Source organism: Bos taurus, chromosome 9 (assembly GCF_002263795.3).
Source record: "Bos taurus isolate L1 Dominette 01449 registration number 42190680 breed Hereford chromosome 9, ARS-UCD2.0, whole genome shotgun sequence".
Taxonomy (NCBI): Eukaryota; Metazoa; Chordata; class Mammalia; order Artiodactyla; family Bovidae; genus Bos; species Bos taurus.
In genome coordinates this window covers 33,103,658-33,170,720 of record NC_037336.1, presented here as the reverse complement: position 1 = coordinate 33,170,720, position 67,063 = coordinate 33,103,658, and the positions used below count along the sequence as shown (strand labels likewise).

The 67,063-nt window shown below is 40.5% G+C and overlaps 2 protein-coding genes across 2 annotated transcripts in view; both read left to right on the top strand.

Moving 5' to 3' along the window:
• NEPN (nephrocan) overlaps positions 1 to 14,333 on the top strand; it is a 23,697-nt gene extending 9,364 nt beyond the window's left edge. Inside the window, 2 exon segments of the mRNA NM_001103327.1 lie at positions 3,376 to 4,277; positions 12,912 to 14,333. Coding sequence (NP_001096797.1) covers positions 3,376 to 4,277; positions 12,912 to 13,359 — 1,350 coding nt within the window. The 3' untranslated portion in view covers positions 13,360 to 14,333.
• Positions 14,334 to 39,125: 24,792 nt separating this feature from the next.
• Positions 39,126 to 65,952, top strand: NUS1 (NUS1 dehydrodolichyl diphosphate synthase subunit). The gene is made up of 5 exons (NM_001255968.1): positions 39,126 to 39,671; positions 57,404 to 57,529; positions 58,877 to 59,026; positions 60,559 to 60,658; positions 63,165 to 65,952. Exons 1-5 carry the CDS (start codon positions 39,257 to 39,259, stop codon positions 63,253 to 63,255), a joined length of 882 nt encoding a protein of 293 aa, NP_001242897.1. The 5' UTR covers positions 39,126 to 39,256; the 3' UTR covers positions 63,256 to 65,952.
• The last annotated feature ends 1,111 nt before the right edge of the window (positions 65,953 to 67,063 follow it).

Genomic DNA, 67,063 nt, shown 5'->3' with positions numbered 1-67,063 from the left:
GCTGTCTTTTTAGGGTTTGTCGTCAAGCAGATAGAAGTGGAGGCATTTGCAACATCAAGGTCTTTTTTTCGGGACATCAACAGTCCCAGAGGTGCAAATCAATGTGTAGAGTCATTTATGACTTAATATGAAAGAAAGCCTAGAAAAAGGCAATTTAGAATGAAGAATAGATTAAACACCCTGCATCTTGGACAGGTCATTTATTTTATTTTTATTTTTTGGCCTCATCGCTTCAGTTCAGTTCAGTTCAGTCACTCAGTCATGTCCGAATCTTTGCAACCCCATGGACTGCAGCACACCAAGCTTCCCTGTCCACCAACTCCCGGAGCTTGCCCAAACTCATGACCATCTCATCCTCTGTCGTCCCCTTCTCCTCTCACCTTCAATCTTTCTCAGCATCAGGGTCTTTTCCAATGAGTCAATTCTTCACATCAGGTGGCCAAAGTATTGGAGTTTCAGCTTCAGCATCAGTCCTTCCAATGAATATATAGGACTGATTTTCTTTAGGATTGACTGGTTTGTTCCTCTTGCAGTCCAAGGGAATCTCAAGAGTCTTCTCCAACACCATGGTTCAAAAGCATCAATTCTTCAGCATTCAGCTTTCTTTATAGTCTAACTCTTACATCCATACATGACCACTGGAAAAACCATAGCTTTGACTAGATGGACCTTTTTGGTAAAGTAATGTCTCTACTTTTTAATATGCTATCTAGGTTGGTCATAACTTTCCTTCCAAGAAGCAAGTGTCTTTTAATTTCATGGCTGCAGTCACCTTCTGCAGTGATTTTGGAGCCCAAGAAAATAAAACCCGTCACTGTTTCCATTGTTTCCCCATCTATTTGCCATGAAGTGATGGGACTGGATGCCATGATCTTTGTTTTCTGAATGTTGAGCTTTAAGCTAACTTTTTCACTGTCCTCTTTCACTTTCATCAAGAGGCTCTTTAGTTCTTCTTCACTTTCTGCCTTAAGTGTGGTGTCATCTGCATATCTTAGGTTATTGATATTTCTCCTGGCAATCTTGATTCCAGCTTAAACCTTCCCTTATATGGAAGATTTGTACTATATAATCTCTAAAATTTCTGCTTTTCTAAAAATATGATCTGTGTCCAGATCTTGTGTCTCATTTGAAAAACATTAATTATAGACCACAGGCAGCAGAAAATGTATTAGAAAATGATGAGTTGAGGAAGAAAGGGCTTTGGAGTTCTGTAAACCCTGTTGAAATTCAAACTTGCAGGGTTATGAAGAGAACTAATAATGACATGTAAAAAAGCACATGGAACTTGTAGATGCTCAACAAATTCAAAAACAAAAAGTACTATTCTTGGGACTATGACTAATTAATGCATCTGATTAATCATTAAGAAAATATCAAATGTTAGCAGCAATATATAAGCCAAGGCAGCTGCCAAAAATTTTATGATTAAAAATATTTGTTTATTGAATTTTTAACACGAGATTCTTCAACTAGTGTACCATTTTAGGAGATGCTTTAAAATATACCATAATTCACATCACAGGTCCTCCTATAGTATAATCACATATAACAAATATGTGCTGCAGAATTAACCCACTTTGAAGGTATTAACCGTATACTGGTATTACAAAAGGGTTCAACTGCACAGTTAAATCAACATTTAGAAGCTATAGACAGTAAGACATAAAATTGTGCATTGAAAATTCCAGCTTAACTGAATTCTAAATCAGGTTGAAAATTTTGTGAAGATTTATTAAGCTGAGGAAAATCTGGAACAATTCTTCATTTACCTAAACATGATTTTACTCGAGAAACAAATACCAAAAATTACACCATCCTAAAAAGGAGGTAGATGTCAAGCTAGGAGTTTGGAGGGTATGTGGAAAGATAGGTGTGCTTAAACTTGCAAACCATGGAGAAAGTGTATCAGATTCCTAAAATTGAGGAGAGGAATTGCATTAGGTCTGGGGTATATGCATGAATGGACTCCTTGCTCTACAGACATGGAGACACGTGTATCCTATTTGTTTCTTCATGAATCTTTTTCATCAATGAAACAAAAATTGGGGAGTGGGAACAAGGAGACTAGTTTTCCAAACTATAATATACTTGAAAATGTCTTTCTAATAGGCCCATCCAACTGATAGCAGTATCTAGGACATTAAATTTTTTTTACTTTTAATGCTTAAAATTGTTTAAATGTAATTTAATAATTTTAACACATCTAGACAATGTGAAATATAGATAGATAATGAAAATTCCCTATAACCTTACCTTCTAAGAGTTAGCAACTCTAGTTAACAGCTTGGTGAAATTTCCAGATTGTTTCCTTTTTGGCTGTTACAAGATGATGCAACAAAGAACATCCTGTCGCACACATCATTGTGCAATTTGTAAGCACTTCTACCTAGAAGTAAACTTGCTGGGTCAAAGAATACACAGCAAAAGTTGGCCAATTTTATGTCTATCAATAGTATATGAAAGTGCTTAAAATATTTTAGACCTCTTACACTGCTGCTGCTGCTAAGTCGCTTCAGTTGTGTCCGACTCTGTGCGACCCCATAGATGGCAGCCCACCAGGCTCCCCCGTCCCTCTAGCAGGTGTGAATAAAAATGGTCAGGACCTGAGTTTCTATCCTTTTCCAAGAGATAATTTAAAACCACATGGAGCCCAGCCTGTGCTCTGTGATGACCTTGAGGGAGGGAATGGGGTGGGGAGCGAGGTTCAAGAGGGAAGGGGTATATATCAGATCAGATCAGTCGCTCAGTCGTGTCCAACTCTTTGCGACCCCAAGAATCGCAGCACGCCAGGCCTCCCTGTCTATCACCAACTCCCGGAGTTCACTCAGACTCACGTCCATCGAGTCAGTGATGCCATCCAGCCATCTCATCCTCTGCGTCCCCTTCTCCTCCTGCCCCCAATCCCTCCCAGCATCAGAGTCTTTTCCAATGAGTCAACTCTTCGCATGAGGTGGCCAAAGTACTGGAACATAAATGTATATAATTATGACTGATTCATGTTGTTGTATAGCAAAACCAATACAATGTTGTAAAGCAACTTCCCTCAAATTAAAAAAAAGTTTCATTACTTAAAATTTTTTTTAATTTGAGAGAAGTTGCTTTACAATATTGTATTGGTTTTGCTATACAACAACATGAAGAATCCCAGAGACGGCAGAGCCTGGTGGGCTGCCATCTGTGGGGTCGCACAGAGTCGGACACGACTGAAATGACTTAGCAGCAGCAGCAGCAGTAATAAAATAAAATAGATCCTGAAGGAAAAAGCTGAAGTATCATTAGTATTGAATGGAAACGTATATGCCTTTTTAAAAATAATAATCCTAATTTACTGCTTTTCTCCTCTTTTCCCCATCCCTGCTTTTTTTTTTTTAATAGCTCTCTAACTTTACCCAAATGTTAGCTCTAGAAGATTTTCTTCTGCTGGCCAGTGGAACAGAGTCAGTAGAAAACGACACTTTCAAAACTCTGAGTACTTTGAAGACCTTGGAACTCTGGAAAAATAAGTTAAGACGGGTCCCCCGTGCTCTCCCAGCCAGTCTTGAAGTGTTAAAACTAAATGATAATTCAATATATGTCCTTCACGGATCTGATTTTGAAGGACTGAAGAAATTAAAAATCCTTGAACTGAAAAACAATCTGATCTCTTCTATCTCTACCAGCATGCTCTCCTCCCTTGTCAGTCTGCAAAGCTTGATGTTAGACGCCAACAACATCGAGAATGTGGAGGGACCGCTGGCACTTCCCCATCTGAAACATCTGAGCATGGAAAATAACAAGCTACATCTCATACCAGCTAGCTTCTTCACTTCCCTTCAGTCTCTGCAATTTCTCAGTTTCAGTAGTAACTTTCTGACTAAAATTCCTATTAACCTCCCCAAATCTTTGCTCTCTTTAAAAATGGAGAGAAACCGGCTCAAAGCGGTGAGGTTTCGAGATATGAAACACTTAGAGAATCTTTCCCACCTTTACCTGTCAGAAAACTCACTCTCTTCCATCGAGGGGGCACAGCTCCTTGCCAATTTAACCACCCTTGAGGTGTCCCAAAACCAACTTCAGACGTTGCCCCTCCGACTACCAGCCCGGCTACAAAAGCTGGATATCAGCAATAATCTGATTCGGAAAGTTACCGCACAAGATTTCCGGGACCTCCGAGATTTGAAACACTTGTTTCTGGACAACAACATTGTCAGCTTGTTTGAAGCTGGAGCCCTGCAGAAGTGTTCCCAGCTCTCCAATCTGGCCTTGGAGCAGAACCTACTCCTGTCTATACCTCTGCGGTAAGTGAGCTTTATCATCTGTGGAACTTACCAGAGAAGTCTTCCAAAGATGGGGGCAACTAAGTACATTATACAAGAAAGAAAAGTAGTCCAGGTAAATGTAATTTATCTGATTAAAGCTATCCAAGGGTTCAGAGGCAGAAGTTTTAAACAAGGGTTTGGAATCTCCAGCCCTCAAGCTGACTCCTACACTAACTTACCTTGCCTGTGGGACAAGATATCAACAGATCTATATTAGAGATCTGTATTAGAAGCAACTGCAGCTTCAGGGAAGTATGCTAACGAACATCACAGGGGGCTATTACTTGTAAAAATGTGTTCTGGTTGTCTAAGCTATGGCCTGGATCCAGCAACAGGCGCACTAGGCATGTGCTTAAGGGGGTGCATGCTTAGTCCTGTCTGACTCTTTACAACCCCATGGACTGTAGCTGCCAGGTTCCTCTGTCCATGGAATTTTCCAGGCAAGAATATTGGAGCAGGTTGCCGTTTCCTACTACAGGGGATCTTCCCGACCCAAGGATGGAACTCGTGTCTCTTGCATCTTCTGCATTGGCAGGCAGATTCCACTGCACCATTTGGGAAGCAAGGCATGTGTTTAACACTAGCAAAGCAAGGACCCCAGGAAAAACTGAGGGGGAAAATGTAGTAAGACATTTATATTTTTAAAAGCATTGAAATAGTTTATAAGGGAAAAATCAAAATCTTGAAATCTAACATTGTATTTATTTTGAATTATGCATTTAGGAGTCATTTGTTTTTCTCAGTGCTGTGGGGTGCTGCTTAGTTTTCTGTGGGCCTGTTTGTGAGTGTGTGAGTCAGTTTGTGTTGGTCTTACCTTATGTTTTCAGTTGTTTCTTTTATTCTCTTTGTCTCACACACACAAACACACATACATCCTCATACTCTGGCGCTTAATAAATTTTTTCCAAATATCCCTACTTCTATCTCCAACCCACTGTACTTGTTCCCCTCTAACCAAAGTCATAATCTGTTACTAATATGTTCATGTTAATTGACTCTATTTAACTTTTATCCCATGTTTCACATTTTAAAGTAGAATAAAAATAGAAGAGTAAGTACTATTATTCTCCTTAAAAAGATACTATGTTGTTTATTAAACAGCAGATTCTTTTTCTTTGTGGGGCAGTGGTCTTTGTGGGGCGGTGGGCAGGGTGTGCAGGGGTGGGAGTGTTCTAGACACAACAGCCAGTACAAAGACTCTAAGGCTAGAGCATGTGGTCAGTATTTCAAGACTCTCATTCTTAAGACCAAGATCATGTCATCCGGTCCCTTCACTTCATGGCAAATAGATGGGGAAACAATAGTAACAGGGGAAATGGTAATGGGGAATGGTTCAGTTCAGTTCAGTTCAGTTCAGTCGCTCAGTCGTGTCCGACTCTTTGCGACCCCATGAATCGCAGCACGCCAGGCCTCCCTGTCCATCACCAACTCCCAGAGTTCACTCAGACTCACATCCATCAAGTCAGTGATGCCATCCAGCCATCTCATCCTCTGCGTCCCCTTCTCCTCCTGCCCCCAATCCCTCCCAGCATCAGAGTCTTTTCCAATGAGTCAACGCTTCGCATGAGGTGGCCAAAGTACTGGAGTTTCAGCTTTAGCATCATTGCCTCCAAAGAAATCCCAGGGCTGATCTCCTTCAGAATGGAATGGTTGGATCTCCTTGCAGTCCAAGAGACTCTCAAGAGTCTTCTCCAACACCACAGTTCAAAAGCATCAATTCTTCAGTGCTCAGCCTTCTTCACAGTCCAACTCTCACATCCATACATGACCACAGGAAAAACCATAGCCTTGACTAGACGAACCTTTGTTGGCAAAGTAATGTCTCTGCTTTTGAATATGCTATCTAGGTTGGTCATAACTTTCCTTCCAAGGAGTAAGCGTCTTTTAATTTCATGGCTGCAGTCACCATCTGTAGTGATTTTGGAGCCCAGAAAAATAAAGTCTGACACTGTTTCCACTGTTTCCCCATCTATTTCCCATGAAGTGATGGGACTGGATGCCATGATCTTCGTTTTCTGAATGTTGAGCTTTAAGCCAACTTTTTCACTCTCCACTTTCACTTTCATCAAGAGGCTTTTGAGTTCCTCTTCACTTTCTGCCATAAGGGTGGTGTCATCTGCATATCTGAGGTTATTGGTATTTCTCCCGGCAATCTTGATTCCAGCTTGTGCTTCTTCCAGTCCAGCATTTCTCATGATGTACTCTGCATATAAGTTAAATAAACAGGGTGACAATATACAGCCGACGTACTCCTTTTCCTATTTGGAACCAGTCTGTTGTTCCATGTCCAGTTTTAACTGTTGCTTCCTGACCTGCATACAAATTTCTCAAGAGGCAGATCAGGTGGTCTGGTATTCCCATATTCCCATGGGGAATGGTAACAGGTTTTATTTTCTTGGGCTCCCAAATCACTGCAGATGGTGACTGCCGCCATGAAAGTAAAAGATGCTTGCTCCTTGGAAGAAAAGCTCTGACAAACCTAGACAGAGTATTAAAAAGCAGAGACGTCACTTTGCTGACAAAGGTCCATATAGTCAAAGCTATGGTTCTTCCAGTAGTCATGTACAGATGTGAGAGTTGGACCATAAAGAAGGCTGAATGCTGAAGAATTAATGCTTTTGAACTGTGATGTTGGAGAAGACTCTTGAGAGTCCCTTGGACAGCAAGGAGATCAAATAAGTCAATCCTAAAGTAAATCAACCCTGAATATTGATTGGAAGGACTGATGCTGAAGCTGAAGCTCCAGTACCCTTTGGCTACCTGATGTGAAGAACTGACTCATTGGAAAACACCCTGCTTTCTGGGAAAAATTGAAGGCAGGAGGAGAAGGGGATGACAGAGCATGAGATGGTTGGATGGCATCACCAATTCAATGGACATGAGTTTGAGCAAACTCTGGAAGATACTGAAGGACAGGGAAGCCTGGCGTGCTGCAGTTCATGGGGTTGCAAAGAGTCAGACATGACTGAGTGACTGAACAACAACATTCTTGTTATTTAAATAATTTCTCTACTATATTTTCGACTACTGCATGCTCCTCCAAAAAATATGCATCAAGTAAAAAGTCACAAAACAGGTTAGGGAGTAACTATCTCACCTAAGGATTCTCAGCAGGCTCTGACAGCCATGGACAAAACTGTGAACTTGGTGAATTTTTCTATTCAGGTGACTTTTAGAAAGCATTTGGGGAAGTAATCCTGCTAAGTTTAATGAGTGAAAAGTAGCTTAATTATTCTTAATTACTTCTGACAGAGTATCTGTGTTTTAATAAGTGACTACAGAAAGCACAATGCTTTTACCCAACAGAATGTATAATGGGTTTGCAAGCCTGCTGCCTAAAACTCAGCATTCAAAAAACTAAGATCATGGCATCTAGTCCCATCACTTTATGGCAAATAGATGGGGAAACAATGGAAACAGTGACAGACTTTATATTTTTGGGCTCCAAAATCACTGCAGATAGTGACTGCAGCCATGAAATTAAAAGACACTTGCTCCTTGGAAGAAAAGCTATGACCAACCTAGACAGCATATTAAAAAGCAGAGACATTACCAACAAAGGTCCATCTAGTCAAAGCTATGGTTTTTCCAGTAGTCATGTATGGATGTGAGAGTTGGACTATAAAGAAAGCTGAGAGCTGAAGAATTGATGCTTTTGAACTGTGGTGTTGGAGAAGACTCTTGAGAGTCCCTTGGATCGCAGGAGGATCCAACCAGTCCATCCTAAAGGAAATCAGTCCTAAATATTGATTGGAAGGACTGATGCTGAAGCTGAAACTCCAATACTTTGGCCACCTGATGTGAAGAACTAACTCATTTGAAAAGACCCTGATGCTGGGAAAGACTGAAGGCGGGAGAAGAAGGGGACGAGAGAGGATGAGATGGTTGGATGGCATCACTGACTCAATGGACATGAGTTTGAGCAAGCTCCAGGAGTTGGTGATGGACAGGGAAGCTTGGTGTGCTGCAGTCCATGGGGTCGAAAAGAGTCGGACATTTCTGAGCCACTGAACTGAACTGACTGAAGCCTGCTGCTGCTGCTGCTCAGTCGCTTCCGTCCTGTCCGACTCTGTGCAACCCTATGGACTGTAGCCCTCCAGGCTCCTCTGTCCATGGAATTTTCCAGGCAAGAATACTGGAGTGGATTGCCATGCTCTCCTCCAGGGGATTTTCCCAATCCAGGAATTGAACCCAGGTATCCTGCGTTGCAGGCAGATTTTTTTTTTTTTTTAACCACTGATCCACCAGGGAAGCCCTTGCAAGCCTGAGCTAACCCTAATTTTCAAATCTGATTTCACAATTTGGATAACTTTTAAAAAGCCCATTCATGCCTAGACCTCACTTCAAACCAGTTACGTCATCACCCCAGGCATCAGTATTTTTAAAAAGCTCCCCAGATGAATTTAAGGCATAGCCCAGGTTGAGAACTACTGGGAAAGGACAATGAGGCAAGTAATGAGCGACCAGGGGGTAGCTCATGGGTATGCCCATGAGGCATAAATGAAGCCACACAGCTCTCTACTCTGTCAGAGAACTTGGCCTGTGTTCTTATAGAAAGTGATTTTTAAATTCCCCATCATGACCACCAAACCCCTACTCTGCAATTTTTCTTTGAATTGGAAATTTGGAAGGACCCCAAAAAGTTTTTCCATGGTTTCCCTCCTATAAAGAATTAAAGTACAATACTATCTATTCCTTGGGCTTCCCTGGTGACTCAACCATAAAGAATCTGCCTGCTAATGCAGAAGATGTGCATGTGTTCCCTGGGTCGGGAAGATCCTCTGGAGGAGGAAACGGCAACCCACTCCAGTGTTCTTGCCTGAAAAATTCCATGGACAGAGGAGCCTGGCAGCCTACAGTCCATGGGGTCGCAAGAGAGTTGGATATGACTGAGTGACTCAATCACAACTTAGAATTTAGACTACCCAGAACCTGGGTCTCACTTTTTGCTGCTTCTCATTTCACCAGTCTGCAGCTCAGGGAACAAAGATAAGTTACACCATTCCTTCATTATTCACAGTTTGGATAATTCAAATGCAGAATAGCTTTCTACAACCTAATGAAGCCAGTTAGCATTTTTTTCTTACACTCAAGTGCCATCTACTGACAAAATGGGGGTGTGCCTCTTTTTACGCTAAGAAGGGGTATTGCCCAAAGAACAAACAGCATTTCTAGACACTTGTTTGTCTTAAAATCAGGGCTACATTTTTATAGAAATCAGATTTATAAAGACAAACTATATCAAAGAAATAAATGACTGCCAAAAGCAGGAAATTACTGATTTCTCTTATAATACCATTTTGATTATCCATAACAACATGAAAGAAAAAAAGATACTTCTAAGAACAGGTACAGTTTTTGGCTACCCAGCTGATAATTGAATAAGTGTGTTTGTTTAAAAGAAAAGCTTGGCTTGCTCATTGTCCTTAGTTAACATTTTTATGTGACTTCTGTGCAGTGAATACTTGGAAAATCAGAAGCCTTAAAAAGCTAAATAACTGGGACTTCCGCAGTGGCCCAGTGGTTAAGACTCCACTTCCAATGCAAGCGGCATGGGTTGAATCCCTAGTCGGGGAACAAAGATCCCACATGCTGTGGATGTGGCCAAAAAAAAAGAGCTAAATAATTTACCTGAAGTCACATACTAGTAGATAGAATAGCCAAAGTTAGAACTCAAAGTCTTAATAAGTAGACTTGACTCTTGAGTTTACCATATCTTTCCTCAGCTGCTGGGCCCCTTGTACCCTCAATAGTTCCAGAGCCTTGGTTGCTGCATCATCACCAATTAACAGTCCATTTTTGGGGGGGAAAAAAAAAGCTACACACAGATTTTCTGTATAACTTTTCGAGATGTAAGCTGGATAAGCTGGTGTGTGCACAAAGTTACAGTCTCTCAGGGATTAATTTCAAACTGAATTTAACTGTGGATATCAATTTGAAAATTGTTAATTGTATTAACAACAGACTTATTAAGAGAAAATGTCTTTGCAGAAGCTTATACCACACTTAAAATGTATGAAGTGATTTTCCCTGGTAAATTAACCTATTTTGTTAGGTAAATTTAATTCCAAATTTTAAAAAAGTCACTTTTAAGCATGACTTTAAAATATTCAAAAGCACAAATACTTATGTATGTATATATATTATATGGTTTAGGAGATGAATACAAATATAAAATACATAAACATAAATATATACAACTATAAAATGTAAATATCAAAGAAAAAAACCAAGGACAAAATTTAGGCTAAGTGCCAGTAACCATGGGCTTCCCTGGTGGCTCAGATGGTAAAGAATCTGCCAGCAACGTGGGAGACTAGGGTTCAATCCCTGGGTTGGGAAGATCCCCTGAAAAAGAAAATGGCTACCCATTCCAGTAGCCTAAAAGATTAACCTTTTAGAATTAAATTCATCTAAAAATAACACTATAACAAACAAAAGGTAATATTGTTGTAAAATATGGTTAAATTCATTTGTTTCTTTCTCTTTGGCATAGCAATCATATGACTGAGACCACCATAAAAAATTCCAGTGAATACTAAAAAGCATGAAATAGAATACATTCACATGGCATGGAGATAGCATTTGGGTGGTATTTTTCAGGACCTTTTTTCCCATAAAACTTTTTCGCTTATTGCACTTCATAAAGAGAATGAAGTGAAGTGGCTCAGTTGTGTCTGACTCTTCGCGACCTCATGAACTGTAGCCTATCGGACTCCTCCGTCCATGGGATTTTCCAGGCAAGAATACTAGAGTGGGTTGCCATTTCCTTCTCCAGGGGAACTTCCCGACCCAGGGATCCAACCCGGGTCTCCCAGATTGTAGGCAGACGCTTTACCGTCAGAGCCACAAGGGAAGCACTTAATGGAAAGTTGTTGACTCAGAGAAAGATTTTCAGTTCACAACTGTGATCCTTTTTTATTTTTATCAACAGTTGTTAGCATGAAATTTTTCAAATTGGTAGCCACAGTTAAATTTTTTTTTTCTGATTATACAGCAATACCTGTTCAAGGTTGAAAACTTTGTGTGCTGAGAAACAAAGGAGTCATCCATAACTGCTCAATCAGAACCCATGTCTAGCCATAAGTTGTTTTTATGTATTTCAAATCAATTTTGTCTTCTATTTTCCCCATTTAACATTATTGTGTAGCTTTTTTTTTCTGTTTCTTTATTTTTTTTGTTTTATAAATATCACTATGGACCCAGAGATCTTAATTCATTCAGTGAGTTATGGTTATTTATAGTTGCTAGTCTCTTTTGATGCTCAAATTTCCTTAATAGGAGCCTCTCCAAGCTGGTTCCTGTGTTCATGGGACACAATTCCATTATCTCTATTTAAAAAAAAAAATTGTGGTAAAACACACATAACATAAAATTCACCATGTTAACCATTTTAAAATGTACAATTCAACATTAAGTATATTTGCACTGTTGTGCAACCAGCGTCCAGAACTTTTTCATCTTGTGAAACTGAAACTCTGTACCCATTAAACAGCTCATTTCCCCTCTCCCCTAAATCCCTGACAACCACTATTCTACTTTCTGTTTCTATGAATTTGACTACTCTAGACATCTTATATAAGTAGAATCATACAGCAGTTATCTTTTGAAGTGAAGTGTTTGTCAGCCAGTCGTGTCAGACTCTTTGTGATCCCATGGACTGTAGCACACCAGGCTTCTTTGTCCGTGGAATTATCCAGGCAAGAATACTGGAGGGGGTTGTCATTCCCTTTTCCAGGGAATCTTCCTGACCCAGGGATCGAATCCGGGTCTCCTATATTGGAGCAGATTCTTTAACGTCTGAGCCACCAGGGAAGTTATCTTTTTATGACTGGCTTTTTTTCCCACTTAGCGTAGTATCCTTATTCATGTTGTAGCATGAGTCAGAATTTCCTTCGTTTTAAGGCTGGATAATATTCCATTGTAGGTACTTATATTTTGTATTTTGCTTACTCATTCATCAATCAATGGACATTTGGATTGCTTCCACATTCTAACTATTGTGAATTTGACATGGGAGTATAACATGGGTGCATAAGTATCTCTTTGAGAACTTCTTTTCGATTCTTTTGAGTATATACACAAAAGTGGAATTGCTGGATCATATGGCAATTGTATTTTTAATTTGGGGAGGACCACCATACTGTTTTCCATATCGTCTGTACCATTTATCCTCCCATCCACAGTGCACAAAGGTTCCAATTTCTCCACACTCTTGCTAACACTGTATTTTTGGATAGCAGCCATCATGATAGGTGTTCCAGCAATCTCTGAACAATTCATTGCGTTCTGGTTCAGATGTTCTAGCTTATTTTGCCCCAGACATGGAATTAGCCATTTTTTCAAGATTTTCACTGGAGGAGAAAAATATATGAATATAAAATAGAAGAAATCAGAGGATTAGAAAATAAGTCCTATGAGAAAGGGTTAAAGATCAATAGGTAAGACTTAGGTTTGTACTTTAAATTATCTTTTCAAAATAAAGCTTGTTTTCTAGCTTCAGAGGGAACAGAACGGTGCAGCAAACTTGGATGTTGCTCAGTCTGAGTTGCCTCGGCAGTTTGGAATGACGGTCACAGCCTCCTCTCACATCCTGTTTCCATGCTTTTTCAGGCTCCCAGGAACCTTAGCCAGGCTGGACCTAAAAGGCAATGCCATCCAGGATATTGCTGAGAGGGAGGTCAAGGATCTGAAGCAGCTTCAGGTTCTAAACCTCAGGAACAACAGGCTTTCCGCTTTAGACCTCAAAGCCCTGGAGGTGCTGCCTCGCCTCCGGCACCTGTATCTGGATGGAAATCCATGGAATTGCACCTGCAGTCTCCTGAGAGCCAGAGAGGTCCTGAAGGCCAAGGGCACAGATGTGAGGGGAGGACAGTGTGTGGCACCAGCTGAACGACAAGGGGAGAGCTGGATGTCTTCCAAGAAGATCATGAAGCAATGTGAGCATCACTTACATCTGACCGAGAAAAGCAAAGAGACCAAAAAGAAACCAAAGCTGGAGGAGCACGCCAGCATCAGAATCAATGTGGATGATGATTATTATGATTATGAGATAGATTAAGGATGAGCTTTGTTTGCAGTTTAGAAAAAGATTTTGTTTCTTTCTTTCTTAAATGTAGACCTCATTTTTAGAGCAGTTTTAGGTTCATAGCAGAATCGAGAGCAAAGTACAGAGATTTCCTGTATACCCTCTACCCCTACACAAACATAGCCTCCTGCATTACTACATGTCCCACCAGACGTGGAACATTTATTACAGTTGATGAACCTGTATCAGTGCATCATAATCACCTAAAGTCCACAGTTTACATTGGGGTTCACTTTTGGTGTTGTACATACCATCAGTCAGTTCACTCAGTCATGTCCAGCTCTTTGCGACCCCATGGACTGCAACACGCCAGGCCTCCCTGTCCATCACCAACTCCCAGAATTTACTCAAACTCATGTCCATTGAGTCAGTGATGCCATCCAACCATCTCATCCTCTGTCATCCCCTTCTCCCACCTTCAATCTTTCTCAGCATCAGGGTCTTTTCCAATGAGTCAGTTTTTCTCTTGAGAGAAGACTTTTTTTGAGAGTTCAAAAGTATCAATTCTTCTGTACATACTATGGGTTTGGACAAACATATAATGACATGTATTCACCATTATAGTATCACAGAGTAGTCTCACTGCCCTAAAGGTCCTCTTTGCTCCACAAAAATGCTTTTTAATGTTCAATCTGTTAAGCAGAAATATATAATACATTTAGATATGCAATAAGTTTAAATAAGTTTTTCTCTTTTTTTTTAATGAATGAAATGACAGTTAAGTTGAAATGACGGTTAAGATAAGTTGAGGTGGAAGGAGTAATGTAGAAAAGATCAACGTTCAGAAGAAGATGTAAATTCCTACCATGTTAAAAGTAATTTGTGTTTTATACTGAAACCTAGACAAACAGTAACGCCCAATAAAATCGCCATCTAACTTCCTGCAAATTGAGCAGATCGTTTTCTCAAATAAAGTGATGATTTCGTATATGAAGCTGGTACCTAAAGGCCTATACTATACACGTTTGCTTACAAGAAATAAAAATGGACTCTAACTTCAAGCAGGAAAGAATTTATTGAAAAGATTGGGACTAGCTCACAGAATCAAAGGAAAAACTGGAGCATATGGTAAGGATGGAGATCAGGTCGGGCCCCAGGGAAAAGAACGTAATGGAGAGTCCCTGAGCTTTTTCAGGGTTCTCTCTGCAGAACGAAGTGTTCCACTATTATCAGTGTTATTAATAGCTCCCCTCTTCTCAGGAGTCACATCCTCAGAGGGAGAGACTAATTGTTCTAGCTTGAGTCACATGTTTGCCTTTAACTAAGGGACAGAAGCCAAGGCTACTTTGACAGTCTCCCCACGACCAAAGGGAAATCAGAAAGGGAAATGTAAACTGTCAGTGTAATTACCGCAGATGTCCCTGTACCAGGCTTCCTGAAAAGAGCATGCTTTAGTTACATTCAATTTTCTCAGGGGACCATAGTCTCTGCTGTGCCTCCCTTGCGATTATCTGCATGCATTTGAGAGCTGCCTGACAGAGGATATAGGTGTGACTGTGGGATAATTTTCTATCAACCTACCTGTGAAAATGTGCTGTGTGCTTAGTCGGTCAGTCATGTCTGAATCTTTGCGACCCCATAGTCTGTAGCCTGCCAGGCTCTTGTCCACAGGATTTTTCAGGCAAAATAATAGAGTGGGTTACCATTTCCTCCTCTGGGGACTTGTGAAAATGATCTACTTGCAAATAAATTTAAAACCCCATCAAAATCAGCTGCTGTTCTAAACAGTAAAATTTATCAGCTATAGTTTTCTACAAAGATTTTCATCAAAATTACAAAGAAAGAAACTGTAGCGATTGAGTGGATGAGCAAAGATGCCCATAAGAAGCTAAAACTTTCTCCAGAATGCTATGTTTTAAGTTAATCTTTTGGCACGTTTTGCATTACTTGCTTTATATCCATATTTTTTTCTCCCCAGATCTTTATAACATTGATATTCCTTGGAGAAGAGCCTACTAATATTGTTGTTTCTAGTACTCCTTGGCACATTGACAGGTATCCCAAATACATGTGCACAGATGTGCATAAATCAGGGAAGTCATATGGTTTTCCTTGCTATTGTGTGGAGCTTCAATTCTTCTAATGAGTTAGACCACAGTTCTCTCTAACAAAGATGAATGATGCTTTCTTTGTGTGTAATGATTTATATGATTTATAAATGATTTATACTCGCTGACTGCATGGATATTGATAATCAGAAGTCTCACGCAATGAGGACCTTGGGAAAGAATCTAGTCTTGTACAGGTGAGGGAGTTCAGGCTCACAGGGGTGAAGTGACTATTCAGTTCAGTCGCTCAGTCATATCTGCCTCTTTGTGACCCCATGCACTGCAGCACGCCAGGCCTCCCTGTCCATCACCAACTCCCAGAGTTTACTCAAACTCATGTCCACTGAGTCGGTGATGCCATCCAACCATCTCATCCTCTGTCATCCCCTTCTCCTCCCGCCTTCAATCTTTCCCAGCATCAGGGTCTTTTCAGATGAGTCAGCTCTTCACATCAGATGGCCATTGTGACTATTGGGTCCTCACATATAGGAAGTGGCAGAACCAGAACTTGATTGCATCCAGGTGTTTTGACTTCAGTCCAGTACTCTTTCTACTATAGCATTCAAAACTACGTTAAGATTCCCTTAGCACATTCTACTCACAATGTCTCGAGTGGTAATAGGTTCAATAAAGTATCTGTATTCATCTGCTTGGGCAGCCGTAACAAAATACCACAGGCTGGGTGACTTAAGTAACAGAAAATCTGTTCTGGAGGCTAGAAGCCCAAGGTCAAGGTGTTATAAGGGTTGGGTTTTGGTGAGGTGTCTCTCCTGATTAGAAGAGGACTGTCTTCTCATCATGTCCTCACATGGCTTCTTCTCTGTGTGCACACACATGGGAAGAGAGATATCTCTGACATCCCTTCTTATAAGGACACCAGACCTATTAAATTAGGCCCCACCTTTGTGACCTCAATTAACAGTAATTAAGGGCTTCCCTCGTAGCTCAGTTGGTAAAAGAATCTGCCTGCAATGCGGGAGACCTGGGTTTGATTCTGGGGTCAGGAAGATCCCCTGGAGAAGGAAATAGCAACCCATTCCAGTTTTCTTGCCTGGGGAATCCCATGGACAGAGGAGCCTGGCAGCCTACAGTCCATGGGGTCGCAAGAGTCAGACACGACTTAACTGACTAAATCACTACCACCTCCCTAGAGGTCCTATCTCCAAATACAATCACGTTGGAGGTTAAGGCTTAACATATGAAGGAAACTTGGGGACACAGTTCAGTCCACAACAGTATTTATCTAACTTCCTATCTATCTACCTACCTACCATCAATTTATCTTAATTTCTGACTCTTGATTAAGTTTGTTGATGAATTAACATAAAAAAGAAAAAGAAGGTTGAAAGGCCAAGGAAGGGAAATTCTAAGGCCCAATTATTACACATTTACACTTAATGTACACATTTTAAAAGATCAGACAATTATGTATTAATCATGGAAAACAGCTAGTGACCAGGACTGAGATATAAGATGAGTGAAATTGGGAAGAAGAGACGAAATATGGAATATAAGAGACTGCTTCAACTGGAAGGTGAATGTAAGTGGAGCTGGGGAAGGGGTGGTCTTCCTAGCACAGGGTACATTCAATGCCTAGGAAAGAATTACTTGGTAGATGAAGGTAGATAAAATGTCAGAGACCAGTTTTTACTCTGTTAATTTTCAGTGCCTGTTTCCTCATGCATAAGATGGGGATTACATACAACCTCCCAGAGTTAGTTCTTTCAAATTAAACCTAATATATGGAAAAAAGATAACTCCATAATTTGCAAAGCTGCCTCTACAAATGGAGACCTTGCTCTATACCCCAACTGTCAATCATATGGTGGCATTTGTAAATGGTGTCCGTCCACTAGGGCTTTGCAGTGGCCAGCATGTATCCATACTGCAGGCCCTTCTCTTCCCTCGCTAAATCCTCCCAACAATTCAAAACACACCTATTTGGTCCTACCAAGCCTCAGAACCAAGCCACTCACTGCCCGATCACACTCCTCCTACTGGTTGCTCCCTCAGTAATACAAATCATAGTGGCAGCCTATGTAAAGCCTATTTAAAGGTGCAATTTTGGAGAAGGCGATGGCACTCCACTTCAGTACTCTTGCCTGGAAAATCCCATGAGCAGAGGAGCCTGGTAGGCTGCAGTCCATGGAGTCGCGAAGAGTCAGGCACGACTGAGCGACTTCACTTTCACTTTTCACTTTCATGCACTGGAGAAGGAAATGGCAACCCACTCCAGTGTTCTTGCCTGGAGAATCCCAGGGATGGGGGAGCCTGGTGGGCTGCCGTCTATGGGGTCGCATAGAGTCGGACACGACTGAAGCAACTTAGCAGCAGCAGCAGCAGCAAAGGTGCAATTTAATGCATCTGGTAAGGGCTTGACTGTTCTTAGATAAAAGACCAGCCTCCCGCTCAGCCCTTGGGGAAGGCGATGAGAAGTTTATCCTAGTTTGAAATCTGAGAAGGAAAGACTGAAGTGAATAATCTGAAAATGAGGGAAAGAGGGCACTGGTTTCTCCTTTCCGGCACACACTCAAGGTCACACGTGAATACACAGCTTTTTATCACAGCTGATATTTTCATTCAGGACCATTTCTAGTTTCTACTCAGAATTGCTTAGAATTCATAAACTTTACAGAGTTTTTCCTCACAGACTTTATAAATTTCTGTTATGCCATATGTGTAATAGCAGGAAAGTGTAGACTTGTATTCTTTTGATGTATAGGATTTCAGTCTATGCCGTGGCAAAGGGGCTCAGGAGTCTTTTCAAAAATCTTTGGTTTGGTTACATCTGTGAATGCCTCCCTTACTTCCAAAGGAGGAGACCCATGGAGAAACTGGTTTGAGACAGGAACTGTGTCCTTGTTTTAGACAGGAACTAGGGCTTTCCAGGTGGCTCAGACGGTCAAGAATCCACCTGCAGTGCGGTAGACCGGGCTTCAACCCCTGGGTCAGGAAGATCCCCTGGAGAAGGAAATGGTAACACACTCCAGTATCCTTGCATGGAAAATTCTATGGACAGAGGAGCCTGGTGGGCTACAGTTGATGGGGGTTGCAAAGAATCAGACATGACTAAGAGACTGTCACACACACACACAGGTTTTCAAGGCTGATGCTGAGAAAACCCTTTTTCCTCTGAATGTGAAAGTTGCTCAGTCGTGTCCAACTCTTTGCGACCCCATGGACTATAGTCCATGGAATTCTCCAGGCCAGAATACTGAAGTGAGTAGCCTTTCCCTTTTCCAAGGGATCTTCCCAACCTAGGGATTGAACCCAGGTCTCCAACATTGCAGGTGGGTTCTCTACCAGCTGAGCTACAAGGGAAGCCCAAGAATATTGGAGTGGGTAGCTTATCTCTTCTCCAGGGATCTTCCCGACCCAGGAATCAAACCAGGGTCTCTTGCATTGCAGGTGGATTCTTTACCAACACTGAGCTATCAGGGAAGCCTCCTCCTCTGAAGGTATCCTTTTCTTTCTCTAAAGGTTTGTTTGCTTGTTTTATTAGATCCCATCATTGAAAAAAATGCTCTGGTATTGAGGCTGTAGCAAAAATGTTCCTTCTCATAAAACAGCCGTGTGTGTGTGTGTGTGTGCATGTGTGTGTGTGTGTGTGCATAGGTGGTGAAGGTTGGATATAGGCATCCATTGACATTTGACTGTTTCATCCCTTTTATATATAGGTTATATAGAATTCACCAGCCCTGAGAAACTGAATAATAATAGTAATTTTTGTAAAGTTCTAGCTTAACCAGGAGTCATGGTTCAGTTATATCATTCATTACTTGATTAATTAGATATTTTGCTCTTCAGTTCAGTTAAGTCACTCAGTAATGTCTGACTCTGTCACTCCATGGACTGCAGCATGCCAGGCTTCCCTGTCCATCACCAACTCCTGGAACCTACTCAAACGCATGTTCATCATGTCAGTAATGCCATCCAACCATCTCATCCTCTGTCATCCCCTTCTCCTCCTACCTTCAATCTTTCCCACATCAGGGTCTTTTCAATTAAGTCAGTTCTTCACATTGGGTGGCAAAAGTATTGGAGTTTCAGCATCAACATCAGTCCTTCCAATGAATACTCAGGACTATTTCCCTTTAGGATTGACTGGTTTGACCCTCTTGCAGTCCAAGTAACTCTCAAGAGTCTTCTCCAACACCACAGATCAAAAGCATCAATTCTTCAGCTCTCAGCTTTCTTTATAGTCCAACTCTCACATCCATACATGACTACTGGAAAAACCATAGCTTTGACTAGATGGACCTTTGTTGGTAAAGTAATGTCTCTGCTTTTTAATATGCTGTCTAGGTTAGTGGTCAACAAGAGTCCGAAATGCAGTACTTGGATGCAATCTCAAAAACGACAGAATGATCTCTGTTTGTTTCCAAGGCAAACCATTCAATATCACAGTAATCCAAGTCTATGCCCCAACCAGTAACACTGAAGAAGCTGAGGTTGAATGGTTCTATGAAGACCTACAAGACCTTTTAGAACTAACACCCAAAAAAGATGTTCTTTTCATTATAGGGGACTGGAATGAAAAAGTAGGAAGTCAAGAAATACCTGGAGTAACAGGCAAATTTGGCCTTGGAATACGGAATGAAGCAGGGCAAAGACTAATAGAGTTTCGCCACGAAAATGCACTGGTCATAACAAACACCCTCTTCCAACAACACAAGAGAAGACCCTATACATGGACATCACCAGATGGTCAACACCGAAATCAGAGTGATTATATTCTTTGCAGCCAAAGATGGAGAAGCTCTATACAGTCAGCAAAAACAAGACCAGGAGCTGACTGTGGCTCAGACCATGAACTCCTTATTGCCAAATTCAGACTTAAACTGAAGAAAGTAGGGAAAACCACTAGACCATTCAAGTATGACCTAAATCAAATCCCTTCTGATTATACAGTGGAAGTGAGAAATAGATTTAAGGGCCTAGATCTGATAGATAGAGTGCCTGATGAACTATGAAATGAGGTTCGTGACATTGTACAGGAGACAGGGATCAAGACCATTCCCATAGAAAAGAAATGCAAAAAAGCAAAATGGCTGTCTGGGGAGGCCTTACAAATAGCTGTGAAAAGAAGAGAAGTGAAAAGCAAAGGAGAAAAGGAAAGATATAAACATCTGAATGCAGAGTTCCAAAGAATAGCAAGAAGAGATAAGAAAGCCTTCTTCAGCGATCAATGCAAAGAAATAGAGGAAAACAACAGAATGGAAAAGACTAGGGATCTCTTCAAGAAAATCAGAGATACCAAAGGAACATTTCATGCAAAGATGGACTCGATAAAGGACAGAAATGGTATGGACCAAACAGAAGCAGAAGATATTAAGAAGAGGTGGCAAGAATACACAGAAGAACTGTACAAAAAACATCTTCACGACCCAGATAATCACGATGGTGTGATCACTGACCTAGAGCCAGACATCCTGGAATGTGAAGTCAAATGGGCCTTAGAAAGCATCACTACGAACAAAGCTAGTGGAGGTGATGGAATTCCAGTTGAGCTATTCCAAATCCTGAAAGATGATGCTGTGAAAGTGCTGCACTAGATATGCCAGCAAATTTGGAAAACTCAGCAGTGGCCACAGGACTGGAAAAGGTCAGTTTTCATTCCAATCCCAAAGAAAGGCAATGCCATAGAATGCTCAAACTACCGCACAATTGTACTCATCTCACATGCTAGTAAAGTAATGCTCAAAATTCTCCAAGCCAGGCTTCAGCAATATGTGAACCGTGAACTTCCTGATGTTCAAGCTGGTTTTAGAAAAGGCAGAGGAACCAGAGATCAAATTGCCAACATCTGCTGGATCATAGAAAAAGCAAGAGAGTTCCAGAAAAACATCTATTTCTGCTTTATTGACTATGCCAAAGCCTTTGACTGTGTGGATCACAATAAACTGTGGAAAATTCTGAAAGAGATGGGAATACCAGACCACCTGATCTGCCTTTTGAGAAATTTATATGCAGGTCAGGAAGCAACAGTTAGAACTGGACATGGAACAACAGACTGGTTCCAAATAGGAAAAGGAGTTCGTCAAGGCTATATATTGTCACCCTGCTTATTTAACTTATATACAGAGTACATCATGAGAAATGCTGGACTGGAAGAAGCACAAGCTGGAATCAAGATTGCCGGGAGAAATATCAATAACCTCAGATATGCAGATGACACCACCGTTATGGCAGAAAGTGAAGAGGAACTCAAAAGCCTCTTGATGAAAGTGAAAGTGGAGAGGGAAAAAGTTGGCTTAAAGCTCAACATTCAGAAAACCAAGATCATGGCATCCGGTCCCACCACTTCATGGGAAATAGATGGGGAAAACAGTGGAAACAGTGTCAGACTTTATTTTTCTGGGCTCCAAAATCACTACAGATGGTGACTGCAGCCATGAAATTAAAAGACGCTTACTCCTTGGAAGGAAAGTTATGACCAACCTAGATAGCATATTCAAAAGCAGAGACATTACTTTGCCAACAAAGGTCCGTCTAGTCAAGGCTATGGTTTTTCCTGTGGTCATGTATGCCTGTGAGAGTTGGACTGTGAAGAAGGCTGAGCGCCGAAGAATTGATGCTTTTGAACTGTGTGCTGAAGAAGACTCTTGAGAGTCCCTTGGACTGCAAGGAGATCCAACCAGTCCATTCTGAAGGAGATCAGCCCTGGGATTTCTTTGGAAGGAATGATGCTAAAGCTGAAACTCCAGTACTTTGGCCACCTCATGGGAAGAGTTGACTCATTGGAAAAGACTCTGATGCTGGGAGGGATTGGGGGCAGGAGATGAAGGGGACCACAGAGGATGAGATGGCTGGATGGCATCACTGACTTGATGGACGTGAGTCTGAGTGAACTCCGGGAGTTGGTGATGGACAGGGAGGCCTGGCGTGCTGCGATTCATGGGGTCGCAAAGAGTCGGACACGACTGAGCGACTGATCTGATCTAGGTTAGTCATAACTTTTTTTTCAAGGAGCAAACGTCTTTTAATTTCATGGCTGCAGTCACCATCTGCAGTGATTTTGGAGCCCACAAAATAAAGTCTGTCACTGTTTCCATTGTTTCTATTTGCCATGAAGTGATGGGACCAGATGCCAGATGCCATGATGCCAGGTGCCAGTTTTCTGAATACTGAGTTTTAAGCCAACTTATTCACTCTCCTCTTTCACTTTCATCAAGAGGCTCTTTAGTTCTTCTTCACTTTCTCCCATAAGGGTGATGTCATCTGCATATCTGAGGTTATTGATATTTCTCCTCGCAATCTTGATTCCAGCTTGTGCTTCATCCTGCCTGGCATTTTGTATGATATACTCTCTGCTGCTAAGTCGCTTCAGTCGTGTCTGACTCTGTGCGACCCCAGAGACGGCAGCCCACCAGGCTCCCCCATCCCTGGGATTCTCCAGGCAAGAACACTGGAGTGGGTTGCCATTTCCTTCTCCAGTGCATGAAAGGGAAAAGTGAAAGTGAAGTTGCTCAGTCATGTCCTACAGCGACCCCATGGACTGGAGCCCAGAGGCTCCTCCATCCATGGGATTTTCCAGGAAAGAGTACTGGAGTGGGGTGCCATTGCCTTCTCCTTGTACTCTCTGCATAGAAGTTAAATAAGCAGGGTGACACTATACAGCCTTGACATACTCCTTTCCTGATTTGGAACCAGTTTGTTGTTCCATGTCCAGTTTTAACTGTTGTTTTTTGACCTGCATACAGATTTCTCAGGAGGCAGGTCAGGTGGTGTGGTATTCCCATCTCTTGAAGAATTTTCCACAGTTTGTTGTGATCCACACAGTCAAAGGTGTTGACGTAGTCAATAAAGTAGAAGTAGATGTTTTTCTGGAAATCTCTTGGTTTTTCAATGATCCGTAGGATGTATGTACCCAAATGAAATAACTACTTTCTTTACAAGTCAGCCAGAAATTTGATGTTTTCCCATCAGTAATTGTGCAGTGAATGCTAAAAATTGGATGTTTGCCAGATTATCAGTCTGAAATCTTACGAGATGGTTAAACTGTCCAGCACAGTTTTATGTGGAACTGATGTCATTCCAGTAATAATAATGGTTTATCTTAACACTCTGATTGAGGCATATTACTAGCCCTATCTCTGAGCACTAGGATTGCCTATATTCTGGATGGTATCTGGTTTTGACAGAAAAAAGCTGGTATGATGGATTTCCTTATCTTTTTTCTCTCTAAGGCAAAATACTGTTTCTAATATTCTCTGTAAGCTTTCACAAAACACTTTTTTAAGGAACCTAATATAGAGGATTTAATTTAATAGATGTTATTCAATGTTCAAAATAGTAAGTGACAATTGCCTTAAGAGTGTTCTTATCCAAATCTGTTTTAGTTCCTGGAAAATACTTAATATATTCCCACCTTCTCCCCTCCCCTCTCCCCACAACACATATCCTCCCAGGCTCCCTGACCCAGTGTTGGATCACTGTTATTCAGGCTTACAGTATTCATTTCTGCTTTAGGACTTATCAATCTCTTTTCCCCCCCTTTTTTAGAAATAACAAATGCCACTGAAAATAATACTATCTGAATAGTCAAAATATAGTACATGCATTGTATGAAGAGGGCATGCTAAGTCATGTCCGACTCTTTGTGACTCTATGGACTGTAGCCTGCCAGGCTCCCATGTCCATGGGATTCTCCACGCAAGACTACTGGAGTGGGTTGCCATGGCTTCCTGCAGGGGATCTTCCTGACTCAGGGATGGAAAGTGTGTCTCTTAGGTTTCCTGCACTGGCAGGCAGGTTCTTCACCACTAACACCACCTGGGAAGCCCATATGAAGAGTAGTTCACAGTAATTATGCACTTGGAAATGTAATGGAATCCAAAATAAGATCCCTGTGTTACAGGCTATGTGTTTTTTAACGTAAAGGTTACTTTCCATTTACAGTCATTACAAGATATTAGCTGTATTTCCTGAGGTATACAATACATTCTTGAGCCTATCTTACCACTCAGTCACTAAAAAAAGCATAGAGTTTGGCCATTTGTGGAAACATGGGTGGATTTGGAGGGCATTATAGTGAAATAAACCAGAGAAAGATAAGTCCTGTAGGATATCACTTATATATAAAATCTAAAAAATACAACAAATCAGTGGATATAACAAAAAAGAAGCAGACTCACGGATACAGAGAACAAACTAGTGGTTATCAGTGGGGAGAGGAAGGGGCAATACAGGGATGGGGGTGGGAGGCACAGACTTTTGAGTGGAAGATAGACTATGTGTATTTTTACTTCAAATTAATACCAACAGATTATTTACAAAGATTACTTCCTTTGAATGGCATATAAGCTTATCAGCAATGTTTATAGATACTTATTTCTGATCCGCATTTATCCTCAGTCTTTACATGTGGCCAGTCTGACTGGTAAAAAAAAAAATGTATCTTATTGTTTTGATTTCCACTCTCCTATTAGTGAGGTTGAGCATGTTTTTTATATATTTGTTTGCCTTTGCATTTCCTCATTTATGACCTGTTGATATATTTGACTGATTTTTTAACATTCAGTTCTTTGTTTTTTTCCTAAAAATCAATGTGTTGGGTTTCTTTGTATAGCAGAAATATTCTATTTTTTTCAGCTATATTACTAATATTTTCTCCCAGACCATCATTTTTCTTTCATCTTGGTTTATGGTATCTTTTACCTTACAGAAAATTTTAACCTTTAGATAGTCAAATTAGTCAATCTTTAATATATAAAGTGTACACATATATGTATTGATATATATACATATACATACACTAAGATATATTTTAGTGTGTTTACATGTAATATATTGTATGGTGATGGTGGTTTAGTCCTAAGTCATGTCCATCTCTTGTGACCCCATGGACGGTAGCCTGCCAGACTCCTCTGTCCATGGGATTTTCCAGGCACAAATACTGGAATGGGTTGCTGTTTCCTTCTCCAAATATATTGTATATATGCACATATATATAGTGTGTATATATACGATCTGTATCTATTTCTATGTTATAGATATATTACTATGAAATATACTGACCTATATTTCAGTATTCTACATTACTTAGAAATTATCTATGGAACTCAAATGGATTCATCACTTAACCCTATTTAATATTATTTCCAACTGCTAAAGTTAACTAAGAGTCTTAGAAATTTTATTTAAAATGACACACTAAATATTGCCATAGTAAGTTCATCAGAATTTATATCCAGCTGACCCTTGAACAACATGGGTTTGAACTGTGTGGGTCTACTTTCATGTGGATTTTTTTCAACAAATATATACAGTACTACACGATTGGTAGTTGGTTCAATCCACAGATGTGGAACTATGGAAATGGAAGGCCAACTATAGAACTTGAGCACTGTCAAATTTTGGTTTCCATGGTAGGTTCTGGAACCAATCCCCCATGGATAGTGAGAGATGACTAGAGTTCTAAATTGTTGAACATACAAGTTTACATTTTTCCTGATTTCCACATTATGTGGTGGTAAACTTATCTAATCAATAACATCATATGAAAAGTTCAGGAAGTTCAGATTAACTAGACTCTTTATGAGAAGACAAATCCAGGGAATAAATTTACAGATTAAAAAAAAAAAATTCCAAACTGTCAAACAAGGATAATTTCCCCAAGGATTTTGGATTCCTGTATAAAAATGATTATGATTTAGCAGTTTCTGTGAGAAAGTGATTTTTTTTCCCTTCAAAAGCTAGTACATAGTTCACTTTCTTTATGTTCTGGAAATTCTAGTAATATTAGATTTATGTAAGTACTTCTTAGCCTCTGTAAACCAATCAGAATAAAGCTCCTTTTACTGAAGAGAGTTTATAATTTAACTCAGGTGTTGGCCAACCTTTCATGTAAATGACCAGACAGTATAAATTTTAGATGTTGTGGTCCATATGCTCTCTGTTGCAACTACTCAACTCTGCCAGAGACAACTCATAAATGAGTGGACATGGCTACCTTCCAATAAAACAACCACAAAACACACGGTGGTAGACTTCCAGTTCACAGTTCAGCATACAAGGATGCGGAAGTTGTAACAGCAAGTGACAAGCTAAACAAACTGAAGAAATCAACAGCTCTTCTTAGAGCCACAAGAACAGTGAGGTCACAGGGCAAACTGCTGCCCCCAAATTAAAGAGACAGACAGCAGAAAACAGGGAATTACAATTTATCGGAGCCGACGCCTCCGCAGGAGCCAGGGCTTTGGTAGGAACACCTGACCTGTGACTGATGAATTGCTGGAGGCTCAGAGTGGACAGGTCTAAGAATTAAAAACTCTGGGGGGGAAGCCCAGATATGCAGAGGCCCCTCTTTTTGTGAGTTTTACCTTCAGGAACTCTACCAGGATCACAACTGAATACTAGAGGAAGAGTCCCTCTTACTTCTGGCAAGAGGAGGGGGAAAAGACGATTTTGAAATGTGCCAGAAATTCTACTCCTAACAAGACCTGCTCTCAACAGGCTATTTTGCCAGAGCCTAAACTGTTGGGGTTTTATCAGAACCTAACTGACCTGGGGGAAGAGAAATACTCAAATCCAGCCCACTCCAGCCTTTCACATGGGGGAAGGGAAATACAGTTGGCCCTCTGTATTTACCAATCCCACATCCATGAATTTAACCAACTGCAGATTGAAAAAAAAATTTTTTTAATTCAGAAAGTTCCAGAAGCAAAACTTGATCCTTTGCTGCACTCCAGCAACTATTTACATGGCATTTAAATTGTATTCACAACTATTTACATAACACAATATGCTACTGGAGATCAGTGGAGAAATAACTCCAGAAAGAATGAAGGGATGGAGCCAAAGCAAAAACAATACCCAGTTGTGGATGTGACCGGTGATAGAAGCAAGGTCCGATGCTGTAAGGAGCAATATTGCATAGGAACCTGGAATGTTAGGTCCATGAATCAAGGCAAATTGGAAGTGGTCAAACAGGAGATGACAAGAGTGAACATTGACATTCTAGGAATCAGGGAACTAAAATGGACTAGAATGGGTGAAGTTACTCAGATGACCATTATATCTACTACTGTGGGCAGGAATCCCTTAGAAGAAATGGAGTAGCCATCATAGTCAACAAAAGAGTCTGAAATGCAGTACTTGGATGCAATCTCAAAAACAACAAAATGATTCGTTTCCAAGGCAAATCATTCAAAATCACAGTAATCCAAGTCTATGCCCCAACCAATAACGCTGAAGAAGCTGAAGTTGAATTGTTCTATGAAGACCTACAAGACCTTTTAGAATTAACACCCAAAAAAGATGTCCTTTTCATTATAGGGGACTGGAATGCAGAAGTAGAAAGTCAAGAAACACCTGGAGTAACAGGCAAATTTGGCCTTGGGGTATGGAATGAAGCAGGGCAAAGAGAATGCACTGATCATAGCAAACACCCTCTTCCAACAACACAAGAGAAGACTCTACATATGGACATCACCAGATGGTCAACACCAAAATCAGACTGATTATATTCTTTGCAGCCAAAGATGGAGAATCTCTACACAGTTAGCAAAAAAGGACCAGGAGCTGACTGTGGCTCAGACCATGAACTCCTTATTGCCAAATTCAGACATAAATTGAAGAAAGTAGGGAAAACCACTAGACCATTCAAGTATGACCTAAATAAAATCCCTTCTGATTATACAGTGGAAGTGAGAAATAGATTTAAGGGACTATATCTGATAGGGTGCCTGATGAACTATGGACGGAGGTTCGTGACATTGTACAGGAGACAGGGATCAAGACCACCCCCATGGAAAAGAAATGCAAAAAAGCAAAATGGCTGTCTGGGGAGGCCTTATAAATAGCTGTGAAAAGAAGAAACATAAAAAGCAAAGGACAAAAGGAAAGATATAAGCATCTGAATGCAGAGTTCCAAAGAATAGCAAAGAGAGATAAGAAAGCCTTCCTCAGCAATCAGTGCAAAGAAATAGAGGAAAACAACAGAATGGGAAAGACTAGAGATCTCTTCAAAAAATTAGAGATACCAAGGGAACATTTCATGCAAAGACGGGCTCGATAATGGACAGAAATGGTATGGACCTAACAGAAGCAGAAGATATTAAGAAGAGATGGCAAGAATACACAGAAGAACTGTACAAAAAAGATCTTCACGACCCAGATAATCACAATGGTGTAATCAGTGACCTAGAGCCAGACACCCTGGAATGTGAAGTCAAGTGGGCCTTAGAAAGCACCACTATGAACAAAACTAGTGGAGGTGATGGAATTCCACTTGAGCTATTCCAAATCCTGAAAGATAATGCTGTGAAAGTGCTGCACTCAATATGTCAGCAAGTTTGGAAAACTCAGCAGTGGCCACAGGACTGGAAAAGGTCAGTTTTCATTCCAATCCCAAAGAAAGGCAATGCCAAAGAATGCTCAAACTACTGCACAATTGCACTCATCTCACATGCTAGTAAAGTAATGCTCAAAATTCTCCAAGCCAGGCTTCAGCAATGCATGAACCATGAACTTCCAGTTGTTCAAGCTGGTTTTAGAAAAGGCAGAGGAACCAGAGATCAAATTGCCAACATCCGCTGGATCATGGAAAAAGCAAAAAAGCTCCAGAAAGACATCTATTTCTGCTTTATTGACTATGCCGAAGCCTTTGACTGTGTGGATCACAATAAACTGTGGAAAATTCTGAAAGAGATAGGAATACCAGACCACCTGACCTGCCTCTTGAGAAACCTGTATGCAGGTCAGAAAGCAATAGTTAGAACTGGACATGGAACAACAGACTGGTTCCAAATAGGAAAAGGAGTATGTCAAGGCTGCATACTGTCACCCTGCTTATTTAACTTATATGCAGAGTACATCATGAGAAACGCTGGACTGGAAGAAGCACAAGCTGGATTCAAGATTGCCAGGAGAAATATCAATAACCTTAGATATGCAGATGACACCACCGTTATGGTAGAAAGTGAAGAGGACTTAAAAAGCCTCTTGATGAAGGTGAAAGAGGAGAGTGAAAAAGTTGGCTTAAAGCTCAACATTCAGAAAACAAAGATCATGGCATCTGGTCCCATCACTTCATGGGAAATAGATGGGGAAACAGTGGAAACAGTGTCAGACTTTATTTTGGGGGGCTCCAAAATCACTGCAGATGGTGATTGCAGCCATGAAATTAAAAGACGCTTACCCCTTGGAAGGAAAGTTATGACCAAGCTAGATAGCATACTCAAAAGCAGAGACATTACTTTGCCAACAAAGGTCCATCTAGTCAAGGCTATGGTTTTTCCAGTGGTCATGTATGGCTGTGAGAGTTGGACTGTGAAGAAAGCTGAGCGCCAAAGAATTGATGCTTTTGAACTGTGGTGTTGGAGAACACTCTTGAGAGTCCCATGGACTGCAAGGAGATCCAACCAGTCCATCCTAAAGGAGATCAGTCCTGGCTGTTCTTTGGAAGGACTGAAGCCTTCTGAAGGACTGAAGCCTGGCTGTTCTTTGGGAGGACTGATGCTGAAGCCGAAACTCCAATACTTTGGCCACCTCATGCGAAAAGTTGACTCATTGGAAAAGACTTCGAGGCTGGGAGGGATTGGGGGCAGGAGGAGAAGGGGACAACAGAGGATGAGATGGCTGGATGGCATCACCAACTCAATGGACATGAGTTTGGGTAAACTCCGAAAGTTGGTGATGGACAGGGAGGCCTGGCATAATGCAATTCATGGGGTCGCAAAGAGTTGGACATGACTGAGTGACTCTACTGAACTGAACTTTGTATTAGGTAGTAGAAATAATCTAGACATGAGAAAGTGTAAGGGAGAATTGCTTAGGTTATACCATGCCATTCCATATAAGGGATTGAGCATCTGAGGGTTTTGGTATCTATAGGTGGTCTTGGAACCAAACTCCCGTGGATATTGAGGGATGACTTACCCAACTCTTGCCCACTCTAGTACTCCCAAAATGAAATACTCAGGCATAAATCTAACAAAGTACATATGAGATCTCTATGAGAGAAACTACAAAACACTGATGAAAGAAATAGAGGAACTAAATAAATGGGGAAATATATTCCATGTCCATGTATTGTTGTTGGTGTTCAGTCACTCAATCATGTCCAACTCTTTGTGACCCCATGGACTGCAACGCACCAGGCTTCCCTGTCTTCCACTATCTCCTCGAGCTTGCTCAAAGTCATCCATTGAGTCCGTGATGCCATTCGACATCTTGTCCTCTGTCATCTCCTTCTCCTGCTGCCTTCAATCTTTCCCAACATCAGGGTCTTTTCCAATGAGTCAGCTCTTCGCACCAGGTGGCCAAAGTATCAGCTTCAGCATCAGTCCTCCAATGAATATTCAGGACTGATCTCCTTTAGGATGGACTAGTTAGATCTCCTTGCAGTCCAAGAGACTCTCAAGAGTCTTCTCCAACACCACAGTTCAAAAGCATCAGTTCTTTAGTGCTCAGCCCTCCTTATGGTCCAAGTCTCACATCCATACATGACTATTGGAAAAACCATAGCTTTGACTCTACAAACCTTTGTTGGCAAAGTAATATCTCTGATTTTTGTACAGCAAGACTCAATATTGTTAAGATGTTCTTCATAACTTGATCTATAGATTCAGTGCAATCCCAGTAAAAATCCCTGGAAGTCAATTTTTTGATATAAAAATATATCCAAATATGAATATCCAAACAGTGAACCTTGTTTATGGCAATGACTTTTTAGATAGTGAACAACACTATGATCTAACCATGAAAGAAATAATTGTCATATAAACACAATGGAATACTACCCAGCCATAAAAAGAATAAAATAATGCCATTTGCAGCAACACAGATGGACCTAGATATTTTCTTTTTTTTAAAGAGATTTTCATACTAAATAAATAAGTCAGAAAGAGAAAGACAAATACCATATAATCACTTATATGTGGAATCTAAAATAGGACACAAATGAACTAATTTATGAAACAGAAATGGACTCACAGATATGGAAAACAAACTTATGCTCACTAAAGGGGAAGCAGGGTTGAGGAAGAATAAATTAGGAGCTTGGGATTAGCAGATGCAAACTACTATATATAAAATAAATAAGCAGCAAGGTCCTACTGTAATAGCACAGGGAACCATATTCATCCTACAATAAACCAAAAGAAGAATATGAAACAGAATATATATGTGTCTAACTGAATCACATTGCTGTACTTCAGATACTGACACAACATTATTAATCCACTATACTCCAAAAAGAGAAAAAGAATGTGGAGCAACAGCAACTCTCAATCTTAAATGATGGGAATGCAGTATGGTACAGCCACTTTGAAAGCTAGAGATACTCTAACCACATGATATAGAAATTGGGAAAGGAATACGTCAACATTGTATATTGTCACCCTGCTTATTTAACATATATGCAGAGTACATCATGTGAAATGCTGGGCTGCATGAAGCACAAGCTGGAATCAAGATTGCTGGGAGAAATATCAATAACCTCAGATATGTAGATGACACCACCCTTATGGCAGAAAGTGAAGAACTAAAGAGCCTCTTGATGAAAGTGAAAGAGGAAAGTTGGTTTAAAACTCAACATTCAGAAAACTAAGATCACAGCGTCCGGTCCCATCACTTTATGGCAAATAGATGGGGAAACGATGGAAACAGTGACAGGTTTTATTTTCTTGGGCTCCAAAATCACTGCAGATGGTGACTGCAGCCATGAAATTAAAAGACGCTTGCTCCTTGAAAGAAAAGCTATGACCAACCTAGATAGCATATTGAAAAGCAGAGACATTACTTTGCCAACAAAGGTTTGTCTAGTCAAGGCTATGGTTTTTCCTGTGGTCATGTATGGATGTGAGAGCTGGACTATGAAGAAAGCTGAGCGCTGAAGAACAGATGCTTTTGAACTGTGGTGTTAGAGAAGACTCTTGAGAGTCCCTTGGACAGCAAGGAGATCCAACCAGTCCATCCTGGGTGTTCATTGGCTGGACTGATGCTGAAGCTGGAAGTCCAATGCTTTGACCACTTGATGCGAAGAATTGACTCATTTGAAAGGACCCTGATGCTGGAAAAGATTGAAAGCAGGAGGAGAAGGGGGTGACAGAGGATGAGATGGTTGGATGGCATCACTGACTCTATGGACATGAGTTTGAGCAAGCTCTTGGAGTTGGCGATGGACAGGGAAGCCTGGTGCTGCAGTCCATGGGGTTGCACAGAGTTGGACATGACTGAGCGACTGAACTGATAAAGCTAGTAAAAAGACCAGCGATTGTGAGGAGCTGGGGGTGGGGGATGTGAAGGATACACAGGTAAATCACAGAGGATTTTTAGGGCAGTGAAAGTCCTCTGTATGATACCATAATGATAGGCACAGGTCATTATTCATTTGCCCAAACCCACAGAATGTACAACACCAAGAGCAACTTGTAATGTAAACTATGGACTTTGGGTGGTAACGTATGTTCATCACTGGTGACAAATGGACCAGTCTGGTGGGGCTGTTGTCATGGAGGAGGCTGTGCATGTGTGTGTGCAGGAAGGGATGGGAAATCTCTGTACCTTCCTCTCAATTTTGCTGGGAACCCAAAACTGCTCTAAAAATAGTCTTAATAATAATGCAAAATATAATAATGTTTTATGGGATATAAAACATATGTGCAAGTAAATACATCACACACTTGCAGGAAAGGCAGGAGGGGATGAGCGGGTTTATGTTGGTCCAGGTCCTCTAAAAACAGATCATGAGACTGGGGTCGCCACGCCGGAGAACCGTGAGGTCATGGCCTGTGAGGGGACATAGAGAGGAAGCTGGGGAAGGACAGGAGAGCTGTCGGGTCAAACTGTGCATCTCACGTGCTTCTCACATGCACATGGAATATTTATCAAGATTGACTACATGTTAGGTCAAAGCAAGTCAGATCATGGAAATCATTCACAAAGTGTCACAAAGTGTTTCTTAACGTGGTAATTAAGTTGCCTCCCACTCTAGTATTCTTGCCTAGAGAATCTCATAGGCAGAGGAGCCTGGTGAGCTTCAGTCCAGAGGGTTTCAAAGAATCGGACACAACTGAAGCGATTTGGCATGCATGCAAGCATTGCTTAATTTCCAAGCATTTGGGAGCTTTTTCTTTGTTCACAATGCTTGGAAGTTAAGCAATACGTTTCTGAAAAAAGGCATGCTCAAAAACATCATGTTGGAAATAAAATATTTGTAACTAAAGGATAATGAAATATTATTCATCTGGAATGCCAGAAGGAATGGAGTTTGTTGTTGCTGTTGTTTTACCTTTTACATAGACTATTTCAAACACATTAAAGTCAGAAGGGGACCCTCAGGACTCTCTGCTCTATTTTGCTGTGAACCTAAAATTACTCTAAAGTCAATTAAAGAAATAAATAAACATGGAATCGGGCAGACTTGGTCCATGGTCATGGTTTATTGACCCTTGGTCTAAATTGTTAATATCCTACAGACAATGGAGGAACATGTAAAACTGCACCAAAATACATACAGCTGGAAACTCCACAGGACAATCTTGTTTCTTCAAACATAAATTGGAAAGGAAAACAGGGAAGGAGATGAGATGAACAGACTGATAGAGACCTAAGGGACCCACCAATCAGTTACAAAATGTGGATCTCACATGGATCGTGATTCAAACTGCAAAAATACAAAAATTTTAAAAATTTGAGGATTATATAAACAGTTGAAAATTTGAACAGTGATTTGATATTTAATGACATTTGGGAAATATTCTTGACTTTTTAAGTATGATAATCTATTATGGTGACAGATTCAAAAAGAGCTCTTATTTGAGGTAGGATGAAAATTAATGATGTGTAGGATTTGTTTTAAAATATTATGAGGGACCTAACTCTTGATGAAAGTGAAAGAGGAGAGTGAAAAAGTTGGCTTAATACTCAACATTCAGAAAACTAAGATCATGGCATCTGGTCCCATCACTTCATGGCAAATAGATGGGGAAACAATAGAAACAGTGACAGACTTTATTTTCGGGAGCTTCAAAATCACTGCAGAAGGTGACTGCAGCCATGAAATGAAAAGAAACTTGGTCCTTGGAAGAAAGGCTATGACCAACCTAGACAGCATATTAAAAAGCAGAGACATTACTTTGCCAACAAAGGTCCGTCTAGTCAAAGCTATGGTTTTTCCAGTTGAACTGTGGTATTGGAGGAGACTCTTGAGAGTCCCTTGGACTGCAAGGAGATCCAACCAGTCCATTCTAAAGGAAATCAGTCCCAAATATTCATTGGAAGGACTGATGCTGAAGCTGAAACTCCAATACTTTGGCCACCTGATGCAAAGAACTGACTCATTGGAAAAGACCCTGATGCTGGGAAAGATTGAAGGTGGGAGGAGAAGGGGATGACAGAGGATGAGATGGTTGTATGGCATCACTGACTTAATGGACATGAGCCTGAGTAAACTCCGGGAGTTGGTGACGGACAGACAGGGAGGCCTGGAGCGCTGCAGTCCATGGGGTTGCCAAGAGTTGGACACAACTGAGCGACTGAACTGAACTGAACTACATTTTTATTTGAGGAGAAGTGAATGAGGATATAGGTTTGCCCATGAATCAGTAACTGTTTAAGCTGTGTGATGCTATATGGAAGTTCATCACGCTTTAACATATTTGAAATTGTTCACATAAAAGTTAAACAAACACCACTATTCTACATTTGCAGTCATATTTGCTTCTTTGTCACTTGTAACTTCCTTACTTTTTTTTTCAGTTTAATATGTACTTACAGTGCACTTTCTCAAGCTAAACACATATATCTAATTTAGTTGGATGTGGGATTAAATGTAGACAACATAATCATCTTACATAAAAATGCCTTGCCAGATTCTTTTATCTGACATAAATTGAGATGTTATACAGCTTGCAAAATCCATCCTGTCATGTTGGTCTGCACTCTCCATAAGAGGCTTTAATAGAATGTGAAGCACTGCTTCTAAATGCTCTTCAGTTGGACAGGTTTAATTTTTAATTTATCAGTTGATTGATCATATAAATTCTATGTACTGGATCTACAACTGCTTGAAGAATAACTTTCCAGTAGCTGTATAGATCATTTTCTCTTTTGCTCTATAATAGATATGCTACCAAATATGGTGATATTAAAGTTTTCTCTTGAATGGCTAAGAAACTGTTCCCATAACTATTTGTCTTTTTCTTTCCGTTGTTTAATTTTAAGAACCTTATGACAAATTCAGCATGCTTCCAAGTATTTTTTTGAAGGTTTTAAACTTTTGTTTGCAAATTATCATTACAAATATTTTTAAAAGTTCAGGGTCTCATTCTTGGTGCTCACGTATTTGACAAAAACATATTTTAAAATAATTTTCACTTAAAATTTCCATATCTAGCTCTATTCTTGGAATGTGACTCAATGAAAATCAAAGTTTACCCTTTGAGTCAACATTTTTTTTTTCTTAATATTGTCATTCTTTATGCTTCAAGATCCAGCAGCTGAACTTGGACTGCACCTTGGTATTTTTTACTTAAAGAGGCTTTCACCTTTTAATTAGAAAATAATCTAAAGGGCTATTTGTATGAGCTCTACCATAAGGTGACAACTGTCAATAATGAAAAATGTAGTAAACGATAACGTTCTTTCTAAAAAAAAAAAAGAAATAAAAACTTTGTCTCGATTTTTTTTTTTCCCACAGTAGATTAAATTACTGAGCTCTCACTATTGACCAGACATGATGCTAAATCCTTCAAGGACAGTATTGCTCTGATCCTTACAACAATCAAATGAGGACTGGAATAGCATCACTTCCATGGCACCACAGCCACACTACAGTTAAGGATACAGTGAAGGAAGTAGGAGGATGAGCAAGCCGAAAGGACCCTCCTTAGAGCCCAGCCTCTTACACATTATCCTGAATTGCTCATCTCTAACCATTTTTCTGGAAAATTGAGATGCTTCTACCTGACCTACACAGATCATATGTTTGGTTGTGAAGATCAAGCTAAACTTAAAATATATGTTTTTTAACTCTGCAAAGAAATCAAATACTGTTCCTGTAATACTTGAGAGTTAACATCTTTCTGGGGCTGTGGAACTCTTTCTGCCTTTTTCTCTCCATGGTAGAATTTGAGTTTAGATATACGTAAGAAGCCCAGAATTTGTATTCTGAACCGTTCACATTCCGAAAGTGCCACATTTACTCCTTTTTGGGAGGAAAATTTCAAAACAAGAGATCATTTAGAAAAGAAGCTCATAAATTTCTTTGGATTTATATATATATGTATATAATAGGACATACAGTGCGGTTTTTCTGTTGTCCTAGACTTGTGTCTGAAAAGGCCATTGAATCTACCTCCAGAAATGCAGCCAGAAATGGGAGTAACCACCAGCACCTTCATTCTTAGCCCACTAAAAGGTGCCAAAGGAGAGAAATGGGTCCCCCTCTCTTCCTGCCTCCTCTTAGGTGGTGGAACACGCCTTAAGCCATGAGACCTGCTAACCTACCTCTGGCTGCTCTAGGAGGACACAAACAACAGGAGAGACGGCAGGACCTGCATACTGGGGGCGATGGCGGGGGCACTGTCAGATGGAGACCGTTTGCTCAAGTTTTCAGTCCCAAGAAGTTGCAGCCTGCGTGGGCTTTCACACCTGAGTTGGCCATGCGGAGAAGAGACTGATGGCTCTCACCCTTGCAGAAGCGGCAGACGGTAGGGCAAAAAGGTGAGTACAGCAGAGAAATGGGGCAGGTGTCCTGTGAACTATGTAGCCAAATTTCAAAGGGACACTGGTGCGCGGACAGCTTCCTTAGCAGGGCACCTTGGAGCCACGTAGCCGACAGCACGGCCAGTGAGGAAGAAGACTGCAGGCTTTCCCCGCTCCTTCTTCGCTGCCCATTACCAGAGGAGCAGGCGCAGAGACCAAGAGACGTCAAAGCAGGAAGTGCCTGCTGCCCAGCCCGCACTTCCTTGGGCTGAGCTGCCAAAGGGAGGAAAATTCTGAATGAACAGGAAGTTCAAGTTTTAAAATAGGATGAAGAGAGTCTTAGAAAGGAAAATGAGATTAATTGAAAAAATGACAATGACTGCATATTAAGTCATGAAGCCAAGATGTTAACAGATGTTTCCCAGTAGGAAAAGAGGACCTGAAAGAACAAAGATTAGGTAGCTATCACAAAAATGCAACTGTTTGATTTCATATATAGGCTGTGTGTGTGTGTGTGCGCGCGCTTATTCACTCAGTTGTCTCCAACTCTTTGCCATCCCATACACTGCAGCCTGCCAGGCTTCTCTGTTCATGGAATTTTTCAGGCAAAAATACTGGAGTGGCTTGCCACTGCCTACTCCGGGGAGCTTCCCGACCCAGGTTACTTACATGTATATATAATATGCAATTATATAATACATAACATGTAATAATATTATATCTAGACCCACATATAGGAATGAGAAGTGCTATTAATAGAACCATAAAATTTACGAGGAGCCCTGAGATTTACGAGGGAGTGAGAACTTAAAGCTAGGGAATCAGGGAAGTTTCACTGAGGAGGCAGGCTTCTTGGAGGATGAGACTTGAGAAACGGGTTGGGATTTAGGCGAGACCTAACAGGGAAACAAGAATTCAGGAGAAGGAAAGAGCTTGTGCAAAACGGGTAAAAAATGGTACAGAGAGCTGCAAGGAAGAACAGAACTGGCCTAGAGGACCACTCTGTAGTCCAGATTGCCTGTGAACGGGAGGATCCTGCTGCATGGGCAGTTTACAGCAAATAGAGGTGGTAACTGAGCTCAGTTGTGCTGGTAGTTAATAATCGTTGAATGAATGAATGAATAAAAAATGACCGGAGTTGCCAGGCGACAGAGCCTCTTTTTATGTATTGTTCGGAGAAGGCAATGGCACCCCACTCCAGTACTCTTGCCTGGAAAATCCCATGGACGGAGGAGCCTGGTAGGCTGCAGTCCATGGGATCGCAAAGAGTCGGACATGACTGAGCGACTTCACTTTCACTTTTCACTTTCATGCATTGGAGAAGGCAATGGCAACCCACTCCAGTGTTCTTGCCTGGAGAATCCCAGGGACGGGGCAGCGTGGTGGGCTGCCGTCTATGGGGTCGCACAGAGTCGGACACGACTAAAGCAACTTAGCAGCAGCAGCAAGCAATGAACAGCCTGTAAGGATAAAGTCTAGAGTGGAATAAGTGGGCAGAAAGCATTGAGTTTCAGGGACATTACTAAATATCCTCATTGTCTCTCTTGGAAGAATTAGCCTCGGCTAGAAGAAGAACGAAGTACAATAGCCAGACCTCTCTATGGGGCACAATTCCCCCTCTTCAGGCACTTCCTGACCTCTAGCATCAACACTTGCTGAGGGCTACTTTCTACCCCTAGGTTCTTTCTGGTAATTTCCAATCCACTTGGGCCATTTTTACTCTTTGGCAGCCGTTTCTGGCGGGGCTGTGAGAAGAGACAGACCGCACGAATCGCCCATTCCAATCAAGAAGACGCGCGCCAGGCGGGCGACTACTCCTCGGCCTCCACACGACCAGGGGGCGCTCTCGGCCTTCGGTCCAGTTAGTTCGCAGGCCCATGCCCTCCCTCCCCGCGCCGGGTTGGGCCACATCCTCGGACTCAGAGGTCGCGTCAGAGTTCCACGTTGACCAATCACGACTGTCCATGTACTAGGTGGGGCGGGGCTGCCGAGGCAAGAGGAAGATGGCGGCGGGGGCGAGGTGAGGTGTTGGCAGTAGAAAGGGGGATCGGGTGCAGGGGGCGGGGGAACGCGGAGCGATGGCCCGCGCCGGCCGCAGAGCCGGATAAGAAGCGGTCGCGCCGCGGGTGTGGGAGGGAGAGAGGAGGGCGCCCGGGCGCCGCGAGAGTATGACGGGGCTGTACGAGCTGGTGTGGCGGGTGCTGCACGCTCTGCTCTGCCTGCACCGCACGCTCACCTCCTGGCTCCGCGTTCGGTTCGGCACCTGGAACTGGATCTGGCGGCGCTGCTGTCGCGCCGCCTCTGCCGCGGTCCTAGCGCCGCTCGGCTTCACGCTCCGCAAGCCCCCGGCTGTCGGCAGGAACCGCCGTCACCACCGGCATCCGCGCGGGGGACCGGCCCCGGCCGCCGCCCACCGGCGACTACGCTGGCGCGCGGACGGCCGTTCCCTGGAGAAGCTGCCTGTGCACATGGGCCTGGTGATCACGGAGGAAGAGCAGGAACCCAGCTTCTCGGACATCGCAAGCCTCGTGGTGTGGTGTATGGCCGTGGGCATCTCTTACATTAGCGTCTACGACCATCAAGGTGAGACCCAGAGCGGGTCGGGGGACCGGGGCCTCTCCGGCCGCGGGGCCCGCACATCCGGCAGGTGTACCGGGGCGCACCTCTAGGCACAGCCCTCCCGGCTCCGCGAGTTTCTGTGCCCCGAGGCCCTTGAGTGCAAATTTCGGTGCTAGCGCCTTCGAGGAGGGGAGATAAGCTTAATTGAACACCTGCTAAACCTTTGAACTCGATTCATCACCTTGTACATACTTAAAAATATTTCTTACCCGTTATCACGTCCTAGTAAAGTGGATGGTGTTTGTATACCCTTGTTTCACAAATGTGGGAGCTGAGGTCGCTAACATTTACACATTTGTCCAAAGTTTGAAAAGTAGTAAGAGGAGGATTGATATTTTAGCCAGTCTGTACTTTCCTTCGGGTTTACCTTTTTGTTACACCGCAGTGGTTCCTCAGAGAGGCCCAGAGCACTGTTTTTAAGTCACAGCTCAGTGGTTGAGGACAAGTGGCATTTGAAGTAGACTTATGAAAAGTACCTGAGAGCCTGGATAGGCGACTAGGAAAGTGGTCACCTTCTGTTTTCAGCTGCCTGGGATGTTGTGCGATCCTTGATCCTCAGGGGCCAACACAGTACTTGTCCTCCCATAAATTTTGATTGAGGAAATTTTCACTGTAGGGAATTTTTGTAGGTACAGAACTTGAACATTTATTGGGTAGCTACAAAGTTAAAGCCCAGTGCTAGGCATATTCTTGGAGAAGGCACTGGCGACCCACTCCAGTACTATTGCCTGGAAAATCCCATGGACGAAGGAGCCTGGTAGGCTGCTGTCTGTGGGGTCGCACAGAGTCGGACTCGACTGAAGCAACTTAGCAGCAGCAGCAGCAGCAGCAGCAGGCATATTCTTTGGATTCTTAACATTTAGTTCCATAGACTCAGGCTTGTTGGGGGTAGACACATTGTCAGGAGTGGCAAGTTGAGCAACAGATGTTGAGAGTTAGTAGTTGCTGTGAGAAGTTAAGTTCAGTCGGTGGGTCGTGTCCGACTGTGACCGCATGAACCGCAGCACGCCAGGCCTCCCTGTCCATCACCAACTCCCGGAGTCCACCCAAACCCATGTCCATTGAGTCGGTGATGCCATCCAACCATCTCATCCTCCGTCATCGCCTTCTCCTCTTGCCCTCAATCTTTCCCAGCATCAGGGTCTTTTCCAGTGAGTCAGCTCTTCGCATCAGGTGGCCAAAATATTGGAGTTTCAGCCTCAGCATCAGTCCTTCCAGTGAACACTCGGGACTGATCTCCTTTAGGAAGAGAAATTCTGATTGGAGGAGCTCCCAAAGTTCCTGCAGAGGAGATAGTGTTTAAACCAGGCTTTGAGGAGTGAGTAGGAGATAAATGTTTTGTTTGGGTCTCAGTCAAATACCAAAAGCAATAGCATTTCCTTCCAAGTAAGAATGATTGAGGAATGTTGGTATGAAGGAAAGAAAACTAATATTTTAGTCTCCGTTCAATAGCTTAAATTAATGGTATGCTCACAGGAACTACAACTTGATTTTTAGCACTTAAATCTTTACCACATAGGCAGGTTTAAGTGTGACGGTTTGTCAGAAAGGGTAGGTTGAGGTCAGACAGCAACTCTTGCAGGGTATTAGAGTTACCTTTGATTGACCAATCACCTTCCTTGCAGCCGGCAAGGAACGTGGTGGTGACTCATAGCCCATCGTCATCAAATGATAGCTTACCCTCTGAGGTTAAAGTTAATATACTTAGGTACTAAGATTTTATGGAACTTGCCAAAAGACCAGTAGAAATCACAAGACTGTAATAAGGCGACACAGTCTTTGCTTGAACAATGCAACAGAAATATTGTCTGAGGGAAAAGTAAGTGAAGCAGAGGGGAAATTAATTAAAGCCATTGAGCAATGTGGTGAATTGACTTTAAGTGAGTCACTTATATTCAAATAATTCTTATAAAGCAAGTACCATTGTGTTCTAGTAGAGAAGGAAAATAAATAATTAAATAGAACACAGTTTATAGTTTTGCTACACTTCCTTGTTCTGAAAATTCCTGTTCTTGAATTGCTGGTGTGATTCAGAAATATCCTATCGTATTTGCTAAAGAAACCATTGGTAATGAAAAGGAAGAAGTCAAGCTAAGCAAGTCTTGACTGATAATCAAAGAGAGTTTTACGGAGCATTTTCAGTGCACGGACTCAGAGCACTTTTTGTCCTACTGTAAAAGCAATTTTGATGAGTTTTTAATGGGATAGGGGTTAATTTCATTGTTTGAAATAAGAGACTTTGAATTTACTCATCCTTGCTATTGACTGATTGATTCATTCATTTAACAGGTGACAAATTGGGAGATACTGTTCTAGGCATGAGGCATCTAGGCCAGTGATAAAGACAAAAATTCTTATGCTCATGGAACTTACATTTTGGTGGAAGTGTGGCAAATAGTATAAATGAGAAAAATGTATTCGATCATAAATGCAGTGAGGAAAAGTAAAGCAGAGGAGGGGGAGAGGAATGTTGAAAGTCAATGGTAGAGTAGGGAGTACAGTTTTAAAAAGAGTGGCCAAAGAAAGCCTCATGGACTTTAAAAAAAATGTATTTATTTTTAATTGAAGGATAATTGCTTTACAGCATTGTGTTAATTTCTGCCATATATCAACATGCTGCTGCTGTCGCTTCAGTCGTGTCCAACTCTGCAACCCCATGGACTGCAGCCCACCAGGCTCCTCCGCCCATGGGAGTCTCCAGGCAAGAGCACTGGCGTGGGTGCTGTATCGGCCATAAGTATACATGCGTCCCCTTCCTCTTGAGCCTCGTTGACTTTTGAGTAGACATGAAGGAGGTCAGTGAGCAAGTCATGTGCTTATGTAAGAAAACTTATCCTTTTTCCGGGGAACTATATAGATACTTGGAGAAGGCAATGGCACCCCACTCCAGTACTCTTGCCTGGAAAATCCCATGGATGGAGGAGCCTGGAAGGCTGCAGTCCATGGGGTTGCTAAGAGCTGGGCACGACAGAGCGACTTCACTTTCACTTTTCACTTTCATGCATTGGAGAAAGAAATGGCAACCCAATCCATTGTTCTTGCCTGGAGAATCCCAGGGACGGGGGAGCCTGGTGGGCTGCCGTCTTTGGGGTCGCACAGAGTCGGACATGACTGAAGCCACTTAGCAGCAGCATATAGATACTTATAGATACTTAAACTGTCCAAAATGGCAGTGGCTAAAAGACAAGGATGGAGAAGGCAATGGCACCCCACTCCAGTACTCTTGCCTGGAAAATCCCATGGATGGAGGAGCCTGGTAGGCTGCAGTCCATGGGGTCGCTAAGAGTCGGGCACGACTGAGTGACTTCACTTTCACTTTTCCCTTTCATGCATTGGAGAAGGAAATGGCAACCCACTCCAGTATTCTTGCCTGGAGAATCCCAGGGACAGAGGAGCCTAGTGGGCTGCCGTCTATGGGGTCGCACAGAGTCGGACACGACTGAAGCGATTTAGCAGCAGCAGCATATAGATACTTAAGCTCTATTCAATTTTCTCAAACTTTCACTTGAGCCTATTTCTGTGTAAATATTTAACTTATTTTAGAAAGCCTATTGATATAGTCTTTAATGTCACATTTATTGAGTACTTGCTGTGATATAAAGCATTAGGAAACAAAGAAGTACAAGAGATTGTGTCTCTTAAAGAGTTTATTCTAAAGTCAGGGATAGTTACTAAAGATTATTATAAGCTAATGTATTAATGCTAGTGGATGACAGAGACTTTAAAGAGAGAAAAAGAGAAAAATCCATGAGGAACAGGGTTACTTCTCAACATACATGCTTGAGAAGTATTCCCAAGAACACAATACTTCCTTATCCCTGTCCATAGTAAGGAATGGGGTGACATCTGAGATAGACCTTGCAAAAATAGGTAGAATTTGGATTACCATAATCAGTACAGTGTTCAGTATGTGACACACACAGAATGGGGAATTCCTTATTGGCAAGCATTCCCATTAGAGAAGCTAGAACAGCATTACTGAGTAGTGTGTTGAGATCAGTAAATATAATAGGTAAGTCTCTTGATGAAAGTGAAAGTGGAGACTGAAAAAGTTGGCTTAAAGCTCAACATTCAGAAAATGAAGATCATGGCATCTGGTCCCATCACTTCATGGGAAATAGATGGGGAAACAGTGGAAGCAGTGTCAGACTTTATTTTTGGGGGCTCCAAAATCACTGCAGATGGTGACTGCAGCCATGAAATTAAAAGACGCTTACTCCTTGAAAGGAAAGTTATGACCAACCTAGATAGCATATTCAAAAGCAGAGACATTACTTTGCCAACAAAGGTCCGTCTAGTCAAGGCTATGGTTTTTCCTGTGGTCATGTATGCCTGTGAGAGTTGGACTGTGAAGAAGGCTGAGCGCCGAAGAACTGATGCTTTTGAACTGTGTGCTGAAGAAGACTCTTGAGAGTCCCTTGGACTGCAAGGAGATCCAACCAGTCCATTCTGAAGGAGATCAGCCCTGGGATTTCTTTGGAAGGAATGATGCTAAAGCTGAAACTCCAGTACTTTGGCCACCTCATGGGAAGAGTTGACTCATTGGAAAAGACTCTGATGCTGGGAGGGATTGGGGGCAGGAGGAGAAGGGGACACCAGAGGATGAGATGGCTGGATGGCATCACTGACTTGATGGACATGAGTCTGAGTGAACTCCAGGAGTTGGTGATGGACAGGGAGGCCTGGCATGCTGCAGTTCATGGGGTCACAAAGAGTCGGACACGACTGAGTGACTGATCTGATCTGATCTGATGTAATGAAAAGTTGAGAAATGAGGTAGAATAAAGACCTGGGCAGCTGTTCTGGTTATCTCTAACTTTGTAGTCTACCCCAGAGCATAGTGTTTTAAAACAGTTTATGTGTTGACTTGGTTCAGGTGGGCAGTTCTGTCTTGATGTCTATTCTAATCATAAGGTTACAGTCAGATAGTAGCTGGGATGTAAAAGGTTTCACACCATATATTCAGTACCTGGTTTGTGATGGCTGGCATAGATGAGGACGGTTGGTCATCTGTCTTCACAGGGCTAGCTTAAGTTTCCTCATTTAACAGTGACCTTAGGGTAGTCATACTTCTTTTATAGTTATTCCCAAAGAATTAGCCAAAGGCCAAAACTGTAGGGCTTCTTATGACCTAGCTTAGGAAACCATGCAGTGTTACTTCTCCTGTATCCTGTTGGTCTGAGAAGCCACAGGTCAGCCCCCAAATCAAAAAAAAAAGGAGAAATAGACCTCAGTGAGAAAATGGCGTATGCAGAAGGGGAGAGACTCAGGTGGAGATGATGGCAGCCGTCTTGGAGATGACTTACATTACCACCTTAAATTTTTCCCTGTCTTGTATCCCTTCACTCTAATTCGGCTTCCCTGGTGGCTCAGTGGTAAAGAATCTGCCTTCAGTGCGGGAGAGCCAGCTTTGATCCCTGGTCTGGAAGATCCCCTGGAGAAGGGATTGGCAACCCACTTTGGTATTCTTGCCTAGAGAATTCCATAGACAGAAGAGTCTGGTGGACTACAGCCCATGGTGTTGCAAAGAGTTGGACACAACTAACACGTATATACATTCATTCTAATTACAGCTAGATCTAGATTGTATTTAATCCTTAGACAAAGAAATTCATTAATACTTACCATGGTTTGACTCTGCAAACACACTGATCTTTTCATTTCCATTTACCTGCACTGCTTCTTGATTACAATCAAGAATTTCTACAATAATTCTTTCACCTGTCAGAAATTTGAGTTGTTTTCTCAGGAATTTCTTGAGCTCAGAATTCTAGAAGGGTGATTTGGCAATTTTGTCTATACTGTTATCATTTAAGCAATGACCATAATTGGGTTGGAACAAAAACTGGAGTTTGGAGCTTTTGGTGCTTTAGCTTTAGGGATGCTATACTTGCCTGGATCTCCCTTAAAGTATGCCTTGATCCAAGTTACCTGGAGATGTATCATTATCTTCAGGGGTGGAACCTGTTCATGTTGCTCACTGTATTGGTACCATGCTGAGAACCTTGTTGTAGGGCAGTATTTTCAAAACATGGTCTGTGGGCCATCTATGAATGAGTCATTGGAAGTGTTTATAAAAAGTACATATTCAGCAGAGTTATTGATCAGATCAAATTAGGGGAATGGGACCTGAGCAACTCTATTTTAATTAAGCTACTTACACGATACATTTACACATTGAAGTTTGACCCTACCACAGATGAAAGGACGTGCCACTACTTATATTACATCAGATTATTTATTTATCTTTTATGTTCGTTTTCATAAGTGAGGATGATCTTGGGTGGGTCTTAATTATTAGTTAATATTTTTTCTTTCTGTTTTATTTGAAGTATAGGTAATTTACAGTATTTTGTTAGTTTCAGGTGTACAACCAAGTGAATCAGTTATACATGTACATATATCCACTCTGTTTTAGATTCTTTTCCCATATAGGTCTTTACAGAGTATTGAGTAGTGTTCCTGGTGCTATACAGTGGGTCCTTATTAGTTATCTGTTTTATATATGCTGCTAAGTCGCGTCAGTCGTGTCCGACTCTGTGCGACCCCATAGACGGCAGCCCACCAGCCTCCCCCGTCCCTGGGATTCTCCAGGCAAGAACACTGGCAAGAACACTAGCAGAGTGTATATGTCAGTCCCAGTTTCCCAGTTTACCCATTCCCACCACCCTTCCCCCTGTAAGTTGGTTTTCTGCAGCTGTGGCTCTCTTTCAGTTGTGTAAATAAGTTCATTTATACCATTTTTTTTAGATTCCACATATAAGTGATATCATATTTGTCTTTCTCTGACTGACTGACTTGACTCAGTATGACACTCTCTACGTCCATCCATGTTTCTGTAAATAGCACTATTTCATTCCTTTTTATGGCTGAGTAGTATTCTATTGTATATAATACATACCACATCTTTATAACCGTTCCTCTGTTGACGGACATTTAGATTGCTTCCTTGTCTTGGCAATTGTAAATAGTGCTGCAGTTAATTATTACTTACTATTGCTATAAATTGGAGTGATCCGGAATAAGGCATTTGCTTCTATGTGAGAATTTAGCAACAAAACAAATCTTTTGTATTACTCTCTCTAGTGTTATTTCCATGGTTGTAAATCCATACTAGATATCTTTTGAAATGGTTTTGTGGTTCAGATTTTTCACACTAGCATTAAAAACGATCTGCCCTGTATACTCCCAGCCTTCCCAACCTATTTCTCATTCTTTTATATGCCTTTTACTTTATCCATGATTAGGTACTTGATGTCCCCTCCTTCTGGAGTGTCGTCTTTTCCTCTTCTTGGCAAATGGCTATCTGCCTGTCCAAAAGCTACCATTGCTCTTTTAAGTCCGTCCTGTCACTGCTCAGGTACTCTCTCTCAGCTACTCCATTCCTAGCCTTGCTGTCGCCTTGAATCTCCTTAAATGCTGTACATCTCCAAGTTCTCCATTTTGGGAAGTAGTAGTTGTATGTACACGTGCTCAAACTTTGGTACTAGCTTGTAAGCTCCGCAGATGGTATCTATCCTCACTGTTGCTTTTCCTACAGATTGTAGGTTGGTGTTTGCGTGTAATGAGTAGGTCAGTATGTATTCCTTGAATTGAAAGAAGAGGCTGCATGTTTTTATAGGTAAGGATGATGAATTGTAATTTGTTTTCCAGCACCAATACCCAGAGGCCTTAACACAGTGGGAGGGAAATGAACACAGTTTGCCCTAGTTTACTTATTCGGCACACTGACACAGATGCTGTTGGGAAATAGAAATTTATCAAGTATTGTGCTCCTTACACGAAATACGGAGTTGCCAGAAGTGTTGAAAGTCTAAATATAAATGTGATTAAATTTTGATACACAGACAGTACAAACTAGGGTCCTTGTCTTCTCTCGAAGGGATTCTATTTCTAATCTTCACCCTCGTATAGTATATTGCAAATATAATACAGAATTTCATATTTATCATAACATCCTGTGATGTCCTCTCCCCCTTTTCTACAAAGGGCTAGCAGCCTGTCAAAAGCTATCAATAGATCCTTGTAAATCATTCTCACTATTAGCTGCTAGGTAGCTTCCCTTGACTATCCCAGTTTTGCTTTGTCTTTGAAAAGCTGTATCCTGTTTTTGAAATGACCTTGTTTTCTGAGGAGCTTTCCATTTAACCATAGTATTGGATTTCTGTATGAAAACAAACCTTTCCTTAATAGTAATAATTATTCTTTGTTGCACTCTTACTATGCACCAGATGCTATGCAAAGAAGTGCATTAAATCCTTAGCACATTAACCAGTCAAGAAACTGAGATTCAGAAAACCAGGAACCACATATAGTAAGAGACAGATCTAGAATTTGAACCAGGTTTTATTCCAAAGCTTTTGTGCTTAACCATTATGCTGTACCAACTTCCACTAATAAGAGAATATAACCATAATCCAGGCACCTTGGTACTATTCCTGATTATGTTGGGTCATCTTAAAGCCTTGGGAAAGTGTTACTTATCTAGAGGTAATAAAGATAATTTGTAAAAGGTATTTAAAGGTAAATAGAGTTTTCTTCATCCACTAATATGAACGTTCATGCTGTGAGTTGTAGGACACACTTGACTTTTTTTTAATCAACTGAACTTAATTTTATGGAGCTGCTGCTCTGTGTTGAACTATTTCCTTGTCAGATGAGCAGAGTCTGTGAAGATAATCTCATTTTTAAGATTTACAGCCAGAGACTTAGAAAACCCACAGGGCTTGTTTATTTTGCCTACCTCTTTTGCTGAAGAACTGGAAGAACTGGAGCTAAAACCCAGCCCCTGCACCATTGTACTGGGTCACTGTCCCACATATCTCTCCCCTCGTTACAGCATGCTCATTCCAGGATAATTGTTGTTCTATGAGGTATTGTGGGGCTTTCTCTTGAAACAAAATTATTTAATGGCTTATGAGATTTATTTTGTTCTGAGTACTTCAGTCATGTAAAATTTTATTGGTACGTTAAAAAAAAATTGTCCTATATGTTTTCTTCTCTGAAGATTGCCTCTAATAGTGTTACAATTGGATTGTTAGAGAACTAAATGAGGATAACCACCAGATAACTTACTTAGGTGTCTCATTTAAAAAGAAAGGTAGACTATTTCAAAGGATGGGTATTTATTTATTAAAAAAAAAAAAAAAGTATTGCTTTAGTTCCTTAGCTGGTGAGATGAGAGATTGTAACGAGATTGGTTGAGTGTTTATCTTGCTTTTCTTTCCTTTCTTTATCATGTCCTTATAAACACTTGCTGTTAGATATTTCTTTAAAAATCTGTTTCTATTGAAGAGAAGCAATAGTCACAGCAAAAGTTTAGATTTCAGATATAAAAAAGAAATACATGTATATTTTGAAAGTCTCATTTTTTAGAATTGATTTTTCAGTTCATATAAATTTTAGAAGAAGCAATATTTAAGATCTGTCTCTTACTATATGTAGTCTAAGGACTTCCCTGGTGGCTCAGACGGTAAAGCGTCTGCTTACAATGTGGGAGACCTGGGTTCGATTCCTGGGTCGGGACCTCTGGAGACGGAAATGGCAACCCACTCCAGTACTCTTGCCCGGAAAAATCCCATGGATGGAGGAGTGTGGTAGGCTGCAGTCCATGGGGTCGCAAAGAGTCAGACACGACTAAGTGACTTCCCTTTCTTTTCTTACTATATGTGGGTTCCTGGTTTTCTGAATCTGTTTCTTGACTGATTAATGTGCTAAGGATTTACGATAAACCGGTTTGATCTCCTTGCAGTCCAAGGGACTCTCAAGAGTCTTTTCCAGCACCACAGTTTAAAAGCATCAATTCTTAGGCACTCAGCTTTCTTCACGGTCCAACAAGCACGTCCATACATGACTAATGGAAAAATCATAGTTTTGACTAATTGGGCCTTGGTCTGCAAAGTAATGCTTTTTAATATGGCTGTCTAGGTTGGTTATAGCTTTTCATAACCTGTGTAGGGCATACTTAATTCCACTCTCTTTGTAGTATTTTCCCTCTCAGCTTCCGTGACATCATGTGTGTTTGGATGTCTTCCTGTCTCACTGCCTGTTCTTCTGGCTTGTTTGCTCCACTTCTAAAAGTTGGGATGTCCTAGAAGTTTGTGCTGTATGTATGCCCTTGTCTTTCTGACGTTCACCCTGTCTCCTAGATCTGCTGCTGCTAAGTCGCTTCAGTCGTGTCCGACTCTGCGCGACCCCATGGACTGCAGCCTACCAGGCTCCTCCGTCCATGGGATTTTCTGGGCAACAGTACTGGAGTGGGGTGCCATTGCCTTCTCCCATCTCCTAGATCAGGGGTCAGAAAACTTCCTTAAAGGGCCAGGTAGTAAATATTTTGGACTTAGCCATATGGTCCCTGTCACAAACACTCAGCCCTGTCGGAAGGTGGCCGTGCGTGAGTGGTGCGACTGTTCCAGTGGCAGTGGTTTGCTGACTCTTGACCCAGATAGTTTTCCCAGTCCTTTCGCTTTAAATATCATCTGTATGCGCACACTCAGGTTTGAATCTCCAGTCCTTATCTTTTCTATAATCCCAGGCTCCTGTATCTAACTCCTTACCTAACATCTCCATGTTTATTTTATTAGGCATCTCAAAAGCTTAACATGTCCAAAACAGTACTCTTGAATCCGCCCCCCACCACCAGACCCTGCCTTCCTGGTTTATTTCTCATCTCAGAAAATGGGAGACCACTACCTTCCAACCAACTGCTCAAGCTAAAAATTTACATGTTCTACCTCTCATCTGTCGTCAGGCCTCCTTGACCTTCTAGAGTATATTCCAAATTTGCCACTGGGTTGTGGTTCTTCCTGCAGCCACCCAAGTTTGGGTTTTCATTATTTTTCACCTGGATTATTGCTGTAGTGGCCTCTTAATTTATCTTCTGTTCTGATCTGGTCCCTGTATAATCCACTCTTTACCCATCAACAAAGTGAACTTTTTTGATAATATTATTCAAATTCTAAATAAAACTTGGCAGTGGCTTCCCATTGTTCTTGAAATGCTTACTGAATTCAGAGGCCTTTTTTGTTAAATAATGCAATTGTTAAAATAATCATGAGATTAGCACCAAAGAAGGATACATGTTATACAAGTGAGAGAAGCAGGATACAAAATTGCTTGGTCAGGTATGCCTGCTGCTGCTGCTGCTGCTGCTGCTGCTAAGTTGCTTCAGTCGTGTCCGACTCTGTGCGACCCCATAGGTGACAGCCCACCAGGCTCCCCCGTCCCTGGGATTCTCCAGGCAAGAACACTGGAGTGGGTTGCCACAGGTGTGCCTCAGTTCAGTTCAGTCGCTCAGTCGTGTCCGACTCTGCGACCCCATGAATCGCAGCACGCCAGACCTCCCTGTCCATCACCAACTCCCGGAGTTCACTCAGACCCACGTCCATCAACTCAGTGATGCCATCCAGCCATCTCATCCTCTGTCGTCCCCTTCTCCTCTTGCCCCCAATCCCTCCCAGCATCAGAGTCTTTGCGAATGAGTCAACTCTTCGAATGAGGTTTCCAAAGTGACTGGAGTTTCAGCTTTAGCATCATTTCTTCCAAAGAAATCCCAGGGCTGATCTCCTTCAGAATGGACTAGTTGGATCTCCTCGCAGTCCAAGGGACTCTCAAGAGTCTTCTCCAACACCACAGTTCAAAAGCATCAATTCTTCGGTGCTCAGCTTTCTTCACAGTCCAACTCTCACATCCATACATGACCACTGGAAAAACCATAGCTTTGACTAGACAGACCTTTGTGGGCAAAGTAATGTCTCTGCTTTTCAGTATGCTATCTAGGTTGGTCATAACTTTCCTTCCAAGGAGTAAGCGTCTTTTAATTTCATGGCTGCAGTCATCATCTGCAGTGATTTTGGAGCCCCAAAAAATAAAGTCTGACACTGTTTTCACTGTTTCCCCATCTATTTCCCATGAAGTGATGGGACCAGATGTCATGATCTTTGTTTTCTGAATGTTGAGGTTTAAGCCAACTTTTTCACTCTCCTCTTTTACCTTCATCAAGAGGCTTTTTAGTTCTAGTTCCTCTTCACTTTCTGCCACAAGGGTGGTGTCATCTGCATATCTGAGGTTATTGATATTTCTCCCGGCAATCTTGATTCCAGCTTGTGCTTCTTCCAGCCCTGCATTTCTCATGATGTACTCTGCATATAAGTTAAATGCTTAGGAAATACTAAAAACCAGAAATAGTCATTTTATGATGATGAGATTAAGGGACATTCAGTTTGTTAGGAAGGATGGTTATGGGACATTTCCTTGTTGTCTACACTTATACAGTTTTTAATACTAGAATTTAAAAAGCCTCAAGATATAAAAAGAGATCTACATTTGGCATAGGGTTTATCAAAAATACAAAAAACATTGTTGTCTTTCTGAGGTCTACTTTCCTAGCATAATATTTTATTCTTTCATGGAAATTGTAGACTTTCTGGTATGTGCTCATGTGTTTTTTAAAAATTTTGGCTCTTTCATATATCTTTTCTATATATATATATTTCCAGATAGTTTACATGAGGGAAATTGTGCATGAGATACAGTTGTAGAGCAACAAGCATAATGTAAAAGTTTTTAAATCATTATGGCAAAACCCTAACTTTAGATTCCTAAGTCATCTGTAAAGAATTCAAGTATCTGTTACCCTGTAACTTCTTAAAAACCTTAGAAAGAGCTCTAGACTTACTTTTGTTTTTTTTTTTTTAAGATTCTGTTCATTTGTAAAACGGCCAACTTTCGTTTAACTTTTGGGGGAGGGAAATTCAGAATTTAATAGTAAGATGAATTTAGCGCTGTTTATCAGCATTACATAGTTACTGAGCTGAATAATTGGAAGTCAGGAGACCTGGATTTCAATCCAAAGGCTTAGACTCTTGACCAAAGGCAGTTAGTTGCTTGGCCTTGCTGAACCCTCTGTAAAAGGACAGGATAAAATAATTCTTGCAGTTCATTTTTATATAATTCTGTAAAGCACAGGTTTTTCATGAATTTGAGTATTTGCTAGTGTTTTTGCCTTCACTTCAGTTCAGTTCAGTTGCTCAGTCGTGTCCGACTCTTTGCGACCCCATGAATCACAGCATGCCAGGCCTCCCTGTCCATCACCAACTCCCGGAGTTCACTCAGACTCATGTCCATCAAGTCAGTGATGCCATCCAGCCATCTCATCCTCTGTCGTCCCCTTCTCCTCCTGCCCCCAATCCCTCCCAGCATCAGAGTCTTTGCGAATGAGTCAACTCTTCGAATGAGGTGGCCAAAGTGACTGGAGTTTCAGCTTTAGCATCATTCCTTTCAAAGAAATCCCAGGACTGATCTCCTTCAGAATGAACTAGTTGGATCTCCTTGCAGTCCAATGGACTCTCAAGAGTCTTCTCCAACATCACAGTTCAAAAGCATCAATTCTTCGGTGCCCAGCTTTCTTCACAGTCCAACTCTCACATCCATACATGACCACTGGAAAAACCATAGCCTTGACTAGACGGACCTTTGTTGGCAAAGTAATGTCTCTGCTTTTAGATCAGTTATTCCTAAGTGTGTGCTGCTTCCTTTTGCATAAAAGGACTTTTATTATGGTTTCTTTATTTTTATTACATCATTTTGGCTTTAGATTCTGTGAAGGCAAACAAGATGAATTATGATATGAGAAAAAGGCTCTCCACATATATTACGATATTGCCAGAGGAATTGCCTGTCTCAGTCAGAGGCATTCTTATATCTTGTCACAGATCTTGTTCTGTGAAGTGTGTATGTGTAGACTTTGAATCCTGAAGAAAACTGTAGCCCAAGAATATTGCTTATGGAAAGTATCAGTAAGATAAGAACCATAGAGTATAATCAGATTTCTGGATGGCAGTCAGGCTGCAGGGTATCAGGAATTACTTTGCTGGTAATCTGTCTTTGCATTTAGTATTTTTTTTTTTGGATTTAGTACTTTTCAGAAACTGCTTTTTAATTTCATCTTTCCATCCAAATCAGCCGAGATAAAGATTCAATTTAAAATAACTTTCTGGAGGTCTTTTTTATAAAAAGTATTTGCATCTCTGTGTAGTAGTTTTCCTTTTTAACAGCATTTCTGCCTGTGTGCAGTAAGGAAGTGTCTCCTTTTATTGTGAGAGGTTCCTGGAAACTTTTTAAAAATTCCATTCAGTGTCATGTCCATTTAGGTTTCATTGTTATTAGGTAGCACTTTGTGCACTGATAATTCAGTTTATTAAATAAACATTGAACTCCTGCTACGTGGAAGGCACCTTAGGGGAAAAGAGATAATAAGACCCAAGTTCACAAGTAAGACTACAGTTCATAGGGGGTGGGGGAGAGTTAAGCTATAACTAATAAAAGTAGAATATTGGTTTGTTAAGGAGTTTGAGCAGATGTTTGTATTTGCAAGAGTGAGGTAAGTCAGAGGAGGAATTGGGCATATCTGGCTAGAAATTCAGAGCAGCTTCTTGAGGGTAAATGACATTTCAGCTGGCCTGAAGAATTAGGAGAATTTTACAGATGTGGGGCTGGGGAGGTAACAAAGGTTGAAGGTTAGAGTCACTTCAGGTGCTATGGGGGCAATATAAAGCAATCAGATTTGCTGGGTAGAGAAGTATAGAGAAATTGGAAGACTCAATTATGTTATAAACATAGATTCTTTCTACCTACCAAGTGTGGAAGCATAACATGGAATGTTAATATGGATCTGCATAGTTTGTTCCTAATACTGTAGGTTTTTGTAAGCATTTTGGGAGTCATTGAAGAGGTTAAAGTTGGAATGTGCCAGGCTTACAGATGTACCCAAGGAAAATCTGTCTGTAGTGATACACGCTAGAAGGGGTAGAAGACCCATCAGAGGGTGGTTGTAGTATTATAAAGAAGACTATTGCTTGAAACAGTGGGGTCAGTGGACAAAGGGAAATAGGTTCAGGGGAGCATTGCTATAGAAGAGCCAAGGGTTAGCATTCTGATAGGCTGGTGATGGTAATGCCAGAGAGCAGAGACCACGTCTGGGTGACTGGGTAGCTACTGATGATGTTATTAGAAGGAAAACAACCACAAGAAGGGCTGTGTTTTGTTTTGGTTGGTGTTGGTGGTGATTTTTTAAAGTTACATGAGCGGCTTTACAGCAGTTGTGATTTTAAATCACCCACTGTCCCATCAACCTTACATATTTACTGTTCTCCTTTAGGCTTTGTCCCTAAGTACGTATAAGTTTTACACTTTCGTGCTATTTCTTTTTTTTTAACTTGATGCAATATAAGTGTTTGAGAGTTTTTTTGAAAGATAAGCTACCAAGTTTTAGATTTGTTCATTTTCAGATGCTTACAGAACTTCAAGGTGGGATTAGATGTTTGAATAAACTCAAAATATTGGGAACCAAATGCCAATCCTTTTTTTTACTTAAAATTTTAATATTTTGTTCATCATGGATGTTTTGCATTATTTTTAAATTTTTAAGGGTATTACATTAAGTTACTATTAATTTTAGTTACTAGGATTTTTGCAACGCACAGCTTCCTGCCCCCGGTTTTGCCTCATTCATCTTACCCTGGTCCTGATGCTGGGGTTTTAAAGTCCCGGAAAGAACCAGAGAAGGAGGAGCACATGGACAGAAAGAGGGCTGAGGCAGAAACGCTGAGGAGTAGTCTCCATTTAGAGATGGAAAGAGGAAAAAGATTCAGTGCAGAGTGAGAAGAGGCCATTCAAGGAGTAGATTGGGAACTGATCCAGAAGATAATTCAAGCAAACTGGGATGAGGATAGGATTTTGAGAAGAAAGAAGGTCTCTGACCTGTCATGGCCTTTCCGCAGACCGAAGTGCTTGGGCTTCCCTTGTGGCTCAGCTGGTAAAAAATCTGCCTGCAATGCAGGAGACCTGAGTTGGATCTCTGGGTTGGGAAGATGCCCTGGAGAAGGGAAAGGCTACCCACTCCAGTATTTTGGTCTAGAGAATTCCATGGACTGTATAGTCCATGGAGTCGCAAAGAGTCGGATGTGACTGAGCGACTTTCACTTTTCTGTGCTTGGCACTGTGCTAGCCTCTTGTAGGCGCAACAGTCAGAGCCCTACCCGTGGAGCTTATATGACCTACCCCTGGCATGAACACCCTTTCCCTGTGTCTTTAATCGCTTTTACAGTAACCCCACCTAAGTCGTCTATCATCAGCTATCTCAAACGCGTGTTTTCCTTCAAACCAGTTCTTTGTAGAATTTCCATACTTTTTAAAAGTATTACCACCTTCTGTTTCCCAGGGTTAAAGCCATGGGATTTTCTGTGTTTACCTCTGTTCAAGTCATGTTCTTTATTCTCTCAGCTCTTCTTTTACAGTGAATTCTTTTTCACTGCTTGATCAAATTATGTGTGGACTACTGCAGTGGTCTGCTGCCAGTCCTCCTCTATACTGCTGCCAGGTTGGTTTTCCTAAAGATGAATATTTCTACACGTTTATACATTGCCCAGAAAAGGTTGGTTACCCATTGGGTAGGCAAAATGAAGTAAAAATTAGGCCCATTCCCTTATTCCTTTTCTCAAATCATTTGATTTCTCAAATCGAAAGTAGTATTAGTCTGTCTTTTGAGAATTCAGTGCTTTTTTTCTTCATGATCTATCTTTTCCATTTTCTTTTCTCTTAACTTTCTGAGGTCAGCTCAACTTAAGTCTTGTTTGTTTTACAAAGCCTTTTCTTAACCAAAGAGACTGCTTTTTATCTTTGAACTACTGATAGACCCATACTCAACCAAGTTGGCATTATACAGCATATTCAGCAGATTCTGTGTTACTGTATATATATTTATTTATTATGTTCTGTCTCCCAGTTGATCTTTGAGCTGTTTTGTTAAAGACAGAGCTGACTGAGAGTACAGAGAAGGAGCCCTTGATAAAGGTCTAAGAGGCAATGACCACTAGAAAGCTGGCCTCTCTGAAAATAGCCAAATTGTTTTTTATTAGAGCTCTCTATGTTAGTTAAGTTTGTTAATAGTTCCTTGATCTTTCTCAGTGATAGATAGTAACTGTAGTTTTTACTTTTATGTGCATGGTTGGAGGATCAGAAAGAGTTTTATGTAGTATATTTTCATGCTTTACTTGAATTGACTAAATTTTGATTTCGGCACTTTTGTCTGTTCTCTTTGTTGTTGAGTCGCTAAGTTGCGTCTGACTCTTTTGCAGCCCTGTGAACTGTAGCCCCCCAGGCTCTCAGCCCCTTCTGTTTTTCTTCTTTTTACATAATTCATATTATTCTTACTGTTAAAAAAAAACTAATCAAATTGAGGTAACAGTATTGCATGCACAGAGTGAATCCGTAAAGAGAGTAGTCTGGGAGAGAGGAAGATAGAAACTTTGGACCGCTGCTGCAGTTTCTAAATGCTCTGACAAATCCTGTAAGGGTCTTTCTGAGACTTGGGTCTTAGTTTCTTAACCTGTAAATGAAGATGTCAAGTGAATGGTCTCTGAAAAGTTCTTTATAGGTCTGAATTTTTCTCATATCCATATTGACACGGAATTGTTACTCCTGTCCTTTTTTTGACTTTAGTCCGAGGCCAGACTTAAAATAACAGTTTTGTTGTCATGTTTTCCTTTTAGATTCTAGTTTAGGATTAGTCATCATTGCTTCATTTGGAATTTTTTCAGTTCTAGATCCAGTATTGTTTTCATAACAAGCATCCATTAATTATTGATGAGGATAAATTAACCTAGTTGACATTTACTTTTTTTTTTTTTCTTTTTAAGGTATTTTCAAAAGAAATAATTCCAGGTTGATGGATGAAATTTTAAAACAACAGCAGGAACTTCTGGGCTTAGATTGTTCCAAATACTCACCAGAGTTTGCAAATAGTAATGACAAAGATGATCAAGGTAAGCTTGAGTGTAAAATTGAATACCTAACATACGCAGATAATGTTTTTTGTATTTCAAGGCAGATTCTATTACTCCTTTATTTATTCATTTTGCCCTAGTGTTTATTATCACTACCTTTAATCATCAGAGTTAAACTTTTCTTTCTTCATCTGGTTAAAAGATAATTTTCAGAAAAAGAAAATCATGACTCATACATATTAAAAAATAAACACATGTTAAAGATTTTATTTAACTCAAACAACCAGGAATCAGTAGATTTTAAAGCCTGTTCGAAGAGAATCCAAAGAGTTGACACACTTATAGATCAAAAATATTAAAATAAATATGTGAATAGAGACAAAACTTGTTTAATTGAATCTCTACCAAAGAATTGTATGTCTATAAACAAGAATTAGGCAGAGCTATTAGTTGTCTAGAATCCTATCAAATGTAAAACAGCTCCATAGAATAAGAATTTGGTAAGGTAGATCCGTGTGCTATAGACAATTCATTTCCATTAAAGCAATTTGTTTTCTTCCTACAGCCTTCATTTTTGTCTTCTATCTGTGTTATTGCTAATAATACTGTTAGATGGCATTTTGGGTGAGCGGAAATTGTAAGTTACCCTATAACTAAAAAGCAGGGACATTACTTTGACAACAAAGGTCCGTCTAGTCAAGGCTATGGTTTTTCCAGTGGTCATGTATGGATGTGAGAGTTGGACTGTGAAGAAAGCTGAGCACCGAAGAATTGATGCTTTTGAACTGTGGTGTTGGAGAAGACTCTTGAGAGTCTGTTGGACTGCAAGGAGATCCAGCCATTCCATCCTAAAGGAGATCAGTCCTGGGTGTTCATTGGAAGGCCTGATGTTGAAGCTCAAACTCCAATACTTTGGCCACCTGATGCGAAGAGCTAACTTATTTGAAAAGAACCTGATGCTGGGAAAGATTGAGGGCAGGAGGAGAAGGGGACGACAGAGGATGAGATGGTTGGATGGCATCACTTGACTCAATGGACATGAGTTTGGTTAACTCTGGGAGTTGGTGATGGACAGGGAGGCCTGGCGTGCTGTGGTTCATGGGGTTGCAAAGAGTCGGACACGACTGAACTGAACTGAACTATTAGAGGATTTATTCATAGATACAAGGTCATTCTGAGCACTTTGATAAGACTATATGTAAATAAATACACAAATGATATGTACAGGTTCTTTCAGAGCAAAGTAGCTAGGTATGCTTTGATGTTAAAATTGAAGGGTGTAAAAGATTCTTGTTTACTGTAAGAACTATACTTTTTCTTGGAACTGATTTTGAAATATATTTGAAAGAGGGTATTTTTAAAAAATATCTTTTTTTTTTCTTCCAGTTTTAAATTGCCAGTCGGCAGTGAAGGTGCTGTCCCCAGAAGATGGAAAAGCAGATATTGTAAGAGCTGCTCAAGACTTCTGCCAGTTAGTAGCCCAGCAGCAAAAGAAATCCACAGATTTGGATGTAGATATGTTAGACAGTTTACTTAGTAAGTCGTATATGTCTGTTTTTAGTTTTGTCTCACAAGGATGCTGTATGAAGGAGAATATCTATGTCTCATTCTTACCATAAAGCCTGATTTTGTTGTTTTTGTTGTTGTACTTATTATGTTTCTAAAGTTTAGAGACCCACATAATTTTGAGATGATAAAATGTGTAGTCAGCTCCTTCACTTTCAGAATTATTGGTAAAGGAGAGGATCTAAAAGGGTTTGGGGGGCATTCCTTAAAAATAGAACTTCTACTTCTGCCTCCTTCTTTTAAAATTTATTTTGCCTTATTTTATTTTATCTTTCAGTTTTATTGAAATAAAATGACATACAACATTCCTCTTTCTTCTTAGTTTGAACTGTCTGTTAAGTTTGAATATTAAGTTTGAACTCAACAGCTATTTAGGAATCAGTCCCAGGAATATACTACTATCATCTGTGACTCCTTTCTCAGTATTCCTTCTGTTCTGTTGTACCAAATATACCACTTATTCTGTCATGTTACACTACATGTAACATTATATTTTATCTATTTTTCTTCAATTGCTTATAAAAACCTTTAGTTTGTTTATTCTTTCCAGAGTTCCTTAGGAACTTTTTGCCTTAACTTTATGGTCCTTCTGCTTACTAGCCTTATCCTTAATCCTTTTGAAGAAAGGCAATAATTTTAATAAATTCATGTCCATTGTTAGCTTTTATAGCCATACAATTTCAAATGTATTTTTGATTTACTCAGGTAAATTCTCCATTTACCTTGTGACCAGAAAGTTAGTGGCTGAACTGAGGTTATTAGAAACTCTTAGAACCTGGGTCCCTTGGATTATAGCATCTTTTGTGCTACATCATTGATTATTTATATTAAGATTTATTTTACTTTATTTTTTAGTAGTTGAAATATTTTTATCCCCTTTTCCTCTCAAGCCAGATCTCATATGGAAACCAGCTTGCAGAGCAAAGAATGGCCAGATCTTGGTTGAGGCAGGTGTACAGTCTCGTCTTCCCCTCCTGGGAAGCTTGGGCTTTCCTCTAGGGAATACTGAGACCCTTTGTACTGTATAGCTAGGAGTTGGTCTTGCTCTGTAAAATCGGCACATGTGGAGGGAAGGAGAATAGACAACTTTTGAAGTTGCTTTTCATCCCTGAAGTTACTTGGTTCTGTGGCCAGAATAAGTGTTTGAGTCCTTAAAGCAATGAGGGTCTCAGGATGCCAAGAGAACACATAAGTTGAGTCTTGAAAGATAGATGGGATTTGAGGATTACCTGTAGAATGGGTGGGAGTTGGGATACCCCTCCTTGTCAGGTAATCAGTCCAGTTAAACAGCCTTTAGAGAAAATTTCTACATTTGGAAATAACAGATATAAAAATATATGTTGTGCCAAGAAATTGGGGTATGGAATGTATAAATAAAGTTTCTGAAGAGAACAGATACATGAAAACATAAGAAACCAATTTGATGAACAGAATTTGCCATAGGTCATTTTTTTGTAAGCAATGTATATTAATTTCTTATGTGTGTTTTTTTTCTTTCCAAGGTTCAAATGGTTTCCCTGACCCTGATTTAGTATTGAAGTTTGGTCCTGTGGACAGCACACTAGGCTTTCTTCCCTGGCACATCAGGTTGACTGAGATTATGTAAGTAGTTAAAAGTGTACTGACTTTAGTTCAGTCCAGCAAGTGTTTCTTGAGCCCAGCGCCATACTGGATGTGATGGGAATTCCCAGAGAATTATTGTAATACTGGATCCTTTCCCTCAGGTGTTTGACAATATCAGTGGTAAAGTAAAAACCTATGTAAATGACTCAGACACAAGAGATTTTGTGGTTGTGCAGATATTTGGTATTAAAACTAATCATCATAGGAGACCAGGAGTGATCTCTGTGGGCCAGAGTTGTTGATTCTACAGAAAAGATGTAACTTGATGCAAAGTGTGTAAAGGGGGTAGAATTTTTGTAATTAGAGAAAAGGCAGAAAGTGTAGGGAGTGAGCTGCAGGGAACAAAGAAAAACTAGGGGGCAAGACATGAGTGTCGCGTTAGAAGGAAATAGGTAACTGGCCACACCGGTGCAGAGGCTTAGTGTTAGATTCTAGTAGTATATGGTGAAATCAGATAGTTTGGGACTGTTGACATTGAGAATGCTTTAAATATAAGCATAAGGAATGTGTGTGGTTGTTAGAAAGGCAGTAGGAAATCAGTGGGAATGGTGATTTTGGAAGATTCGTTTCGCAACTATGTTCTAGAGTAGATTGTGTCTGGGTAAGAATGAGCTAACGTGACAACTGAAGAGTTTGTCATACTCTTGACATACCTGTAATTTATGAGAGTACATGGATGAGAATGAAACTGCTTATTTAGAATAGAGTTTGGCAAACTTTTTGAGTAAAGGGCCAGAGGCTAAATACTTTAGATCCTGGAAGCTGTGTCTCTTTCAGAGCTGCTGTTCTCTGCTGCAACTAAACATATGCCGGTGTAGCTAAGCAAGCGTGGACCATTATGTCAACAAACGTGTGTGACCATGGTCTCGTAAAGCCTCGCTTACAAAAATAGGTGGCTGTCTCCTGGACTGTAATTGCAGACCCCTGATTTAAAATAAAGGAGAAGGGCAGCTCGGTGAGGAATACCAGAAAATTAAGAAATAACCCAATGGGACTTCCCTGGTGGTCCAGTGGCTAAGCCTCCGAGCTCAGTGCAGGGGGCCCAGGTTCATTTCCTGGTCAGGAAACTAGATTCCCAGGTGCCACAACTAAAGATTCCGCACGCCACAATGAAGATCTCACATGCCGCAACTAAAACCCCAGCACAGCCAAAATAAATAAAAATAAATATTAAAAAAGAACCAAATGTCCATCAGTAGAATAGTTACACTATGGCCCACACATACAGTGAGATATATGTAACACTTAATAAACCGGATGTAGAAGCCACATGTATCTACCTAATAAACCTTCAAAAATACGACTGAGTGAAAGAAGTTTGCAAAATAATATGCACTGTTTGATACATTTAAAAGCTATACTTACTTCATGAAAGTGGATGCCATTGGGTAGAAAAGGAGGAGAGACCATGAGATGCCTCACCTCCTTCTTACCTCCATCTGGGGCGGATCGTGCTCCGGCTGCTGTCCCATGCCGCTTTTGTGGAATATTTATAGAAGGGAAAACTGGATAAAAATGAAAATGAACAAATTTTAAAAATATGCATCACTGGTGAATCTCACAAACATAATATTGATTGAAAAAAAGCCCAGACATAAATAAAAGAACACACACTGTGGAATACTGTTGATAGAATTTGCTGCATGAGATAAAGCACATGTGGAAAAAAAAAGAAAAAGAGAGAAACTTAGGAGCCTAAAAATATATTTTAATTCTGGGTCCTAGGAGGAATATACTATGAATTCTCTTATTCATGAGAACCAGTTACCAAGTTCACTTGCAGGCCTAGCACTTTCCTGATTGCAGTAAGAACTAGAGGAGAAATGAAATGACTCCTGAGTTGTTAAGCCTAAGTGACTGGATAAATTACAGTGTCATTGAGACAAATGGGAAAGGCAAGGAACCATTGATTTTGAAGGGAACAGGTTGAATTCAAGAATAAGATTTTGAGGCCATGGTCTGTTTAGACTTAAGAGGGCAGATGAAGATGTAAGATTGGTGCTTAGACGAAAAGTCACAGTAAGGGTGGATTTTTGGGACTTATCGGTACCTAGCAAGTGTGGAATGTAAACCAACAAGGACCTACTGTATAGCCCAATAAACTCTACCCAATATTCTGTAATAATGTATATGAGAAAAGAATCTAAAAAAGAATGTGTATCTGTATAACTGAATCACTTGGCTGTATATCCGAAACTAACACAACATTGTAAGTCAGCTATACTCCATTAAGATTAAAATTACTTTTTACAAGTCCCTTTAAAATGTCAAAAAAAAAAAATGTATAGAGGGGTTAGTTTTTATTTGAATTCTTTCACAGCAAGTTTAATAATCATTTAGTAGAAATAGTTTGATGTACTCTATGCTTGTAATTTACTTTCTTCTGTTCTTAATCTTTTTGGTCATTACCCTTCTGGTTCCTCTCCTCCAAATTATAGCGTATCATCTAATTGCTTTTTTCTCCTTTGGTTTTTTTTTCCCCCAGCTCTTTGCCTTCCCACCTAAACATCAGTTATGAGGACTTTTTCTCTGCCCTTCGTCAGTATGCAGCCTGTGAACAGCGTCTGGGGAAATAGTGATTCGCTGGTCGCGTGATTTGATTTCAGGCTTTTGGAGAAAAGGACTCAAGTGACTCTGATGTTTACAAAGCACCTATGAAACCCTGTACACACCTAGTTCATAATCCTCATAATTTATCAACAAACACAAAAAAGTGTCTTACTTGAGAGTAAGAGTATGTGTGAGCGAGTATGTGTGTGTGCGCGCGCGTGTGTGTGTGCATGTGTGTGTGGAAATAAACTTATAAATGAGGAAGTAGTGGAGAAGGAAACATGGTGAGCTGGTACCTTTGAGCAGATTGCAGCAATGTTTTAGGAGCTGAAATTTCAGATTTAAAGGCTTCAGCCCTAACTACTTCCCTGTTTTTCTGGGGAGAGAAAGGGGCAATTAAAGCTATTTTGTTGTTTAGGGGGGTGGGGGAGTAATTTTTGTTCAGTTTTTCCAAGTGACCAAACTTTAAATTTTAAGAATAATATATTGACATATGAAATGGAAGCATTCTGAGTTTGAGGGATGGAGTTCCGTGTTGTTCACATGTTAAAAGTTTGCTCACCTTTGGAGCAGAGGGAATACCTGTTTTCAGACATCCGTCCATTTTCATCTCTTCATTATTATCAATGTGACTTGAAAATGTTGCTCTGTTGTCTGTGTTCTGGGTTGTGACGATCATTTGAAAAAGAACTCTTACATTGGAATACAGAATTTAAAAATTTTAAATATTGTTTGAGACAGTCAAAAAAAAGGTAAAAAGTCATGATCTGAAAAGTAAACGTGGAAAGTTTCCCAGATAAGTAGAGAAAGTTTTGATTTCCTTTTCCATTTGGTGGGCTGTTTGCGAGATAGTACCCAGAGTTGGTAAAAAAAAAATTTCCATTAACTATGTTTATTTAAAATAAGCATTTGAGGGAAGTTACCAAGGCAGCTCTATTCCTCAAAAGTAACCTGTTCCTCTTTGGAATAGCACATGTAGGGCCATGTTAGTACCCAGGATTTTTACTGAGTAAATCCTGATGGTGACTTTGTATTAAAAGATCTTTAAGTGAGCTTGAGGCCTGTGTAGGTAATAAAATATTACCACAGTTCTACAAAAGTAATTTAATTTTGCATGTTCTCTTTCATGGCAGAGAACAGCACTGGTTTTGTTATTTTTTAAATGAATAGATGATTTTTTGATAGGTGTTTAGTAGTTCTCCCCTCTCTGCTGATACTTGGACAGAAACCATTCTTTATATATTTGATGGACTGTTTTCAGAAGAATCTTATCAACAGCAAGTGCACAACAGTTATCCAAAATGATACGTTTAGAATGGAGTAGATTTAAATACTAGGTCTCAGTCTGAAAAATAGCAGAGAACACTGGATTTGGACAGCAAGGTTTGAAATTGCTTGTCAGATTCTGAGTCTATAAAGAATAAATGTTTTGACTCTGGATTCCAAAACTCCATTTATGATTTTAAAAATACACTTGAAATAAAATGATTATAAACTAAATTTTGGTTCAGTGACATTACTTTGCACATTATAGTTCTTTGTACATTGTGAGACTTTTTTTTTCAAGTCTTAATTTATTGCTAAAAGCTTTGTGTGATGCGACATCATATCTCTAAACCTTACCAGAGAATTTTTTTGTTTCTGTCCCCCTGTACTGTCATCCGTGTTCTATTGAGGCTTTTTGGCCTTAGTTGAAGACTGAATTTATGCCTTTTATATATGTGTCTTTTTTAAACATTCTGGAATATATATGTTTTAATGAATTAAATTTAATGGGCCCAATTGAAGTGAAGGGATTTCATTTTTGTTGAAGTTAGTCAAATAAATTACCCACTGGGATGTAGCCAAAGCCCTACAAGAACAGTTGAGTTTTTTGTATTTTTATTTTGTCCTTATATTTCATAGCAGTGTAGTGTTACCTATCAGAGTAAATCTATAATCTGACATGAGTCTGTTATTGTCCTAGATGGGAAGAAACCCTTAAAACAAGTTGCTAAGGATTCTGATTTCAGATTAGGCATTCCAGTTTCTTTCCATGAGGTTAACTGCCAGTACAGTCTCCACAATTTGAATGACATCAATCATTCTATAATTCCTGCCAAAATCACCTACTAGTTATGCATTATCAGGGCTCTCTTTGCACTCTCAAGAAGAACTGAAAACTTTAAAGAGTTGTTTATCTTTATGTGTTTTGAAGAATATCTTTATATTGTTTCTTCTGACACTCTCCACAATGGAAAAATTATCAAATTAAGCCTACCTTACGGATGGCAGCTTGGAGCCTAGCAAGAGGTTGAGGGTTTGAATTCCATTCCCAATTCTGATTTGTGTTTTGTTTCTTAACACTTGATTATTGTTAGAAAGTTTGAAAGCTGGTTTTGATGTGAATAGCAAATTCTGATATATTGTGACTAAGGCTGAATAGTGTCTGTCTTAAGAGAGGAATGTGTTCTAATGTTGATGAACAGTGCCAAATACACTGTGCACATCTACAAGTTAATCTTTGAATGTATGTTACTGGATTAGCCCCTCCTCTTCCTGTGTGATGGTACCGTGCGTAGAGTCAAATCCTTGTGATGTTTTGTATGGCGTAGACTTTGGCAACATGTAAATAATGTGTAAAGTTTTTATGATTAAGGAATCAAATTTATTGAATTTTATTATTGAAGGTTGAAATGACGTGTATGAATAAAAACAATAAAAGAATATACTCTTTTCATGGACTATAGTATTATGTGAATGCTACATTTATTCTAAACATGTAGGGACTGCAGAAATGTGATGAGAAGCTCATATGACAAGATAGCAATACTATTTTTTTAGATGGTGTGTTCTTGATTGAAGTATATTCTCATTTTTACCAGATTAAACATTTGGAATCTTAAAATGTTAATTTGCTTTTTGCTAGGTAAAAGTAAGGTGAAATTGAGCTTTGCTATTGCTAAAATTTTCAAAATTCCAGAATAATATCTGAATAGTTTTTTTTTTTTTTTTTTTACTAAATATTGAATGCCAAATTGAAAATGTATATGTGTACTCTTTTAGAAAGGAATTTGACAGTTCTCGTCAAACCAGAAAATAGAAGGGTAAGAGCTATGGTTTTTCTTATGTTGCATAGAGTATTCACTTTCTCACTTGAGAATCTAATTGTAAGGTAGTTGGCTTTTTATGCATAATTTTCATCTGAAATCAAGTTTCTCAAAAGTCACCTTTTAACTTTAGTTAATAGGACATACCGTTAACAAAAGCTAGTGTAGGGGGAAGTTCAAAAAAGTTTGAAATAAAACCCAACTGCTGTCAACAGTTGTCCAAGAATCCTAGTTGATAGGCCATATACTTGATAAAATTGGTGGAAAAGGGAAGTGCAAAAACAATTTGCTTTCAACTTTAAAAAAACACATTCATTGTAAAAAAAAAAAAGAATTCAGAGAAGCAAATGTAAAGGAAAAAACTTCTAATACCATCATTCATTGATTACATTTCTGGTGACAATCCTAGAATTTTTTGGTATTTATATTTAAATGGATCTTACTGTAACAGGTTTAATAAATTCCTTTTAAACTACAAACCCCAAATTGAGTGTTGCATTCTGTTTTGTGTTTGGCTCTTGTGTCTAGATATAAACAGTTACGTCACATGAAAATGTTTGAAAAAATTATAGTCCACATTGAGTTGTCCTTAATGAGAACTCAGCCTTGGTCCAAAATCTTCAAGAAATTTTATACCCATTTCTCTTCCCTCTATCTTCTAGAGATTCAAGTACTATAAATTAAGCATCTGGATTTAGCATCCAGATGATGCAAAAAAACGTAAAAACTATATGTACTCCCAGGT

Excerpts from the sequence above, each read along its gene's own strand:
- NUS1 (NM_001255968.1), top strand. The coding sequence starts at position 39,257 with ATGACGGGGCTGTACGAGCTGGTGTGGCGGGTGCTGCACGCTCTGCTC. Across the intron at positions 39,672-57,403 it reads TAGCGTCTACGACCATCAAG|GTATTTTCAAAAGAAATAAT; the intron begins GTGAGACCCAGA and ends TTTCTTTTTAAG. Across the intron at positions 57,530-58,876 it reads TAATGACAAAGATGATCAAG|TTTTAAATTGCCAGTCGGCA; the intron begins GTAAGCTTGAGT and ends TTTTTCTTCCAG.